The 72,089-nt window shown below is 46.8% G+C and overlaps 2 protein-coding genes and 1 pseudogene across 5 annotated transcripts; 1 reads left to right on the plus strand and 2 right to left on the minus strand.

The window, feature by feature from the left end:
• Positions 1-1,510: 1,510 nt before the first annotated feature.
• On the minus strand, positions 1,511-7,127 carry LOC136449539 (probable staphylococcal-like nuclease CAN1). Of its 4 annotated transcripts, XM_066449582.1 has the most exons (10): positions 6,588-7,127; positions 6,393-6,448; positions 5,217-5,331; positions 5,014-5,124; positions 4,745-4,926; positions 4,601-4,660; positions 4,326-4,485; positions 2,332-2,400; positions 2,065-2,195; positions 1,511-1,995 (listed from the first exon to the last, which is right to left on the minus strand). In XM_066449582.1, exons 1-9 carry the CDS (start codon positions 6,717-6,719, stop codon positions 2,094-2,096), a joined length of 987 nt encoding a protein of 328 aa, XP_066305679.1. In that variant the 5' UTR covers positions 6,720-7,127; the 3' UTR covers positions 1,511-1,995; positions 2,065-2,093. The 4 variants fall into 4 exon arrangements, with proteins under 4 accessions (XP_066305679.1, XP_066305677.1, XP_066305676.1 ...); XM_066449580.1 differs by having other exon boundaries at positions 1,511-2,195; positions 6,588-7,126; XM_066449579.1 differs by lacking the exons at positions 1,511-1,995; positions 2,065-2,195; positions 2,332-2,400 and adding exons at positions 3,099-3,402; positions 3,540-3,608 and having other exon boundaries at positions 6,588-7,116.
• Positions 7,128-12,038: 4,911 nt separating this feature from the next.
• On the plus strand, positions 12,039-12,601 carry LOC136451554 (histone H4). Its single transcript, XM_066452252.1, has one exon. It carries the CDS (start codon positions 12,112-12,114, stop codon positions 12,421-12,423), a length of 312 nt encoding a protein of 103 aa, XP_066308349.1. The 5' UTR covers positions 12,039-12,111; the 3' UTR covers positions 12,424-12,601.
• A 1,770-nt stretch (positions 12,602-14,371) lies between these two features.
• Positions 14,372-26,777, minus strand: LOC136454249 (wall-associated receptor kinase 3-like; annotated as a pseudogene).
• Positions 26,778-72,089: the final 45,312 nt, after the last annotated feature.

The following is a 72,089-nucleotide window of genomic DNA, read 5'->3' on the forward strand; positions in this document are numbered from 1 at the left end:
TTTATTCTTAGCATTTAGAAAGGATATGGAGAATCTCTTGTAGATGCTCTTACGTCATAAAAAATGAGAAATTATGATTAGTCCCAAAATTTCACCGAAAAACTTGAAGAACAACAAATTATTAAAGGGGCGTATGAGAAGCTCCTTCAACCTCTTCCAGAGCGCATGAAGACACAAATTAAAGAGCCCAAGAGCCAAACGAAGTAGAAAATACAAGGTCTTTACAAGCTCGAGTTTCAATGCTAAATCCTCCCATTTTTATATTTTGCTCTTTCCACACGTTCCAACAAATATATATTACTATTCCATTGAAAATGTGTTTTTGGTCTTCGGTATGATCCTCGCGGTAACTTCCCACAATCCCACCGTTTAGCTATCGTGTCAAAATTTGATTGTAAACTTGGCTCGCACTACTACACAAAAAAATTTACAAAGCGTTTCCAAAATGGCCTCTGAGGCGGTTGGGCCGGTTGCCCGCCTCGATTATTCATGGCAGGGCGGCCGGCCCAGCAACCGCCTCGGTTAATGCTTAACAGAGGCGGGCATTATAAAGCCTCGGTTAATATCGATTAACTGAGACGGTTGTCTTAAAACAACCGTCGATTAACCGAGGCGGACGCTTATAATACCCGCCTATACCAAAAATTCAAACTATATATCTCTGATAGAGATACATCCTATACCAAAAATTGTAGTACTTCACAAGATTTAAAACTTTGTAGTTGAATTTTTTTCATTTAAGTTCGTTTAGTAGCTAAAATATCTAATATAAGATTATGAAATATTGATATAAAAAGATTATATATTATATATAGACATGAATGATTGTGTGGTGCAGTGGTAGAGACGTGGTAGTGTTGAGCGCTAGGTCGTGGGTTCGAAGATGCCTGCCTCAGTTAATACTATTAACTAAGGTGGTTGCCTTATGCTGATAGCCTTGGTTAATCGATTTTGCCCACCTTGATTAAGTTGTCTGTAGTAATGTCGGCTGCATTGAACTGCTCCCACCATCAGCACTTCAGCAGTGGCTTCACAGTCTCAGTTACTCTGCTTCACAGCAGTATAAATGGTGCTACAATGCATTTGATACAATTGTTCGACAAATCCCCATACGAAATTAGGGATCACACCAATCTCTTCCGCCCTGCTTCACAGCCATAGATAGCCAATGGGCCGGCCCGGCACGGCACGACACGGGCCCGTGAAAGCATGGCCCGATGAGGGTCGGGCCGGCACAGCACGCCGGGTCTCTCGGGCCGTGCCTCTTAGGGCTACGGGCCTGGCTTTCGGCCCAGGCACGACACTATGGGCCATTTTTCGTGCCGTGCCGGCCCGCTAAGCACGACGAGAATTACAGGTCATACCAGCCCACAACCCGTTGCCCTTGCATTCACATAATCAAACAGAATCAAAGTCCAATATATTCATAGTTTCATACTTTTATTTCATTCACAGAATCGTACAAATACAGAATCAAAGTCTAATACATTCACAGTCTAACAAAGATATCAAACTCCAAAGCCAACAGATAACAAAAATAACCAAAATGAGCTGTTTAGTGCAATGCTGTCTCATTAAAAACCTTTATAGGTAAAACTCATCTTTGTGAGAAATCCTAGAAAGAAAAAAGAGTGCAGCCAGCTCTTAATTAAGTCTTACAAACCATTGTTCAAATGATAGACAAGTCTCAGAGACACTCTCTCACACTCTCACTCACTATCTCAGTCCTACACTCAAAGTCACATACACTCTAAGTCTCTCACTCTCTCACATATCACTCTCACACTCAGTGTCTCAGTCCCACACTCACAACCACATACACTCTCACTCTCTCACAGCACAGATCACACTCACACTCACTGTCTCAGTCCCACACTCACATACATAGAAACAGACACTCTCACTCTCTCACCGATCACACTCTCACACTCACTGTCTCAGTTCCACACTCCTCCTAGGAATTGTCTAGTGTACACACACAATCATACTACACCGCTACTTAGCCTTGTAACTGTAAGGAATCGTAGCGGTGTAGTATGATTGTGTTCATGGCTAATAACACACACGGCACATATTGAACGTCGGGGGTCTGTTCATGCTGTCCCGTTGCGCTTGTCCTTCCTCCACTCCCATGGTTTCTGTGGCTTTGACGACGCCCACAAGCCCTTCCGGCCAGTCTGTGCTTGTTTCTCCCACTGTTGGTTAAGGAGAAGGGCATTGCTTTTTCAGACATTATGCATTGGACCGTTATTTCGGGGTAGTTCATAAGGTGCATGATGTTTTTCAGTCAAGTGATTGATCTCTGTATGGCGTCAAACGAGCGCTGCTTACCTTGGCCAGCTCCGGGCGTTGATCATAGGCGGTGTAGTGCCAGGCAAAACCTTTCTTCAGCATTTGCTCCTGTGCATAGAAAGCAAGTTGGACAATCCCATATTAGTGAAAGGAGTGTTAGGCGTTCAGGATAGACTAAGTGGGTGTTCGGTCCTCCTTCTAAATTTTAGTCGCTGTCCCATCGGATATTTGGACCCATGCATAGAGTATTAAACATAGACTAATTACGAAACTAATTGCACAACTTACGACTAATATGTGCTAATTAGTCATGCACAGAATCAAAGTCCAATATATTCATAGTTTCATACTTTTATTTCATTCACAGAATCGTACAAATACAGAATCAAAGTCTAATACATTCACAGTCTAACAAAGATATCAAACTCCAAAGCCAACAGATAACAAAAATAACCAAAATGAGCTGTTTAGTGCAATGCTGTCTCATTAAAAACCTTTATAGGTAAAACTCATCATTTGTGAGAAATCCTAGAAAGAAAAAAGAGTGCAGCCAGCTCTTAATTAAGTCTTACAAACCATTGTTCAAATGATAGACAAGTCTCAGAGACACTCTCTCACACTCTCACTCACTATCTCAGTCCTACACTCAAAGTCACATACACTCTAAGTCTCTCACTCTCTCACATATCACTCTCACACTCAGTGTCTCAGGTCCCACACTCACAACCACATACACTCTCACTCTCTCACAGCACAGATCACACTCACACTCACTGTCTCAGTCCCACACTCACATACATAGAAATAGACACTCTCACTCTCTCACCGATCACACTCTCACACTCACTGTCTCAGTTCCACACTCCTCCTAGGAATCGTCTAGTGTACACACACAATCATACTACACCGCTACTTAGCCTTGTAACTGTAAGGAATCGTAGCGGTGTAGTATGATTGTGTTCATGGCTAATAACACACACCGGCACATACTGAACGTCGGGGGTCTGTTCATGCTGTCCCGTTGCGCTTGTCCTTCCTCCACTCCCATGGTTTCTGTGGCTTTGACGACGCCCACAAGCCCTTCCGGCCAGTCTGTGCTTGTTTCTCCCACTGTTGGTTAAGGAGAAGGGCATTGCTTTTTCAGACATTATGCATTGGACCATTATTTCGGGGTAGTTCATAAGGTGCATGATGTTTTTCAGTCAAGTGATTGACTCTCTGTATGGCGTCAAACGAGCGCTGCTTACCTTGGCCAGCTCTGGGCGTTGATCATAGGCGGTGTAGTGCCAGGCAAAACCTTTCTTCAGCATTTGCTCCTGTGCATAGAAAGCAAGTTGGACAATCCCATATTAGTGAAAGGAGTGTTAGGCGTTCAGGATAGGCTAAGTGGGTGTTTGGTTTCTCCTCCTAAATTTAGTCGCTGTCCTATCAGATATTTCGACCCATGCATGGAGTATTTAATATAGACTAATTACGAAACTAATTGCACAACGTGCGACTAATTTGCGAGACGAATCTTTTAAGCCTAATTAGTCCATGATTTGACAATGTGGTGCTCCAGTAAACATGTGCTAATGATGGATTAATTAGGCTTAAAATTTCGTCTCGTTGAGTACTGACGGATTATGTAATTTGTTTTTTATTAGTATCCGAACATCCCATGCGACACCCTCATTTGACACATCCAAAATTTTAGTCACCGGATCCAAACACCCTCTAATTCTTTGTTACAGTGCATTGCTGATGATGTCAGAGCTCAAAGATTTTGACAGGTTCTTGCAAAATGCAGAGGTCTTTAGTTCTGCATCTGCTTTGTGCAACATCTAAGCTTTTCATCATGACCCTAAGAAACGAAAAACATCCCTCGTCTTCCTCCAAACAAGCAAACGTGAAAATAAATAAAAAATAATGAATAATCCACGGGGATTTATCAGCTATGTTATGGTGTTTTTCTCTCACAACAAGTGGGTTTCACGATCTGGTGAAAAGGCAATTTTCAAGAAGGCACATGCAAGCGAGTGCAATAATCCTACCTGCACAAATACGCCGTCGCAGTAGATGTCTCCAACGCATCTACCGTACCGGTCCTCGTCATACACGTAGACCTTCAAGCTCTTCCCCTGGACAAGCTTGAGCAGCGCCTCTTTGGCTTCCTTGCCATATGGCATCGCGCTCTCGGGCGCATCGATACCCCTGCACATGCACATTCAAATCTCACTGCTTCAGTATTGACCTGATTGCAGAGGAATCAAGGCACATGCTCCTTGTCATTGGTAAATAAAACAGCACGCGTGGTAGTGGCACAAACCTCAGCCTGATCCTGTACTTCTTCGCTAGCACCTCCTCGCCTCTCGCGTTAGGAACCGGCCTGCATCGCATCGCGCAAAGTTTCAGAAACAGAACCGTCACAGCCTGAACCAAATGTTTCAGAAGTCAGTAACGTAGTGATCACCTGTATCCTGCGTCGACTATGATCTTCTGCAGCGCGTCGGCCTTCTGGTAGTTCTTGGCGGCCCGCGCCTTGGCCCGCTCCGCCGCAGCCTTCTGCACCTCGCGGGGCACGGCCTCCCGGGGGTCCGCCGTGTCGACGTACACGTTGACCGTGTCGCCGTCGGCTACAGACTTGGGGTCAATCTGATAAACCGGCAAGAACGCTCGTTAACCAGTAGACACGACCACGGAAAGATTCAGGAAACGGGAGCCGGCCGGCCGGAGTCTTACGGGGAGCGTGTGCAGCTCGAACTTGGCGCCCTGAGGCTTGGGCGGTGGAGGAGCAGCGGGTGCGCCTGCTGCCGCGTTCGGATGCGGCAGGCCGTAGAAAGACAACAGGCCCTGGGTGAACACAAGCAGGAACCAATATTTTTATAGTTGTTGAGCACCATTGTTGGTTGGAGGTACGCGTACAGCTGGGAAGCTGAAGGTACCTCCACGTCTGCTTTCTGATGGTTCTTGAGTGTCTGCACAACGAAGGCCGCGGCTTCCTCAGGTGTCTTCGGAGGCGGTCGGGCTTTCTTCCATGCCACCAGCAGCTTCTTGTACCTTACATGAGCGCAAGGAGTTTTGTCAAGACAGCATTTTACAATCGCAGCGAGATGTTAGTGCTCGCTACTCGTCAGTTATCATCATGATGAACGAGAAATCCACAGCCTACTAGTACCACTACCAGCTACCACAGTCAATTTTTCAACGAATTTACTAGCAATTAAATGACGTAATTTACTTCAGTGATAAATCAGACGGCTATACTAGATCTACTAGTACAACAACTCAGTATTTTTTTTTTGTTATCAAAACTTCTTCGGTTGTAAAGAAAGTATGTAGAGTATACTAAGAGCAAGGCTAATAATACAGTCGGCTGGTGGTTGTATGAATCTTTGTAGCCTACCTCTTAGCTCACTCATATAGTAGTTACATCTTCACTATTAATACATGGTCCACTTGTCTCTCTTATTGGGTTTTTTTGGTTCTTGTGTCCAAACCGACTGTAAACTTACAGCCTACTTCTCCCCTCTCTCCCCTCTCATCCACCTCAGCATTTAGCTTAGCTTGCAGCCTCTTATTATACTTGCTCTAGTACTCGTACTAGTAGCTCACTGTTATGGCACTTGAACGAGTCTACTGCCATCTGTCCTTCGTTCTTGCCATATTTATCTAGTGCAGTGTACTCACATAAGTAGAAAACGCTATTTTCTTTTTATTTATGTGGGTACACTGCATCCTTTTTATTTATGTGGGTACACTGCACTAGATAAATATGCTACCACACGCTGCACTAAATTTATGTCACTGTCTTGTTCTGTGGCCACAAAATTCAGAAGAATCTTAGGTTAATTACCGCCGCTATGTTTTCCATTAATTTCTAAGATAAGGTCTCTTTCTCAACTCCACTTATCGAAACCCTCACAACCACGATAGCTCCAGCCGGTGCACAGATCGAAGAAATCAAGCAGAGAAGGAAGAAAAACAATGGCCTGTTCGTTTCTCTTATAATTCATACTTTTCAGCTTGTTTTTTCAACCGGAACAATGTTTTTCTCTCACAATAAATCAACCGAAACAGTGTTTAGCGAAGGGAACGGAGTAAATAGAGAACTCGCGTACCAATTCGCCTGCGCTTTCTTGGAGGAGACGACGTGCCGGCTCAGGTCGTCCGGAACCTTAAAAAAAACCACAACACAGCAGACAGGACCCCGCCAAATTAATCAAGCTCATGTAGAGGTAATTGCCAGCAAAACCCACACCGAACGGCGGCGGAGCAAACGTGCAATCGGGGAATTCAGCTCGCGGGTAGCTCACCTGCGAGGTGCCCTGGAAACTGAGGATGTCGCGGCCGAGCGCGGCGACGGCGGGGTGCGCGCCGTGGAGCCCGTGCTCCGACGACGAGGGCGCGCACAGGCCGCACAGGAACTGGTAGATGCTGTTGCCCATGGCTCTAGCCTCTAGCTAGCGCCCCTTGGCTCGGTCACCGGCGCCACAGGTGGACGACGAGAGGGCGAGATCCCGGTGGCGCTACTGCTGGGCTCCGTCGTCTCTCTCTATCTCTGCAGGGGAAATCCGCCCCGGGATTTGAAACCTGCGGCGGCAGTCCTGTCCGCCTGCCTGCCTGTGCGTGTGGATCTGCGCCGTTTGAAGTGGGAAGCCGTTTCCGGACGGGGTGGAATGGAATCGCATGGGCAGGGGGGGAGCTCGCTTCACGAGGAGGAGAAAGTGAACGGGAAGGAAGGGATGGATCGATCGAAAGCTGTTGCAGCGGCTGGCCTGTCGAGCCCAAGGCCCCGCAGCGAGATCTGCGACGTGGAGGCGCACTGTTGGCTGGCGGCGGTGCCCGAGCCGGTGGGTGGGGGCGACCGGCCGCGCCGGATTTGTTGCGGGGCGCCGCGGGCGGGTGCGTGAGCGCGTCGCGTGCACACGTGTGCCCGTTGACGCTGATTGCCAAGCACGCCAGCGTGTCCAGGCGTCGGCAGTTGCCTGCTTGCCTACGGCTTCCGAATGTTTTCCTGGGCATTTCGTAGTAGCGAGGAGTACTAGCTACTACTAGGTGGCATGCAAATGCAATGCAGCGAATTTTTTAAAAGAGATGACCGGTGCGGGCACTGACGTGGTACCTGCGCCACCTCAAGCGAAGAGTGGTACGAGCAATCACTGGCGGTGAATACTGAATAGCGTCTCAATATGCGTGTTTAAATCTGTGTTCCAGAAGTTCAGTTTCGAATTCTCGGTAGAAACATAAGTACCACGCGAAGGAAAATTGCAAGGGTAGGACCTGTTCCGGTGGTGCGTGCGTGCTAGTAATAACTAGTGCGATAAAATGAGCAATGATGGATCAAAAACGTGTATCCCTCCATTCCAAAAAGGTGCAATTCTACACTAGATCAAAGTCAATTCACATTCGTATCTAGATCTAGGTAGATAACACCAAATATTAAAATATATAAGGCGTAATTACTTTTTACTCCCTCAGCCCTTGAAACAATTAATGCCTACAGGAAAAAAATTTGTCCACGAATAAATCGATTCCTGGAGCAAAATTTTAAAAGGGATGACCGATATGGGTAGTGACGTGGTACTTGCGCTACCTCAAGTGAAGAGCGGTAGAGCAATCGTTGGCGGCGAATACTGAGGCTGTGTTCGGTGTGGCTCAAGGGGCTCTGGCTCTGCACTGTAGCGCAACTGTAGCAGAGCCGGGAGGAGCCTCCAAACCGTAGCTCTGTCGTCTCCTCTCCGGGCTGTGTCGGAGCTGGAGCCGGAGCCTTTTTTTCGTCGCTACAAGACTGCACGGTTCCTAACAGGGAAGAAGGAGCCGGAGCTGAGCACGCAGGACCCCAAGCAAACGGCCCCTAAATAGCTTCGCGGCATGTTTCCACCTGCGCGGCGGCCAGCGAGTGTTGTACGAAAAGTTAAAAGATACGGTAAGTGCCACGCGAAGGAAAATTGTAAGAGGACCTATTTGGATGATGCCTGCTAATAACTACTTATTCATGTTACAAATTATAAATCATTCTTATTTTTCAATATACATATTTTGATATATATATATATATATATATATATATATATATATATATATATATATATATATATATATATCGTATAAGCTATGTATTTAGAAAAGCCACACAAGGGCTTGTAATTTAGAAACGAAGGAGTACGTGCAAAAATTAGCAACGATGAGTCCAAAACATTCATCCTTTATTCCAAAAAATGAAATTCTATGCGACTACGCTAGATCAAAGTCAAACTATTTTAACGGATAGCTATCAAATACATATTTTAACAGACTTCTAATTTGGTTTTGTCGGTTCATTGATTCGATTGGGGCCTGAAATCAAACCTGAAGTCGAGAACCGAACTTCTCGACTGTTAAAACTGAAACCGAAACCGGGAAAAAAAACACTTCTGTTTGATTCGGTTTTTGGTTTACGTATGCCTAGCCCTATTGTCCACACCAAACTTTAATAGTCCTTTCATCTACGTGTTTTAAGTTTCTTTTATGGAGTGTTTTGTTTGGGCAACTAATTCATTCTATATGTGGTGATGCATAATTAAATTTAGTGGAACGACCTCATTCCTTATACAATTATTAGCTTGTGAGGAATATGGTGATAATTGATCAACTCATTTTATTTCATAAACCAAACAAAAAAAACTAGAGAGTGAGATGATGGTGGACCACTTCATTTCGCAAACCAAACACCCCTTAGAGTATTTAGAGTAATATAAGGCAAGAAGGTGTTAGGGAGATACATAAACCTCTGAATGCTCAACTGATTTTTTTCATCACTGTCGATAGGCTATCACTTGTCTTCTATTATTGGAGAAATATGCTTTCATGTCTCACTATATGTTTTTGTCCAGCACACCAATTTCAAAATAAAAGCAAAACCCACAACATCTGAATTGAATCTCCTCCGGAAAAACTAGAGTTTGTCTGGCTCGGGATCGCGCACATTAACTGCTCTTTCATGACTCGCGAAAATGAGAAAACGAGTAAGGGCGTGGCTAGCGCCTGGACGTCCGGACGGACACCTGTGTCTGGATGCCGGCGCTGCTACTCCATTTCACGCGCGTCGCGCACGCGTGAGAACCTCCGCGCCTCCCGTTCAGCACGTGCGCCCACTCTACTTTTCAGCGCCCGCATGCACACGGGCCCCACGCCCATTCCTATAAGCTTCCTGTGCCCGGTGCATGCACGGCGCCCCTACAACACCCGTTTCACGCACCAAGGACCGCTCGCGCCACGCCCCTGCCTCCATATCCCTCCGCTTCCCACGCGCATGCACAGCGCCCCAACGACTACAGCAAGTGGCTGCAGTAGGTGGGTCTCGTTACAACATGTGCAAGTACAACCTTAGATCTACATTTTGCAACACTCGGCTGAAACACTTGCAACATACGACCGAAACAGCTGAAACACTTGCAAGATACGTCTGAAACACTTGAAAAACACGTGTGTAGCCATTGCAAAACATATGCAACATCCGGATGAAACACTTGCAACATACATATGCAACACCCAAAACACTTGAAAACGTACTCCTACAACATGCATGTATATGCATCATCCAAATATGCTTTTGCAACATCCAGATCAAACACTTGAAACATATGTCTAAAACACTTGAAAATATACACTTGCAACATGCGTATATTGTCATTTCAACATATGCAACATCTTAGATATACTTTTGCAACATCTAGATGAAATATTTGAAACATAAGGCTAAAACGTCTTAAACACTTGATACATGGGGTCGTCGGTGGACACGATCTACCTGGTGGGGAACTACGGTAGCTAGCAAGCTCGGGTCAGGGGGACGTCGCTCCGCGCGCTCGCGTCCATCGGCGTGGCCTATCGCTCCTCCTGCCATTCTACAACGCTTGCTCGCAGGCCCCGGCTCGCGCCATCTGCACGGGGCTGCTGCTGCTATTCCAGTGCCACCGCTCCTCGGCTGCAGTCGTCCAGCGCCATCCGCTCACGTGGGTTAGGGTGCGGCGTGGCTGGTGATGGGGTGCAGTGCGGTGAGGGAAAGGGCACGACGTGGCGGTTGACGGGCTGAGGTGGGGGAAGGGGCCGCGCCAGGGCAGAGTGGGTGGCTGGATACGCAGTGAGGCCACAACACCGATGTGATTGCGAGTGGGGAAAAAATTCGGAGGTAGAAGAAGCACAGAGGTGAGCACGCCTGTTGGGCCTGTTCGCTGCGCAGGCCCAGTAAGACAGCGTGCGGACGGGACGGACGACCGTGTAAGCATTTGCGAGCGAAGGTTCCCTGGTTCCACATTTGTCAAGATGCCCATCCTCGTATACTGTCAAAATGGATAGTTTCAAGGCCAAAATCTGTTTCGGTTAGTCATGTAAACCGGTTTGCAGTTTGCACAATGCATGCGTGTTTATGGCCTCATGATGTTGATGGGCCTGGGAAGACTCTGGCCCGCTTGTTAAAATGTAAGCCATGCTGCAAAGCGCAACTAGCTTCCGTCGAAATCCAACCCACGCCCCATCAACATTTAGCAACGCCCGCAACCTCCCCAAGCCCGAAACAGTGTTTCCCACCACCAGAAATCCAAACTTCCGAACCCATTCACAGTCGGAAAAAGTCCACATTACCTTTCTTAGCTTTCGTGCGAAAGTCCGTTTTTCCTCGCTGAACTTCAAAACCAGAGAAAACGTCCTCCTTCAACTTTTAAAACCATTCTTCTTACCTCCCTGGGCGGTTATAAACGATTTTAAAGACGGTTTTGTCTTATTTATTTATTTCGGCTGAATCTTTAAAAAATCACAGTAAATCATAGAAAAATCATAAAATGAAAAATCCATTCTTATTGGACTTCACATGAGTAGATCTACACAGTGAACATATAATATGGTATACTTTATTACTAAAGTTTTTGTTGTAGCTTTAGATCTATACTTTTCTGTAATTAAATGGAATAATTCATGCCTACAATTTTTATGGTCCAATTGTGGTAAAATTTTTATGATGGGCTAATTATTGTATGCTTAAACTGCATTCAAAATTTCATACTCATTAGATCATGTATAACTTAGTTATATATTTTACTTAGGTTTATGCTTGTTAAATATAAATAAATCTATAACTAAGCTATACATGATCCAATGAGTATGAAATATTTACTACAGTTCAATCATACAATAATTAGCCCACTATAAAAATTTCATCACAATTAGACCATAAAAACTGCAGCTATGAATTATTTCAATTAATTACAGAAAAACATAGATATAAAGCCACAGCAAAAACTTTGTACTAAAAGCAAACCGTATCATATGTTCACTGTGTAGATCTACTCATGTGGAATCCAATAAAATTGAAATTTCTATTTTATAAATTTTCTATGATTTACTAAGATTTTTTAAAAATTAAGTCGAAATAAAAAAAAAAAAAACAAAACCGTCTTCAAAACTGTTTATATAAGGACGAGGTGAGATGAATGGTAAAAGTTGGGGGAGGTGTTTTATACTTTTATTCGGTTTTGGAGCGTAGAGAGAAAAAACGGAGGGAGGTAACGTGGATTCCCCAGGCGCGCAGCGCCCGCCAAAGCCAGGAAAACGCACGCGCTGCTCGATCCGCCCTCCCACTCCTCCGCCAATAGGAGCGGAGCCATCCCCATCCAACGGCTAGCGCTATCCCTCGCGCCCTTCACGCGGATCGCGCCTCCATCCGACGCCTCCCAGCTTTCTCCCGCCTCTATATTGTTCCCCCTCCTCACCCGTTCGCCCCCATCCAATTCACAATCCACCAGACCGCCACCACTCCGACAGCAAGCGAAAAATCCCCAATCCCTCGTCTCCGCGGCGAAGATGTCAGGGCGCGGCAAGGGCGGCAAGGGCCTGGGCAAGGGCGGCGCGAAGCGTCACCGGAAGGTGCTCCGCGACAACATCCAGGGGATCACGAAGCCGGCGATCCGGAGGCTGGCGCGGAGAGGCGGCGTGAAGCGCATCTCCGGGCTCATCTACGAGGAGACCCGCGGCGTGCTCAAGATCTTCCTCGAGAACGTCATCCGCGACGCCGTCACCTACACCGAGCACGCGCGCCGCAAGACCGTCACCGCCATGGACGTCGTCTACGCGCTCAAGCGCCAGGGCCGCACCCTCTACGGCTTCGGCGGCTAGGCCGCTGTCGCTATGGTTCCAGTGTTGCTGCAATTTGCAAGTTGTGCCTGGGTGGGGAAAATGTTAGTTACTGTAGAACTGAGCAACCATGGTGCGTATGTTGTCTGTTTCATATTGAATCTTATCTTAGAAGAAATGGCAATGATGATGACTTGTTCAGGATTCCGAACATGCTCCATTTGACTGCGTCGTTTGTACTAGTGCTAACCATTTCAGTTCTTTTGCTGAACTTCAGACTTATCAGTTCCGTGGCTTTAACTTGAGCCATGATGTGTCCTACGCACATTGCATCTCTGTACAGCAGGCTTATTTATTGCATACTGGATAGGCGATTACCTCTGTTCCCATTTAATTTCGATGAGTTGTTTCATTAAGGATGTGATAGGATAGGGTTTGGTTTGTTCTGTAAAAGTCGGCAGAGTGCTTGTGCAGTTCCAAAAACTTTCCCAAAAAGTGCTACAGTAACCATTCCATCGAATCTTGCGATACGTGTAGAGTAAATAATTCACTTTCAGATACATGTGCTGTGCGTGTCTGAAGAAATGCCAATGCTGACTTGCTCAGATTCAAACAGGCTCCATGTGTTCACATAAACTCTGTCGTTGCTGTGGCTGTTGACTGCGCTTTTGTTTGTACAACTGTGAACCATTTCAGTTCTTTTTGCTGAACTTCAGACTTGCAATTTCAGTTCCATTAAAAAACTTGAGCCATGATGTGTCCTAACTCCTACGCACATTGCATATCTGCACGACTGTACATCAAGCTTATTCCTCTTTCTCTATTTAATTTCGATGAAAGGCCTGCTTGGATAGGATTTTGTTTGTTTTGTAAAAGACTGCAAAATAAATGGTTCACTTTCAGCTGCTGATTATATGTTGCCATGGATATATGCATGCTGTCAGTCCTAGCTCTAGGATATCACTGGCTTGGTGAACCGCAGAGACCAAGACTGAACTACTTTGCATCCCCTGAAAAATTTTCAAGCATTTGCACAACCCTAGTCAATCAACTTCCTCTCTCTAATCTTGTCATTGACTGCTAGAGTTTACCGTTGAGCTCTCTATTCACATATGTCCCCTGAAGTCTCCAATTTTAGGAATCTAAACTATAATTCAGGAGTTGCATTCGAAGGACGTGACAAGAGAGTGAATCGTCGCAGGGTACTTTGTGGCCACTGCAACCAACACAACTCACCAAACACGCTAAAAAACAAGTGTGTGCACTTATCAGCACGGCTTATCAGCTATGGTATAACGTTTTTCTCTCACAACAAATCAGTGAACAATACTTTTCAGCCTGACTTTTCAGCAAAGCGAATAGAAGAATGCAATTCTAACATAGTGTAACGTTTTAGTATGAAAAGTTTGACCAATTATAGATAAAAAAGTATCCATATTTATGATACTAAATAAATACCATCCGATTAATTACGAAATGTATTTTCATACTAAATTAATTTAAAGATATAACTGTGAATATTATTCATTAAAAACTTGGTTAAACATGAACTAATTTTCATGGTACGTAACACATAGTTGCATTCTTCGCAGGACGGAGGTATTACAATCCAAAGTATACCGGAGCCGGACATCTTTCACTTTATTGAAAGATACCTTGTGCGCCTTTTATATATTTGGGCATTAGGCCATTATATTAGCCTAATTAGCAAGATACCTTTATATATTTTAAGGATTAGCGTGTTGCGTTTGGTTAGCTTTCGGAAAAAGTAAGGAGTGTAGTATAGTACACACTGTGTGTTTGGTTAGCTTTCCAAAACGTAGGGAAGACATAGGAATGAACAGGTCAAAGGAAAGCATGGAGAACCAGATTTCATTTTACAAACCTCACCAACGACACATCCTGCAACCTTGACCAACCATGAGCATGTTCGCTGGTAATGCATACTTTCCGCATCATTTTCCACGGAAAATATCCCGCTGTCCGACAACAAAGACAAAAGAAAATCTACCAACTATGAGTTGGTATGTATTTTTTTTACTGAAAGGGCACAATTGATTTTCTTTTTGCAAATAGGGTACAATTGAATTATGCCAACAAAACAAAAGCAATGGTAAGAAACAGAGGACCCCAGTTCACATTATCATCATCGCCAATACAATTACTGCTAGATGTTGAATAATCTTTTGTGCTAATGCATGAGGGACAGAGCACGCAATGCTACCGAGGGTACCTCGCCGACATCATCATCTCCTGCTCCAAACTATATCTTCTGCTTGATTCTTTAAAACTTTGTCCTCCTTTAGCTGATGACGGACAATTAGTCACAATGCTATCATCCTCGAATTCCGCTGCTACCGTATCTTCTCTCTTGTACTTCTTGGAACCCCAAAGCCCCACTAGGGTATGCTCCACTTGTCGCATTGTTGGTCGTTCTTCACCTCTGAAGTTTATGCAGGACGCTGCAAGTGCAGCAACTTCTTGGACTTCTTCGCCTCCCTCCTCTGTAACATGTGGATCCATTATCTGGACAAGATTTCCCTCGGCATGTAGGTCAAGAAAATGAGAAACAAGGCCATCACCTTCGGTGGATAGATATGAAAATGGCTTCTTCCTAGTGAGTAGCTCCACCAGAATTACACCAAAACTATAGACATCACTTTTCTCCGTGAGTCGGCCGGTCTGAAAGTACATAGGATCCAAGTAACCTATTGTTCCCTGGACTCTTGTTGTCAACCCAGTTTTGTCAATAGGAATGTACCTTGAAGCTCCAAAGTCTGATATCTTCGATGTCATTTTATCATCAAGAAGTATGTTACTGGACTTGATGTCTCTATGGATTATTGGGATCGAAACTGCCGTGTGAATATAGGCAAGAGAAGAAGCTATTTCAGTTGCAATCCTTAATCTCTTACCCCATGATAGTGACCTTGGACCTTCAACATGGAGATGGTGACAAAGAGTTCCATTGGAAATAAACTCATAAACCAACAATGGCACCTCAGTCTCCAGGCAACATCCAAAGAGTTTGACAATATTCTTGTGATTGACTTGTGAGAGGATTGCTACCTCATTTATGAACTCGTCTATTTCTTTCTGGACTGTAATCTTTGACTTCTTGATGGCTACGACATGTAGGTCCGATAAGATCCCTTTGTAAACTGTACCATGCCCTCCACCACCAAGTTCACGAGTTTTGTCGAAGTTGTTTGTCGCCTTTGCAAGCTCCTCCATTGGTATGATCATCCTTTCTGCAATGTCTGCCTTTTGCGACATCAACTGTTGCAACAATTGCCCACGGTTTTGCTTGAAATACTTTTGTTTCAATACTTTCATCCTGTGCTCTTCAATCTTACGGGGTACTAACATTATGCCCAGAACCAAAAGTAGGAGCACCGGGCCACTGGCAGCTGATAAACCAATTTTATTCTTTTTAATGAACGTAGACAAAATAGTGGATAAACTGACGCAGCCGTCGCCCTTGCGTGGGTTGCCAAATGTTCCTAGCGGGCACTGGCACTTGAATGTTCCAGGCAGATTGTGGCAGACGCCGAAGCACCACTTTGTTGTGTTGCTCCTACACTCGTCGACATCTGTAGCCATTAGCCGAGACCAGAATGAACAATAAGTAACAATATAATTGAAATCCCCCAATATAATGAGCAATGCAAACATCGAGAAACATATTCCTTAAACAAACATAGTGAAATAGAAAGAGAGTGTGCATGTGTGCTTAAGGAGTACACAGTAAAATCAGTAGTGAGTAGTGACCTTTGCATCCGTCGGCGACGTAAGGGTTGCCCTGGTATCCGGTGTTGCAATGACACGTAAAGCCTTCGTTCTCTTGCCGGCAAAAACTATCCTTGCTCTTGCAAATGCTGCTAGTTATGTCCCCGGCGCACTGTCCCGACGAGTTGCCGGGCAGCGCTGTGAAGCCTTGCTTAACTGCCCACCGTAGAACAAGGGGAAATGACATGTAATTGGTCGTGAAAATCGACAGATCAGTTCTGTTTAAGATCATGCCCCACTGATTAGTCAACCCGTCCTCTGAGATGAAGGTGACTGCCTCCAAGCCATGGGCGTGCTGCTCAAGGGGATCATGCTCGAGAAGTTTAAACTCCATTCTCTTTGGCGTGCTGCTGCCTGCAGCGATGGGCGCATGGCAGCAGCCATCACCTCGGCCGGAGCAGTAGTATCCGCCGTTGGTGTTCATTTGGACCAGTGGCCCAGCATATCCATCTTTATACAGGATGTAGTTGCGGCTGGAGCTGCAGGTGGAGTTGCAACTGCTGATGATGCTGTCGGACTCGCCATACAGGGTGGCTTGCACGTTGCACCCGGAGAAGATGAACTCGTTCGTGGCCGACAGCGTATATGGCTCGCCGATGTGAGGGATGTCATAGAAAACTATTGTCTCGTTGTCTTTGAGGTTGGTGGGATTACTAAAGATCCCTGGCGTGATGGATGACGTGCACCGTGGAGTCGGCCAAGTAGATGTTGACGACCTCAAGGGTGCTGTTGCTGTCGAGAAGCAGCCGCGGGGGGTAATAGCTTGTGTTGCAGGTCAGGTTGAAACCCTGGCAAGGAGCAACCAGGGCCGATGCCGAAGGGGTACGGAACTCTCACGTCACCACAGCTGGTCTTGCAGTTGGGGTGCAGCCCTAACGGCACCGGAGCCACAGTAGGCGACTGTAGCGCATCATCTGCTGCAAATATATTATGAAATTAATTACTAGTCTTACTGCAGCAACATTTGATTGATCTGAGCTTTATTATTTGCGTCCAAGAATAAGCTAGTGCGCCACAGGACGTACGTACAGGGGTGTACTGACCTCTAGTGGATTTAATCTTGACACAGCCACCACTTGTGCCGGGATTGCCAAAAGTTCCATGCGGGCACCGGCATTCCATTGAGCCGATCGTGTTGATACAGTCGCCGAAGCATTCAATCTCATCCCTTGGGAGCTTGCACTCATCGATATCTGCATGCATGGCGGAGGGAAATCTGTTTATTATCCTAGCTTTGTGTTTGGATAACGGAAAAATCCTACACGATCACTCTCAAAGCCTAAATACTAGTACACTTCTAGTTAGAGAACAATTTTGCAAGGTGTCCGTATAGATGAAGATAAATTACCCACCACAGCTCTTACGCAAACAATTAACTAAAAATATATAACTCCAAACCAATGCAACTTCTATGTCAAACCTTTTTAACTTCCAATAATATGACTAGTAACAAACAAAAATTGGCAACATAAAAATGATGTTAGTAGATTCATCAGCGAAACAAAGTTTTAGAGATCTTGAATAACATGAGGAGTTGCGGCCTACTGATTATATATTAATATTATAAATCAAAGGATACACAAAGTCTTTTCTTTTGAAAGAGGAGAATTTGACACAGTTTATAAGGGAAATGGGGCCTAAAAACCATACAACAAAAGAACAACCACGAGACAAAAGCCTCGTCAAAGCACCAAACAGCTACCAGGCACGTCCAGAAAATCTTCCACTAAGATCCTCATTCCATCCACTGTCCACGACTAATCACAACTATGAGTCATCGTTGCCAAGCTCGTTGACACCTCAACATAGTAGCTCCGACTTCTCAACAAGATGTAATTAGGTGCCACCACCGGTCGAGGAACGAAGCACGGTCCAAGATTTCCAAGACGATGCCTTCAAGAAGGTTACAACACTAACGATGCCGCCATCACCAGCCCACAAATAGACTAGGTTTTCATCTATGGAAGCCCGGCAGGATTGGGCGGGTTGCACGCCTCCAAGGAGGAAGCGGCGCCCACGGGCATCGCCATCCGAGCTTTCACCCTGACCTCAACCGACCAACCCCCGTAGAAAACAGTGAGGCACAGTCACGCCAGCAGTGAGGTTGCGCACCAACCGCTGGAAGCACCCCAACGACAGACCGAGTGCAAGAGCAGGACACGAAGCACCTAATGGAGACCATGAAGATGACGGGCAGCTGCTCGGCCTCACCGCCAGATAAATAGCACCGCCTGTAGGAGCAAGCAGCATCACCATGCTTGTCCGGCTTCTTACAAGATCCAGCCACCAACACGAAGATCTGGCCTCCAACGCCACACCACACCATCCAGATCCACGTCAACATGCCAAGCCTCACCGGCCATCGTGCACACCATCCGCGACCGCATGCTGCTGGCTAACGCCCGCACGCCTCAGTGCTGCCCCTCACAGATCCGGCCGGGGAAATAGTGTATCAGCCCGCCAGAGCCGAAAGAGCCTCCACCACTGTCGAATGTTGAACCACCTCCGAACGTCGTAGCCGACCTCACAGCACACCGGCACCGGCACCAAGAGAAACCCGTCGCCCCGCCGTCCGCAATGCTCAGGCGCCACCCTCAAGCGGATCCGGATTCGTGAGCCCCGAATCCAGCCTTCCCGCGCGGACGGCACCGGCTCTGAGCAAAGCCGGCCCAGACCCCAACCAAATCAGGCCAACCCTGCCAGGGACACAAAGATCCTGGGCAGGTGCCAGCCAGAACCGGCCGGAAGCCACGCCGAAATAGCTGATGATGACCTGACGACGCAAGCACCATCCACTGGACGCCGGCAGCGAACACCAGGGAAAGTGCCACCAGCAAACACCTGGGGAAAAAAATTAGCCTCACCTGCCATCGTCCTCGCCGTCGAACACACCTCCGGTGGCCGGCTCTGGCTGGTGGCGCGGAAGGAATAGGGCTGAGGAAGGGTGGCTGGGCGGCGGCGCAATTGTCCACCCATTAGCCCATAGGGCGTGACGCGGGGTGAAAGGATGTTGATACTATATTTGGCCATGCAGCCCGCGGCCCGCCGGCCCGGCCCGGTGACCACCGTGCCCGTGCCAGCCCGGCCCGTGCCGGCCCGGCCCGTGCCGGCCCGGCCCGTGCCGGCCCGGCCCGTGCCTGGGCCGCCGGCCTGGCCCGTGGCACGGCACGGTGCATGAGGTGGCCCGGTCGGAGAAACGGCCCACGAAGGCAGGCCGCCGGCCCACCCCACGCACCCTCGTCGTATATAAGCCGTCCGCCCGTCCGACCGCGGCGCATCCCCCTCCCAAACCCTAACCTAATCCTCTTCGGCTCTTCCTCTCCCCCGCCGCGGCTCTCTCAGTCTCTCGCTCTCGGCCTCTCGCTCCGCTCTCCCATTCTCGATCCAGATCCACCGCCGCTGATGCCAACGTTCGTCCGTCCTCCCCGTCACCGGTGAGCGGTGACCGCGCCGGCGCTCCTCCCTGGTCCCTGCTTCCCCGCCGTCTCCTCCTCCCTCCTTTTCCTCTACTCTCACTCCCTCACTCCCCTCTCGGTGAACCATGTGAGTGTTCATGGCAGTCCCTCCTCCTCCACCACCTCGCCGTCGATTCTAATCCGTGTCTGTCTGTCTCATCCGCTGCTTGGCTAGCCTCTTCATCACCGGCACCGGGCTCCGGGTACACAGGTTGGACTTCTTCCCTAACCCTAACCCTAGATCTGTCATCTGTTCTTCTTCTTCTCACTTCTTCTTCGTCTTCTTCTTACTTCTTCTTCTTCAGTTCTTCACTTCTTCTTCTTCTCGCTGTCGATTCTAATCCATGTCTGTCTCACTGTCTGTCTCATCCGCTGCTTGGCTGGCCTCTTCATCACCGGCACCGGGCTCCGGGTACACAGGTTGGACTTCTTCCCTAACCCTAACCGTAGATCTGTCATTTGTTCTTCTTCTTCTCACTTCTTCTTCGTCTTCTTCTCACTTCTTCTTCTTCTTCAGTTCTTCACTTCTTCTTCTTCTAACTTCTTCTTCTTGCGTGCAGGTTGGTGCCTGACGCCGCGTCTTCCTCCTCTGGAGTAGACATGGCCAGGCCGCCCAAGCGCCCGTTGAGGGGCGGTGCTGGTGCTGCTGGAGGTCGAGGTCGGGCACGGCTGTCCGGCTCGTCCGCGGGCGGTTCCGGCCTCGCAACGCGGGGGGAGAATCAGCATCCCCTCGGCGATGGCGAGGACCAGGCGCTGTACGCGGATGACCTGCTAGAAGTCGAGGACGACGACGACATACGTGATGATGCAGCCGGTCTGTTCGGCGTCGACCTCGGTGACGGCAACCAGCCCATCGATGTCGATGGCGACGACGACGATGGTGGAGTTTAGGTATCCACTGACACTCATGGTACCTCCTTTGGTAAGAAAGTTTCTGCTGTTTGGGATTACTTCCATGAGATTAAGGAGAAGGGAATTCGAGTACGTGCCATCTGTAAACATTGTCATGCGCGATACACTGCTAGATTGGCCGCTGGCACTGGCCATTTGAGACAGCACATGAATTCTTGTATGAAAAAACGTGATCAGGCTAGTCTTGTCCAGTCTAAGCTTGCTCTGAATCCTGATGGTTTGAACAATTGGGTGTATGATCCTTTGATTGCTCGCACTAAGTTGTGCCGTTTGATTGCTAGGCTAGACCTTCCTTTAGGGATAGGTGAGACTGATGCTTGGGAGGATTACATTAAGCGTGCTCATAATCCTCTGTTCCAAAAGGTTTCTAGGCAGACTACCACTAGAGATATGTCTAAACTGTTTGATGAACAACGTGATATGCTTATGCAATCTGTGTTGCCTGCTGCATCTTCTATTTCTTTGACATCTGATATTTGGTCTGGTAATGCTAAAGAGGATTATATATCTGTGGTTGCTCATTATGTTAGTGCTGATTGGGAGTTACAGAAAAAAGTAATTGGTTTAAGGCTGATTGATGTTTCATATTCTGGTGATAACATTGCTGATAGGATTACTAGTGTGGTTGAGGAGTTTGGTTTGATAGACAAGGTATTTTCTGTGTCTCTAGACAATGCTTCTGCTAATTCTAGGGCATATGAGATTTTGCAGCCTATGTTCTTTGGTTATTTGGGTTCTTATCCTGCACCTACCCCCACTGATCCTAACAAGGTGCAGTACTTGCTTGTGCATCAGCGTTGTGCATGCCATATCATCAATCTTATTGTTAAATCTAGCATGAAGAGGTTGAAACCTTATACTGAAGATTTTAGAACTGCAATAAGTTTTTTAAATTCCTCTAATCAAAGAATTGCATTGTTTAAAAACTACTGCAAGGCTCAGGGTCTTAGACCTAGGAAGTTTGGCTTGGACATGGATGTTAGATGGAATTCTACTTTTTTGATGCTCAAACATTTGCTGCCATACAAAGAAGTCTTTGATGTGTTTATTACCTCTAATTATGGTTCTACTTTGTTGACTGCACAGCATTGGCATGTTGCTGAACAAATAATGATATTCCTGGAACTCTTCTATAACTCTACTGTTGTGCTGTCTGGGGTTTATTATCCCACAACTCTTGTTTTGCACCATATGCTTGACATGGCTGAACATTTGCAAAATGCTGAAAGAGATGCTAATTTTAGAATGATTGCTACTCCTATGAAGCTTAAATTCCTTAAATATTAGGAGAAAATTCCACTCATTTATTCATATGCATTCATTCTTGATCCTAGAGCTAAGATGAAAGGGTTCTTTAATGTGCTTGAATTGCTTGCTAAGGCAACTGGATGCATTTATAGTTCATACTATGCTGATGTAAAAGATGAATTGTATAAATTGTTTGACAATTATGAACAGAAATTTGGTGCAGTGAGGTCTCAGAGGGTTTCAATCCCTTCAGCTCATACTGGTAAGACAAAACAGGCATGGGGAAGGATCTTTGGAGGTCCTGGTGATTCCCCTGTCTCTTCTTCCCCCTCAGCTCATACTCCATCTGTTGTTAGTGAGCTCAAAGCATACTTGGACAGTGACCCTGTCACATGTTATGAGGAATCCTTTGACATACTCCTCTAGTGGCGTGACCACAAGCTAACTTATCCAATCCTGTCTATTATGGCTCGAGATATTATGTCTGTCCCTGTGTCTACTGTCTCTTCTGAGTCCTGTTTCAGATGTACATCCAGGATACTCGAAGATCGGCGACGGCGCTTGTTGCCTAAGCATGTTGAGATACTCACCTGCATCAAGGACTAGGAGCAAGGTGCAAGAAGAGAACAACATACACCTGAGGACCTGGACCTTGAGGAGGCATTCAAGAACCTCTTCCTCGATGAACAAGGCGAAGGCAGCGGCTCCGGCAGTGTCAGCGGCAGCGGCGGTACTGCTGGTGCTGGTGCTGCTGGTGGATAGAAGAAGAAGAAGAGAAGATGAGAGGTAGTCACTCAACATTCAACTATTGAAGTTCCATTTTGCATCTTTTCTTTACATTCAAGTACTGCTGGTACTAACATTGCTTTGCTTGCAGGAACTTTTGGTGTGCTGAAGTGAGTCACTATGATCAATGAAGGAAGAACTTTGCCACTGATGACCTGATGTTGTAATAGGATAGAACTTTTGCTGTTCCTGGCTTCCTCTTGCTGTGATCTGTGAACTCACTAAGTCACAATGACTTTGCCACTGATGTTGGCTATCCTAATAGGATAGAACTATAAGACCTCATTTAGAGCTGGCTGCACTCTTTTTTCCTTTCTAGGGTTTCTCATAAGGGTGAATTTTACCTATAAAGATTTTTAATGAGACAGCATTGCACAAAACAGCTCATTCTGAATATAAGTTCATCATCATATGATCTGTCATCTGTGTGCTGTGCGATTGATTGTGTGAACTGTGAAGTGTGCATCATGGGCCATGGGCCGGCACGGCCCGGTGGAAATGGCCGTGCCCACCGGGCGGCACGGCACGGCAAAACGGCCCACGGGCCGTGCCATGGGCCGTTGGCCAGGCACGGGCACGGCCTCGGCACGGCACGGCCGGCACGACGGCCCGTCGAGGCACGATGGCGCGGCGTGCCGGCACGCCGGGCCAACGGGCCGGGCCGGCACGGCCCGATGGCCATCTATAGTTGATACATGCCTGCTTGGGTAGTGTTATAGTTGGCGAAATGGTACTGTAGCACTTTCGTTGTTATTTAGGAATTAGTGTCCAATCATAGTCTAATTAGACTTAAAAGATTCGTCTCGTGAATTTCGTCTAAACTGTGTAATTAGTTTTATTTTTTATTTATATTTAATGCTTCATGCATGCGTCTAAAGATTCGATGTGACGGGAAATCTTGAAAAATTTTGTAAAATGGAAGGGAACTAAACATGCTAATTTTAAGAAAAAAATTGCCGTACCCGAGATTTGACAAGAATATTTATCATAAATTTAACATGTTAATTGTGAGATATTAGCAAATTTTAGTAGTCAACTAAATGGCTGCTAAAATTTTGGTTTCTCTAAGATTTGGACATCATCCGATCAAGCCCGAGAAGTCTCGAGAAAAAAAACAGAAACAAAGAAAATTAAAGCGGTTACACAGAGGCTTCCGTCCATTGATTCAGAAGATGTGCTAAGATTCTTTTGCTCCAAGATTCTGAGATTGGTGGTCAAGGATAAAAATATTCGAACTTAAAACAATCTTAAAGATAGCTACTTGTGGATGGAAGGACTAGGAATTTAGAGCTACTCGATCGTTCCATGAATATGTTTTTGGCATCACTTTTTAAACTAGTCTTCGTTAATTGGTTTCTCCTATAACTCGATTAATTTTTAGTGCTGTGAAATATGACTCTCGTTGTATAATTTTGACAGTAAACGTACCTAGTACTACAATGTAATGAAGTGATGCCTGCTCGCTCCTCCGCGAGTGAAATTTAAATTTCTACCACCTTGCTACCAGAGGCACTCCTCCAGTTGCTCTCTTTAGTTTGGCAATTATGTATTTACCACACAAACAGCAGACGGGGCTATATATTTACCACTATGGGCGATGTGGCAAGCCAACTCATCTCGCTTGCGTGTACATGCCGTGGGAAATGACCCTTGTGCCCTTGCTTGATCTGACGTGCCACGTCGCCAAAAGTGCAAAAAAATGATGCACTGAGAACTCTTCATGTGACAAATGTGTAATTGCTAAACTAAAGTTGGCAACTGGACCATGTAAGATGGCAAAACTTTAAATTTCCTCCTCCGCGACACAGCGTCCACAGCTAAGGACATATACCCCGGCCATCCTCCCTCCGTTCAACACAGGGGAAGTCCTTGGTGGTTCTCTAGGGCGTGTTTGGAGCGCTGGCCCATCGGCCTGGCTGCGCCCTCCAGCTGCAGTGCGCGTGTTTGATGTCCATGGGCCGTCTCCCAGCCCAGCTCCCCGCACGCTTTTTCGGTTCCCTCGGCCTGGCTCCAAGGAAACGCTCTCCCCCATCGTTTTTCTAAGGCTCGGCCATGCATGGCTCCTCGCGGGCGATTTGGGGTTGATTCCTGGCGGCGGCGACGGCCTCGCGCGGGAAGTGTGAAACCTCCTCGCGCGCTCCCGTTTCCTGTGAAATCCGCCGCCTTTATATGCGGCCCCTCTGGCATCGAGCTCCCATCCTTCTTCTCCCTTGCTTGTCCACCAAATCCCGTGAGAGACCGGCGGTGTGTTGAGGTGTGGTGTCCGGCGAGGCGGTGTTCTTCCCCGGCGGGCTTCCTCTCCGTTCCCCCGCCACGAATCTGGTCGGACGCGGCGCCGCATCGTCTTCCGAGCTGGGACTCCGGGAGGCAGTCGTCTTCTTCCTTTGTCTTCCTCGGTTCCGGTGGTGCGCGTGGTGGTGCTGTGTACCGGATCTGCTTCCTCTTCATCGGGATCTGCTTCTTCTTCGTCGCCTCATCTTCTTTTTCTTCATTTTGCGCTTCGTGTTTCCTCCGTTAACCACCCCAAGGTGAAATCGACCCCCAATCCTTGTACTATTTGCTTTGGATGATGCTAGGGTTTTGGTATATTTGTACAAGATCATGTCTTTGTGGCTAATCTGAACTGTTGGTGCCGGTTGATTAGTTATGCGATGTTGGCTCGGCCTAGCTAGCGATGGCTTGCAATCTAGCGACGAGTGAGGCAGTGAGCTGCTGCCATTGTGCTACTACAGTTAATTGTTTTCTCATACGATGCCTAATTTATAGCCCAAGTACAGAACACTACAGAAGCCTGCATATGTTTTTATAGCTTTCCGAAATATGAAACGGGAGTGCTTAGTTATCTGTCGACGGATTTTTATTTTCAAATCTATCAGATTTTTTTATAAATTCGACTGAGTAGACAGTTGTAGCACAAATACTAAAACACAATCAAACGTATAAAAAAACTGACAGATTTATAACTAAAAAAATCCACCAACAGATAAATAGCAAACTCCATATGAAACTAGTTGTATATTTTTTTTTCTTCAATAATATATACTCACTATTCGTATCAACCAAGTACTATATACTTCCGTTTGTCACAAATAACTAATTAGTATAAGATGAGAGGAATTCACTCTTGCTATGTAGTAATTCATGCGCACGTACAACAACTAAACTAGGAGTAATAAACTAACTTGAGTAGGCCTGGACCAACTAACCTTGGCATCCACCAGGGCCGGCGAGGTAAGGGTTGCCGTCGTAACCATGCTCGCATTCGCACTTATAGCCTGGAGCTTGGAAGCCGTTCCAGCAATCACTGTGTTCGCTCTTGCACAGCTTGCCGCGGACGTCGTCATCGCACCGCGTAAGGTCGTCGTCGATTCTTTGCGGGCGTGGCCGCACGCCCTGCGTGACGCTCCACCTGAGGAGAAAAGGAACCTCCTGGACGTCGTCGATTCTTTGCGTGACGCTCCACCTGAGGCTGGCCAGCTGCTGGATCCACCCCGTCTCCGCGACAAACACGTTCACTGGCGCCTGCATCTCGTCCACGTAGAGCCGCTTGGCCTGCACTCTACTGGGTGGGTTGGCAAAAGTAGTGACGCTGGACTGGCAGCAACCCGAGGTGCCGGTGCATTGTTGCTGCCCCATTGGCCCGTACACGTCGTCGCTATTTATGTCGACACCGCCGTATTCCTTGCTGCATAAACTGGCGCAGCCGCCGATGCTCCCCGGGGATTTTACCCCAACGCCGTCCGCGAGGAGCATCGCGACAACGTTGCACCCCAGGACGACCAGCTCGTTTCCATACGCCAGCAGGTAGCCGTGCTCCGTGAAGCCGCGGCCGAACGAGGCGTTCCAGCCGGCCTCGGAGATGGAGTCGCCGCCGCCGGTTACATTTATGATGGGGCCGGTGCGCATCACGCGCACGGTTGTATCCTTGAGGGAGATGTTGGTGACGCGGAGAGTGCCATCGCCGATCAGGAGCCGTGGGGGGTCGTGGTTCCTGTCGCAGTTGAGGTAGAGCCCGGGCCAGTGGCAGCCAGGGCTGATGCCGAAGGGGTACGGCACCCTCACGTTGCCGCAGGTTGTGTTGCAGCCGGGCAGCCCTATGGGTGGCGCCGCCGCAGCGGCTGCAGCCGAGAGCTGCAGCGCCAATGCCATCAGTGCCACTGCCGCTGCTGGTGCTAGAACAACCGCAGAGGCTGTTGGCGACACCATGGACTATGCGTGCGTGCGCGCCTAGCTAGCGATGCAATCTAGCTGACAAGAAGCTGGTCTTGCTGGCTAGCGATGCAATCTAGCTGCTCCTACCATTGTGCTACAGTAGTAGTGTGCTGTAGATGCGATGCGAGCACAGGGAGGGAGGGCATATATAGATATACTCCGCGTGTTAGGACGACAGATCTCACCAACCACGCGCATTGTAGTGCCAGCCGTGCTTAACTTTACTTTGGTTTAGTTTGCTGGTCACGAGATGCGCACTTTGGCTAAACAAGTCGAGTGTCCGACTAGGCGGTCGGCGCATCTCGAGTAATCTGCAGTGAGGTGCCCTTGGCAGGAGAATAGAGCATAAATGTGAAGCACGTGACCAAAGAGCGAGCGGGAGTAGCACACCACAGGATACTTCGTGGCTACTGCAAGTGCAAACAGCACAACTCAACCAACCACGTGCAGAAACAAGTACGTACTGTGGACAAACATATGTGAGTGGATTATAAGCTGGAAACAGTATTTTTCTCTTATACTAAACTAGCCAGCAGTAAATAATCTACGATCGTTTACGATGAAACGAACGCTAGCCACGCATCATTAACTTTGTTGAAAGATAACGTGTTTGCATTTTTTTTATGTTTAACCATATGCATGCCTGCTTTGATTAGCTTGCTGCCTTTTATATTCCTCTATATTCTTTATAAGAATTCGGAGACACTAGCTTCGGACGTTTGGACGGGCACCCATATCCGAATGTGGCTCGTCCTAACAGGCAGGAGATCGTGCCACACTCGAAAAGGAGTATGCACCCACCTGTTTTGGTGCGCCCCACCATGTGGACCCCATGCTGCTTCCCGCCTTACCATTGCGCTCGCTCTGTTTCACCCGATGACAGCTGCGCCCACACTTGGGGAACCGACGTGGGTCCTAGTCACCTGCCCCGGCATGTGGATACACGCCGCGGAGGCGCCTTCTAGCCTCATGCGTCCGCACAGTGACCCACTACGGCGCCCCAACAGCAGTATCTGGCGGCTGCGGCAGGCTGCTGTCCGCCAGCACCACCGACGCCATTGTAACATGTGCTCTCCCAAATCTACTTTTGAAACATCTAGATGAAATACTTGCAACATACATCTGAAAACAGATGAAACGCTTGAAACATACGCTTGAAACATGTGTGTATAGCCATAACAACATATACAACATCCAGATGAAACATTTGTAACATATGTCTGAAATATCTGAAACACTTGGAACATACGCTTTAAACATGCGTGTATAGCCATAGCAACATATGCAACATCCAGATAAAACATTTAAAACATACATCTGAAATACCTAAAATACTTGAAACATAGGCTTGCAGTATGCGTATATTATCATTGAAACATATGCAACATTTGAAAGGTCCTAATGGCTAGAGGGGGTGAATAGCCTATTAAAAATTTCTACAGCAACATTTAGCAAACCGGATAGACAAATATGAGACGAAGCGAGTGTTGCGCTAGCCTACTAAAAAGCAAGCCACCTACCATAATTTTAGTTTCTATAGTCTCTATCCACACAATGACTATATTACTACACTAAGTTAGTGTGCTCTCAAAGGCTAACTAAAGAGCAACACTAACCAAACTAATAAACTCTCACGACTAGCTACACCAAAGAGCTTGACAACTAGTTTGCGGTAATGTAAAGAGAGGGAGCAAGATGGTTATACTGCCGAGTCGAGGAATGAACCAATCAATCACAAGAATGAATACCAATCACTTCGGAATCAAATGATAACACAATGATTTTTTATCGAGGTTCACTTGCTTGCCGGCAAGTCCTCGTTGTGGCTATTCACTCACTTGGAGGTTCACACGCTAAATCCTCAATAGGGTGCCGCACAACCAACACAAGATGAGGATCACACAGGCGACGAGTAATTTACTAGAGTATCTTTTGGCTATCCACCGGGGAAAGGTCAAGAACCCCTCACAATCAGCCCGATCGGAGCCGGAGACAATCACCAACCTCCGCTCGATGATCCTCGCTGCTCCAAGCTGTCTAGCTAGTGGCAACCACCAAGAGTAACAAGCGAATACCGCAGCGAAACATGAACACCAAGTGCCTCTAGATGCAATTACTCAAGCAATGCACTTGGATTCTCTTCCAATCTTACAAAGATGATGAATCAATGATGGAGATAAGTGGGAGGGCTTTGACTAAGCTCACAAGGTTGCTATATCAATGCAAATGGCCAAGAGAAAGAGCTAGAGCCAGCCACACGCCTTTAAATAGAGCCCTCATCGAAATAGAGCCGTTGGCTACTTAGTCCTCTGAAACACGGGCTGATCGGACGCGCCGGTCAGGTTGACTGGACGCAGGACCCCAGCGTCCAGTCGCCCAATGCTCGCCACGTGTCATCAGCCTCAAATGCTGAGTGCCCGATCTTAATGGCTAGTCAGCTTCGCGCCACGTGTTAAGTTGCGACTGGACGCACTACAGTGTAGGAACGGACGCACTGTCGCCTGGCGTCCAGTCACTTCCAGTAAGGTTCTAGAGGCAGAAATTCACGACCGTACGCGTCCGGTGGCTCATGACCGAACCCAAGCCTGCATCCGGTCAACTCAGCCTCTCTCTATTGCTTGCATCAGCGTACGTCACTAGGTGACCGGACACCCCCCCCTATGCATTCGAACCCTCTTTCTCTTCAGCGTCTGGTCAAGGGAACGAGGGCAGCCTCCACTACGCGCTACTGACCGGACGCGGGGTCAGAGTTCGGTCACTGCCCAAGGCAGAGTTCAATCAATATGAAACTCCTCCTTTTGACCCCAAACTTTACCATCCTTAATCAAATATGCCAACCACCAAGTGTATCACCTTGTTGAAAGCTCTAGTTTGGTTTTGGTGAATTGATGAAACCCTAAGTGCTAACCTAGTTTATCAAAGTGTTCATGAGATATGTAGCACATTCCAAGTGGCTAAGCAAATGAAGATCATGACACGATGACGGTAATGCCATGGTGATGATCAAGTGGTTGGACTTGAAAAGAAGAAAGAGAAAAACAAAAGGCTCAAGGCAAAGGTATAAGTGGTAGGAGCCATTTTATTTCGGTGATCAAGGCACTTAGCGAGTGTGATCACATTTAGGTTTGATAGTCATACTATTAAGAGGGGTGAAACTCATATCGAAATGCGGTTATCAAAGTACCACTAGATGCTCTAACTTATTGCATATGCATTTAGGATCTAGTGGAGTGCTAACACCCTTAAAAATATTTATGAAAATATGCTAACACATGTGCACAAGGTGATACACTTGGTGGTTCGCACATTTGAGCAAGGGTAAGAAACTTCACCGGCGGAGTGTGGATAGTCCGACGGTGCCACCGGTGTCCTATACAAAAAAGACAGGATTTCACAGAGTGCACCGGATGCTGGCCTCAACTGGACCGATGCGTCCGGTCAGTGGAAGCAGTGAAGACGCTGGCGTCGGTCTTTGACCGGACGCTGGGTCACTTTGTGACCGAACGCTGACGTGGTGCGTCCGGTCCTACTAACGTGGAAGCACATAGAGGAGAAGTGAGTGACCGGACGCTAGGTGAGTCCGGTCGGGTGTGACCGGATGCATCCGGTCGTGAGTGGAACCTTACTAGAAATGACCGAACGCTGGGGTCCTACATCCGGTCACATCGAGCAGCGTGTCCAGTCACTACTTAAATGTACTGATGAACATTGAGATTGGGCGATCAGCATTTGAAGTCAATGACACGTGGCAAGCTTTGGGTGACCGGATGCTAGGGTCCTACGTCTGGTCGATCTGACCGGAGCGTCCGGTCACCCTGAGCAGTGCCCAGTGAAGGGGTACAACAACTCTATTTTATGAGGGTTTCTATTTAAGCCACATGGCCGGCTCAAGCTCACACTTTGGCCATTTGCATTGACATAGCAACCTTGTGAGCTTAGCCAAAGCCCTCCCACTCATCTCCATCATAGATTCATCATCTTTGTGAGATTGAGAGTAAATCCAAGTGCATTGCTTGAGTGTTTGCATCTAGAGGCACTTGGTGTTCGTGTTTCACTGTGGGATTCACTTGTTACTCTTGGTGGTTGCCGCCACCTAGATGGCTTGGAGCAGCGAGGATCATCGAGCAGTGGTTGGTGATTGTCTCCAGCTCCGATCGTGGTGATTGTGAGGGGTTCTTGACCTTTCCCCGATGGAGAGCCAAAATGTACTCTAGTGAATTGCTTGTGGCTTGTGTGATTCTCATCTTGTGTTGGTTGTGCGGCACCCTATTGAGGGTTTGACGCATGATGCCAATTAGCGCGTGAACCTTCAAGTGAGTGAATCGCCACAACGAAGACTAGCTTGTCGACAAGCAAGTGAACCTTGGTAAAAAATCATTGTGTCATCATTTGATTCCGAGGTGATTGGTCTTCATTGGTATTCATCCTTGTGATTGATTGGTTCACTCCTCGACACGGCTGTATAACTATCTTGCTCTCTCTCTTTACAATACCGCAAACTAGTTCTTAAGCTCTTTAGTGTAGCTAGTTGTGAGAGCTTGTTAGTTTGGTTAGTGTGGCTCTTTGGTTAGCTTTGAGAGTGCACTAACTTAGTGTAGTGACATAGCTATTGTGTGGATAGAAACCATATAAACTAGAATTATGGTAGGTGGCTTGCAATTTTAGTAGGCTAGCGCAACACTTGCTTTGCCTCATAATTGTCTAACCGGTTTGCTCAGTGTTGTTGTAGAAATTTTTAATAGGCTATTCACCCTCCTCTAGCCATTAGGATCTTACACTTATGCATGTGTGTTAGCATATTTTCACAAACATTTTCAAGGGAGTTGGCTTTCCACTAGATCCTAAATGCATATGCAATGAGTTAGAGCATCTACTAGCACTTTGATAACCGCATTTCGATACGAGTTTCACCCCTCTTAATAGTACGGCTATCGATCCTAAATGTGATCACACTCACTAAGTGTCTCGATCACCAAAACGAAAAAAACTCCTATCAATTTTCACCTTTGCCTTGAGCATTTTGTTTTTCTCTTTCTTCTTTTCAAAGTCCAAGCACTTGATCGTCACCATGGCATCATCATCATCATGATCTTCACCGTTGCTTCACCACTTGGAATAATGCTACCTATCTCATGATCACTTAGATGAACTAGGTTAGCACTTAGGGTTTAATCAATTCACTAAAACCAAACTAGAGCTTTCAACATCCCAGATCTACTTTTGTAATATCCAAATTAAACACTTGAAACATTAGTCTAAAACACCTAAAATACTTGAAACACGGCATTGTCGGTGGCCACGACCTACCTAGTGGGGATCGAGCAAGCGAGGAAGCGGATTGGGCACGGTGGAGAAAGAGGGGAAGGTGAAAGCTCTAGTTTTGTTTTGGTGAATTGATGAAACCCTAAATGCTAACCTATTTTTATCAAAGTGATTATGAGATAGGTAGCACTACTCCAAGTGTTTAAGCAAATGAAGATCATGACATGATGATGGTGATGGCATGGTGATGATCAAATGCTTGGACTTGGAAAAAGGAGAAAGAAAAAACAAAAAGCTCAAGGCAAAGGTGAATCTTGATAGGAGATTTTTTGTTTTGGTTATCGAGACACTTAGTGAGTGTGATCACATTTAGGATCGATAGCCGTACTATTAAGAGGGGTGAAATTCGTATCAAAATGCGGTTATCAAAGTGCCACTAGATGCTCTAACTCATTGCATATGCATTTAGGATCTAGTGGAGTGCTAACACCCTTAAAAACATTTGTGAAAAATATGCTAACACGTGCAGAAGGTGATATACTTGGTGGTTGGCTCATTTGAGCAAGGGTAAAGAAGATAGAGTTGAAAAGGAGCTAGTCACGCTGGTCACAGAGTGACCGAACGCGTCTGGTATTTTGTCTAGACTTCGTGTAGTTTGACAGGAGTGACCGAACGCGTCCGGTGTGGCTACTAGACGCGTCCGAGATTTGTACCCGAGGTGAGCGACTAAGTGAAAGTGCCCGGACTCTGGCTCAGTGGAGTGACCGGATGCTGACAAGTTACTGTTCAGCGTTAGGTCAAAGTGATATAGCATGATACAGTATTGCAGAGAGCGACCGGACAAGTCCGGTCATCACACCGGACGCGTCTGGTGTGAACCAGCAAGTCTCGGGTGTTCAGCGTAATAATTGATCGGATGCTGGGAGCGTCCGGTCGACCCAAGGCGGCTCTGGGAGCTCTTTGGACTCGACCGGACGCTGCCCCTCCTATGTCCGGTCAACCACACCGGATGCTTCCGATCGCAGTTGGGCGGCAATGGCTACTTCGTTTGAAAGGGACACGTGGCGGTCAAGTAGTGACCGGACGCAGCGACCGGACGTGTTTAGTCGCCACACCAGACGCGTCCGGTGCACACGACCTGCGCGTCCGGTCGTCCCGCAGTCAGCCCAATAATTGAGCCAACGGCTCTATTGTTTGAGGGTGTCTATAAATATTGTTTGGCCGGCTCTAGCTCACTCTCTTGGCCATTTGCATCGACATAGCATCCTTGTGAGCTTAGCCAAAGCCCTCCCACTCATCTCCATCATCGATTCATCATCTTTGTGAGATTGGGAGAGAATCCAAGTGCATTCCTTGAGTGATTGCATCTAGAGGCACTTGGTGTTCGTGTTTTGCTGTGGGATTCACTTGTTACTCTTGGTGGTTGCCGTCACCTAGATGGCTTGGAGCAGCGAGGATCATCGAGCGGAGATTGGTGATTGTCTCCGGCTCCGATCGCGATGATTGTGAGGGGTCTTGTGCCTTCCCTAGCGGAGCGCCGAAAGGTAACTCTAGTGGATTGCTCATGTCATTGAGTTACCTCACTTGTGGATAGGTTCTTGCGGTGTCCAATTGTGTGGACGAGGTTCGTGCAACATCTCTTAGCCGTTGAACCACCAAGTGTTGGTCGATAGACTAGCGTGCCGGTAAGCACGTGAACCTCGGAAGAAAAATTGGTTGTCTCTTGCTCTTTGGTATTCTCCTAGTGATTGAGTTAGTATTCATCTTATGATTGGTTCACTCCTCTACGTGGCAGTATAATCACCTTACTTACTTATTTACATTCCTACAAACTAGTTGGAGCAAGCTCTTTAGTATAGCTAGAATTGAGAGCTTGCTTTGTAGCTTAAGTTCATCTAGCGGAGCTCTTTAGTGTAGCAAGTGTGAGAGCTCTTAGTGAGTAATAACTTAGTAATTTGTGTATTTAGTGATCATAGTAACTAAAATTATTGGATAGGTGGCTCACAACCCTTGTAGAGCTAGAGCAAGTTTGCTTTTTGCTATTTGTCATACTAATCAAATTGCTCTAGTTGGTTTGTAGATTTTTAAATAGGCTATTCACCGCCCTCTAGCCATATTAGGACCTTTCAAGTGGTATCGGAGCCGTGGTCACCGTTTAATTGAAGGCTTAACAACCTCGATGTCAAATTATGGCTCAAGTTGTATTCAACCATGTGGGGGGCAAACCACCGTTCTTTAATGGCACATGCTATGATTATTGGAAGAGAAAGATGAAGATGTATCTTGGTTGAATCAATAATCAAATATGGGATGTGACCGAGAGTGACTATGCTATCACTGATCCCGACAATCTCACCAACCAAGATAAGACCAACAAGCAACGCAATACAATGGCTCTCGGCACCATATACAATGCCATTGATTCCAAGGTGTTTGAGAAAATCAAAGATTATGATAGAGCTAATGAGGCATGGAAGAGATTGGAGGAAACATATGAGGGCACACCGGTGGTGAAGAGTGCCAAGTTGTATATTCTCAAGGACAAGTTGACAAGCTTCAAGATGAAGGAAGATGAGAGCATTCTGGAGATGTTCCATCGATTGCAAGTGATTGTCAATGATTTGAAGGCATTGGGAGAGAAGATCAATGATGATAATGTCTCTTATCAGTTCTTGATGTGCCTACCTCCAAGATTTGAGATGTTGAGATTGCTTATCATAAGAGGAGGATTGAATGACATTACCCCTAATCAAGTACTAGGTGATGTCATGACACAAGAGACATACCATGTGAAAAGGGAAGGGGTTGACAAGGATGACAAGAAGGAAGAAGGAGACAAGAAGAAGAAGAGTGTAGCATTCAAGGCTAGCTCATCATCCAAGAACAAGGACAAGTCCAAGAAAGAATCAAGTGATGATGTGGGGGGTATGACCTCGGATACCCATGACATATCACATGAGCAGTGCCCCCAGGGGCGGCCTAGCCCACCAGATGAAGCCTTATGGGGCACGACACTGCTCGGCGTGTCCTGCAAGACACCAGAAAGATATCCTAAAGATGCTACGAGATCTGTTAGGATACATATGATCCCATGATTCTTGTAATATGTTATTACTTTCTGGTTATCTCCTAGATCTAACCAACTTGTAACCCTGCCCTTGGACTATATAAGGTGGACAGGGACCCCTCCAAATACACGCAATATCATATGATAGTCAATACAATCCAATAGACCACAGGAGTAGGGTATTACGTCATACTGACGGTCTGAACCTGTCTAACTCGTGTGTCTCTGTTGCCTTGTTCTCGATTACACGCATCTCTGTCGATCAATCTACCTTCGTGGGATACCCCTCGGAGGACTGCCGACGTTATTCTATCGACAGTTGGCATGCCAGGTAGGGGTGTATGTGCTATTTCCATGTTGAACAAGATGGTACATTTTACAGGCTCTTCGTCCCTCCCACAGCCCGGCTAGATCTTCATGGTCGGATCGATCTCGTGGATCATCAACGCTGACTGAGTTAGAGAGCTCATCGAACCGGTGCAGATTGATACTACGCCAATCACCCCAACACCTACGACTGTAGAACCGATCTCAGAACCACTTCCGAGGTCGCTTTTGTCGACAATTCGCCGTCCGCTCTCCTGCTACTAGAGTAGGCAAATCAACAATGACGATCTGATCGCATCCATCGATCAGGTTGGCCAGAAGCTCGTCGATTGCCTCTCCATCATAGAATCGGCTCTGACCACTCTAGTTTAGCGCCGACCACCCTATGATCCAGATCTATCAAAGGCTGCTTGGGAAACTCCAGGGGTTACGACCCTACAATTTGGGATCACCAGCGTTGCCGCCGCCTATCAAGAAGCCCTAAGGGGCAAATTCGCTGCCCAGGTTGGAGATAGCTATCCTCTTGCCGACCAGATCGTCGACCTGCCCTCGCCGGCTGTCAACATGCTACACGTCGATCGATGCCCCGAAGCATCCCTCCCAACCATCTTGGAGGAGAATCCAGACTTCGAGTCCCAGGGCTCTACGGAGACTATCGCCGAAACCACCGCTGAACAACCTCCTTTCCCTCCCTTCCGTGGAGGCGCAATCTTCAACGTTAGCGTCGATAGCCCCGCATGGAACGGGGAGACCGAGGAGGACCGCGCTGCCCGCGTCAATAGGAACGTCAACCATGCGCAGTGCTGAGCAAATGAGGCTACCCTCGTGCTAGCCAAGGCTCAGCTCGACTTGCAAGGAAGGCCACGCCAACTCCAACGTAACCTCGATGATGAATTTGTCCGTGTTGATGGCCATAGTGTCTACAAGACCCCAAGCGCCAACTTGGTCGTGGCCGCCAATGAACTCGCCCAGCTCCCATAAACACCGGAGGTCGCCAAGGTCGCCGCCATGCTTAAAGTGGCGCACTGCCAGGTCAACGAGATCCACCAGGATCAGAGACCTTCATACTCCACAAGCTTGATTCGTTGATCAACCATGCCAAGATCTGATCGTCGCCCAAGTTGCTTCACCAACCAGCACCGTGACGACAGACAACCCTTCCAAGGGGAGCTAGGGGCAACTGCATCGAACACCCTCTCCAACACGACCAGGAGGTCGACTAGGACGTCTGAGCGCACTTCAACAATCTTTGAGACACATGACAATGTATCGACGAGCGCTGTTTTGGTCGCCATGAAGAAGAAGTACACCACCGTCAAGAGTATGAGCAAGAGTTCAGTAATCCGAACTCAACTCTCGAGCTACTCAACACCGGCAACGCTGCAGATCATGGCGCCGACAATCCCAAAGGGCCCCCAGCATTCATGAGGGCACTCTAAACACTTCAGTGGCCCCACGGTTTCAAAATCACTGGGGTCAAGCCCTACGAGGGACGAATGAACCCCACACAGTGGCTACAAGCTTACGCCACTGCTATGCGCGCCACTAGGGGAGATAGCAGCATCATGGTGAACTATCTTCCCATCATGCTTACACTAACTACGATGAACTGGTTCACAAGCCTCGCCTCGGACTCCGTCGGATCCTAGGAAGAGCTGAAGAAACTTTTCACCGACAACTATATGGCTACTGTCGATGCGGGACCCACAGGATACCCTGCAAGGGAGAGAGAAGATCTAGTCTAACTAGGATTCTTTCCATGTAATCTTAGTAGTAGTACTATTCAGTAATCCTACTAGAAAATCTCATTGTAAACCGACTAGGACTCTGGCCTCCTGACTATATAAAGGAGGGCAGGGCTCCTAAGACAGAAGAGAGAACAATTGTACACGATACTTCATAATCAATCCAATGCAGAGGCTAACACCGGCTGGACGTAGGGTTGTTACTCGACTATAGTCGAGGGCCTGAACCAGGATAAATTGACTGTCTCTCGCGTTCACCGTCGAGTTCCGCATACGTTGAAGCCCGAACATATTGCCTCGGGTATCCCCGAGGCAGGCTATCGGTGGTGAAACATCGACAGCTGGCGCGCCAGGTAGGGGCTTTCGACGACTTTGCATCCGAGAGCTCGATGGACCTCGATAACATGATCTTCCCGACGGGATCAACTTTCATCTTCGGCTCATGGATCTGTGAGGTGGACAACTACGGCAAGCTTCAAAGCCATCTCCTCAAAGATCTGGATCATCATGAAGAATTTCCTATTTCGATAACTACGACGGATCAGCTCACCAGAAGATTCACGCAGCTCATAATATCCGATTAAAATAAGATTTCCCGGCTACGTGCATCCGACTCGAATTCAAGTTCTGTGTCCAAGGTGAAGTCTTATTCGAGTGCTTTCAAGAAACTGAGTTCTTTTGGGACAGGATTCCAGAGCACAACCCAAAACAACTCGGATTACCCTCAGAGTTCTTTCAAAAAGTCAAGTTCTTTTCCATTTGGGCTCGACAACATGGCAAAATCCTATCAGGGACAGTTCGAAAGGTCTTTCAATCCAATGCTTGGGATACCACTGGCAGGAGCCCAGGAGGGTCTCATGCTAACGATAACATCGTAAGATTGTATCATCCACTGGCCAGGTTCGATTCCTGAAGATAGCGAAACCCAACTAGTCGGCACAACAACAACAGCTATTCTACCTTACCAAGAAGGAGACTCGATCTACGACATCGAAACATCTACTGAAGTCATCAGCAACTCCGACTGTATAAAACTAACACCAATAACAGAACGTCTCACGCACGGGAAGTACTCATGGTTCAATGTCCTCGGTCACCATTAAATCCCCCAGAAGCACCCGATGTCAGGTCATCGAATGAATCAGAATCCAACATATCACCCTTTGCCTAGGGCTACGATGGAGAAACTAAGAGTCAGAAACAAGCTAGAGAAAGGAAAAACAAGTTGAAGCAAGGGCGCCAACACCGTGCTAGGCAGCGCAGGGAAGCCTGGATCAGATATGAGTCAGAGTTGGCTGAATACGACAGAAGAAAATCACAACGAGAAGTCGAAGGAAGACGCACGGTGAATACGCCTTACGATAAGATTCAAGAAGCATTAGAAGAACTCAGGGCAACTTCATATCCCAGTGAGAAGTATGAACAGCTCCAAGACTTGTTCCGGTCGACAACCCCGAGAACGCATGAAGAGAGAGCCCAATCAAGACTACCCGCCAGATCAACAACCCACAGGCAAGAAGACCAAAATCAAAGGAAGTCCGCTTTCGAAAGACTTGGGCCAGGTGGAAGCCATAACGAAGAAAGTAGGAAGGAACATAATCAAGGCCACCAATTTGAACAACCAAGGAAGACCAGGAGTAGGGTGCCTACCCAGACAGCCTCATAGACTTATTCCCATCAAAACAACAGTTGGCCAGAAGGAGGTGCTGAATCCGAATTCAAAAAAGCCGGAACACACGACAGATTCCCCTGTTTCGCGAACAGGCTTGCATCGGTACGATTACCTCACAAGTTCAAACCATCTAACCACTCCAAGTACGATGGCAAAACTAAACCAAGGCAATGGCTCAGAATATATTCACAATTAATTGAACTAGCCGGAGGAGACGACGATATCAAGACCCTGTTCTTTCCCATGGCACTAGAAACGATGCCCCTCCAATGGTTCGATAAATTGAACCCAGGGTCGATCAGAAATTGGGAAGACTTGCAAAGAGCTTTCTGTGAAAATTTTGCGGGTATCATCACACACCCGATCACTCATGCAGAACTGAAAGGACTCAAGCAAAAGGGAGGCGAAAGTCTCAGAAATTACTATCGATGATTCGGCGAACTGCGGGCTCAAGTGCATGACATCACCGAACGAGAAGTAATTGAAGCTTTTTCTCACGGAATCATGGCTAGGTGGCAATTTCAAGACTTCTGCAAAGAAAATCCAAGAAACAATGAAGAGTTCAGACGAACAGTAGAAAAGATGATTACTGCAGAAGAAAAAACACAAGAGAGGTTCCTGGATAGAAGCAACCAGGACAACCCGGACAAGCAAAATCATCGAAATAGCAGACATCAAGAAAGAAAACGTAGACCAGACAATACCGTGGCAATGGCCGACAAATCAAAGAAGTTTTCCAAACCCAGAAGATATGATGACATTGAAAACATACGTTGCCCATTGCACCCTAATGGGAGGCACACCATCGGAAATTGCTACACTTTCAATGATCGATACACAAGAAAAGATAGTAAGGAGAACACCAAGGAGGACAATCAGAAAAAAGATGAAGACAACTACGAGGACAAAGGATTCCAAAAACCCAGGGGAACGGTAGCAGTGATCTTCTCAGGGGCTCCAGATTGCAGAAGCAAACATCAAGAAAAACTAGCACTACGGACTATCATGACAGCAGAACCGGCTACACCAAGATATCTCAATTGGTCACAATATCCAATCCAATTTTCAAGAGAAGACCAATGGACTAGCGTAGGGAACGCATGCCATTACCCACTAGTTCTAGACCCAACTATTGCCGGTATGACTGTCACCAAAGTACTAATCGACGGGGGAGCTGGACTCAACATCATCTTTTCAGAAACACTAAGGAAAATGGGACTACAACTCGCCGGGATGATCACACCAACAAGCACACCTTTTTACGGAATAGTACCCGGCAAAGCAGCCATGCCACTCGGACAAATTACTTTACCCGTTACTTTCGGAACTCCTTCGAACTACCGAACAGAGTTTATCAAATTTGAGGTCATAGACTTTGATTCGTCATATTATGCAATCCTTGGACACCCAGCACTGGCAAAATTCATGGCAATACCACATTATCCGTACTTATTGCTTAAGATGCCAGGACCCAACGGTATCCTTTCTCTTCGAAGTGATTTGAAGCATGCTTTTGACTGCGACGTTCAGGCAATCTAAATTGCAGCCAAAGCACAAGCCGACAATGGAAGAAAAGAAATAGCCACAATTGCTGCAGAGATGAGCCAAGAAGAATTAGAAATACCGGCTAAAAAGCCCAGCATCATCACACCACCAAAAGAAGCCGACGTCAAGCAAATTGACTTGGGCACTGGTGATACCTCCAAGACAGCAACCATCAGTGCTCACCTCTCGGCAAAATAGGAACTCGCGCTCACCAACTTTCTTTGGGACAACAAAGATATCTTCGCTTGGAAGCCGGCCGACATGCCAGGTGTCCCAAGAGAGTTGGCTGAGCACAGAATTGATGTTAATGAAAGCTCCAAGCCTATAAAGCAATGGCTACGACGATTCTCACCTGACAAAAAGGCAGCGATTAAAAAGGAAATCACAAAACTGCCGGCAACCGGATTCATCAGAGAAATCCTTCATCTAGACTGGCTAGCTAACCCGGTCCTTGTGCGGAAGAAGAACACGGACGAGTGGCGCATGTGCGTCGACTACACAGATCTCAATAAACATTGCCCAAAAGATCCGTTCGGGCTACCACGCATTGACCAGATAGTCGACTCAACAGCAGGGTCTACACTATTATCCTTTCTCGATTGCTATTCAGGGCATCACCAGATCGCATTAAAAGAACAAGACCAGAGCAAGACGTCTTTCATTACTCCGTTCGGTGCTTACTGTTACAAGACCATGTCGTTTGGACTAAAGAACGCTGGCGCCACATACCAAAGAGCTATCCAAACTTGCCTTGGGGATCAAATCGGTGAAAATGTGGAGGCATACGTGGATGATGTAGTGGTGAAGACAAAGAACCCAGACACTCTGATTGAAGATGTAAAGCAAACCTTCGAAAACTTGAAGAGATGGAGATGGAAGTTGAACCCAAATAAATGTGTATTCGGAGTTCCCTCAGGACAACTACTCGGATTTTTGGTCAGTCAGCGCGGGATTGAAGCCAGCACCAAGCAAATTTGAGCTATAACAGAGATGGGCCCACCTAGAAGTATCAAAGATGTGCAGAAACTAACAGGATGCATGGCGGCCCTCAACCATTTCATATCAAGACTCGGCGAAAAGGGGTTACCTTTCTTTAAACTACTAAAGAAGACAGAAAAGTTTGAGTGGACAAAAGAAGCCAACGAAGCTTTCAAGAAACTTAAGGCATACCTCACATCCTCACCAATTCTCACACCCCCAAGGAAAGACGAAGATATGATGCTATACATTGCGGCGACTACTGCTGTGGTCAGCACGACAATAGTCATAGAAAGAGAAGAAGAAGGACGCATGTATAAAGTACAACGACCTGTATACTACATCAGCGAAGTATTATCTGAATCAAAAATCCAGGTACCCGCATGTACAAAAACTACTCTACGCTCTACTTATCACCTCACGCAAGCTTCGCCACTATTTCAAAAGCCACAAGATTACCGTGGTAACAGACTTCCCGCTCGGAGACATCTTACACAACAGAGATGCGACGGGATGCATATCAAAGTGGGCAGTTGAACTCGGAGCTCTTAACATTGATTTCATCCCGCGGAAAGCAATCAAATCTCAAGCCCTTGCCGATTTTGTGGCCGAGTGGACAGAGATTCAACAGCCTTTATCAGATACAATCCTTGACCACTGGAAGATGTACTTTGATGGGTCACTCAAACTAGGCGGAGCCGGTGTAGGCGTTCTCCTCATTTCTCCAGAAGGAAAACAACTCAAGTACGTCCTTCAGATATTATGGCAAGCTACAAATAACGAAGCAGAATATGAAGCCCTCATCCACGGGCTACGAGTGGCAATTACCCTCGGAATAAAGAGATTACTCGTATATGGCGATTCAGCAGTAGTCATCAACCAAGTAAACAAAGATTGGGATTGCACAAAAGAAAACATGGGTGCTTACTGTGCTAAAATATGGAAACTTGAAAAACATTTCCAAGGATTAGAAATTTTACACGTCCTGTGCGATTCCAACATTGTAGCAGATGTCCTTGCCAAGCTCGGATCAGACAGAGCGAAGGTTCCACCCGGCGTATTCATAGAAGAGCTATCAGTTCCCTCTATCAAACAACCCGGTGAAACAACCCATGAAATTCAGGCTAAAGGCGTTCAGATCTTGGTAATCAACACTTCATGGAGCCAAGTTTTCATCGACTATATCAAAGAAAATAAATTGCCAGCAGATAAAGTAGAAGCCACCCAAGTTGTTCGCAGAAGCAAAAACTACGTTCTAGTAGGAGATAGACTTTATAGAAGAGCAGCATCATCAGGAGTACTCCTAAATATGTCTCATTTGAAGAAGGCAAAGAGATCCTAGACGAAATACACTCATGTTGCTGTGGAAATCATGCCGCTTCAAGGACACTGGTTGGCAAAGCATTTCGCACCAGATTCTACTGGCCAACCTGCTTTGAAAGACGCAGAAGAACTTGTCAGAAAATGCAAAGGTTGCCAAATGTTTGCAAGACAAGCCCATGTACCAGCTCACAATCTTATCTACATCCCACCCGCTTGGCCTTTTTCCTGCTGGGGACTGGATCAAGTAGGACCCCTGAAGAAAGCAAAAGGCGGCTTCGAGTACATCTTTGTAGCAATCGACAAGTTCACCAAGTGGATTGAATACAAACCACTCGTGAAATACAGCGCAACCAAAGCAGTCGAGTTCATCCAAGACATTACACACCGCTTCGGCATGCCCAATCGAATCATCACAGATCTAGGCTCCCCCTTCACAGCTATAGAATTCAAAAGCTAGGCACAAGACTATGGTTTCAGTATAGACTATGCATCTATTGCACATCCAGAAGCCAACGGACAAGTAGAAAGAGCTAATGGACTCATACTAGCCGGATTAAAACCAAGGTTATACGAAGAACTAGTGGACTATGGGTCCAAATGGATTGAAGAATTACCGAAAGTAGTATGGGGGCTACGAACTCAAATAAGCAGAGCAACAGGCTACTCACCCTTCTTCCTAGTTTACGGGTCAGAGGCCGTACTGCCTGCCGACTTGATCTGGACATCACCAAAGATAGAACAATACGATGAGGGAGAAGCAGAACACACAAGAAGATTAGAACTCGACAGCTCAGAAGAAGTCAGAGTAAACGCTACCCTCCAATCAGCCAGATACCTACAAGGTTTAAGATGACACTACAACAAGGGTACCCATCCTCGATCATTACAAGTCGGAGACTTAGTGCTAAGAAGGATACAAAAGACTGACGGACGACATAAGCTACTCAGTCCATGGGAAGGACCGTTCATAGTCACAAAAGTCACCGGACCAGGCACATACAAGTTAATAACCGAAGATGGAAGAGAAGTCAGCAATACATGGCACATCAGCCAGCTAAGAAGATTCTACACGTAAAAACAACTCAAGAAAAAACAGATATGCAAGCCACAAGGGACCAACGCTCACAATCAACGAAGGACAATATTCTTCGACAACATATGTATTAGTTTATATTCATGATCAATAAAGATGATATTCATCCACAGCATGTCTTGTCATGACTTTCAACGAGTTGTTTTCACGAAACAAAGCAAAATGGCTGAAAACATGCCTGAGCATCCCGGCCGAGAGCAAAATAGCTGAAAACACGCTTGAGCCCACCGATGAGGGTAGCTAAAAGCTAACGCCTGAAACAAAAAGCAAAATGGCTGAAAACATGCTTGAGCATCCCGGCCAAGAGCAAAATAGCTGAAAAGACGCTTGAGCCCGCCGATGAGGGTAGCTAAAAGCTAACACCCGAAACAAAAAGCAAAATGACTAAAAACATGCCTGAGCATCCCGGCCGAGAGCAAAATAGTTGAAAAGACGCTTGAGCCTGCCGATGAGGGTAGCTAAAAGCTAACACCTGAAACCAAAAGCAAAATGGCTGAAAACATGCCTGAGCATCCCGGCCGAGAGCAAAATAGCTGAAAACACGCTTGAGCCCGCCGATAAGGGTAGCTAAAAGCTAACACCTAAAACTAGTCGACCGAAATTGAGCTTCAAAAGACCCTCTAGCTCTTCATTCCGAAAAGCAAGAGGCTTGGGGTCTACATCCAGATAGGAATACTTTTTCCTCAGAAAAGCACATGCACCACTCAAAAAAGCACTCGGATGCCGAAGTTTGTCGAAGCAACATTCCATGCCGAGTCATTTTACATAGCGCAGACGAAAGGTTGTCAACACAAAGATCTACATCTAACAAGTCATAGCACGGACAAAGCACTCGATGGGTCACAAAAGAGGAAGAAAAGAAAAGTACTCGACAAATCGAGGGATTTCATCAGGATAACGCACAGAGTTGTTTACAGAGCAGAGACGAAAATGGGACAAAGTACTCAGCAAGTCAAGTAACTCCGACCACACCCGAGCAAAGAATACATCAACGAAAATAAAGAATCTTCATTTGAAGAGGAGTATAATATTACAAGAGGCTAGTCAATTGGATCAGGCATTGTCATCAGGAAGGGAAATATCAATATTAAGACTGTCTACAACCCTACTGGCTAAATCTTTGACCTCGGGCTCCATCCTCTCAACAACATCAAGGTATTCTTGACTATCAGCTTCCTCCGCTATCTTGGACAGAGGCGCCTCTGGAGCAAGGACCCAGACCTAGGCCAGCACATTCTTGGTACATACTTGAGCGCACTTCTTCATGAACTCTTGGAAACGAGTCGGAATCCGAGGAATGAACTGAGCCCAAGATTGCCCGTCATTCGCTGGAGTCCGGAGAACATCAGCTACTGAACGAAAGGATTTCCACAAAACATTCCAATTTTCAGTAGCCGTCGCTAGCTTCCCAGACAAGTCTTCAATAGTTTTTTGGGCCTGCACAAGATCTTTATCAGCTCCACGCCTGATCAACTTAGCAAGTGCAAGTTCTTCTTCAGCATGAGTAGTTACCTCCTCAGCCTTGTTATGACTGGTATGAACAAGAGTCTTCATTTCATCAATGCCCTCCGAGAGCTTTTTTCCTTCAACTCGGAGAGCTGGACAAAACACCAAACAATAAGTCAGCAGAAGGGAAAGGTTTGAATACTAAAAAAACAAAAAGAACCCGGAATACCTTTACATTCTTTCTTCACGGCTTCCAAGCTCTTCATGGCCTCTGAGTTCTTTGAAGCCTCCCGGATAGCAGCATCTTTCTGTTTCTCCAACTCCTGGGCAGCAGTATCTCTCTGTTTCTCTGCCTCTACCACCCGGGCACGGAGAGCTTTTTCCTCTTTTTGATGCGTCTTACGCTTAGTCTCCAACTCAGCCTGGAGGAGGTCAAGGTCAGTCTTTAGAGAGCTTACCTCGGAGGACAACTTCTTCTCGGTTTTAGACGAAAAGAAGAAGCCGGTATGGTCACGAGAGAAAGTCTAAACAATTAAAGAAAGAGAAAAATAAGGCGTAAGGGTGAAGGCAAAACAAATGGCCTAAGAAAGAATCTCAGAAAAACTTACGTGAAGCTTCTCCCCGAAAGAAGTCGCAGAGGACGCCAAGCTCCCCCAGGCTGCGGTCAGCTCCGATAGCTGATGGGTGGCATCGAACTGTTGCACCACGTCACCAGTAAAAGAGGGACCGCCAGAAGAAAGAGAAGGGGAAGGAGAGGCCGACTGGGGTGAAGAAGGAGTGACCAAAGCAACTTCCAGGGAAGCTGAAGCCAATCCCTCAGAAGGACCCGACGCGATGGCCATAGACACCTCCAGGGCGGCCAAGTCCGCAACTTCGCTTGGTAGCTCCGAAGCCCCCGCAGCAACTTCACCAACAGTATGTTGCGAGTCCTGAGGCTCAGAACTCGAGGGCACGGCGGGAGGCTGAGAAGAAGTCGACGAAGAAACGAGAGAAGATGAAACACTAAAAATTGATAAAAGAAAGCACCGATGAGAACCAGAAGAAGGAAGGCAGAGGCAAAAAGATGAAGCCAGAATCTACTCACCCAACCACCTTCTTCCTCGCGAAGCCAAAAGAAGGCCTCGCAGGGGGGACTACGACGGTGAAAACGTCCCCGCCACCCGACGATGGGAGCGGGATAGTGGATAACGGAGCCACGGAGGAAGCCGGGGCTGGAGTTGTAGAAGAACTCTGCACTGGAGGGGCGGTAGAGCTCGGTGCCAAGGCTACCAAAGAACTTGACACTGGGGCTATAGAAGAAGTCAGCGTGGGAGCCTCAGAAGAACTCATACCCAGCGTCCGGTTACTTCAAAAAAGTTCAAGACTAAAAGTCAAGACAAAGAAGAGAAATTCAATGCAACAGGAATATGAAAACAACTCACTGCCGCATGATGAGGGGTACTTCGTCATCCTCCTCTCCCTCAGCCAAGGAAACTAGAGTACCCGTTGAAAAAAGAATAAAAAGTACTCGGTTCAAGAGAGAAACAGGAAAACAAAGGAACAAAAAGTATTAAATGTGCTCACCTAAGAGCATGCTAGCAACAACTGGAGTACCTGAGAGAGTACTTGGTTTGCGAGGCTTCTTGGAGACAGGCAGGCCAGATGAAGACCCATCCGTTCGCCCCCTCTTTGGGACACTACGAGGACCGCAGGGGACTAGACAAGGAACATATTCTTCATATACATCAACAAATCCGAAAAAACTCCAGGAAGCGCTGTGGAGGGTGGGGACGTACTAGTTGTAGAAGTTCCAGCAAGTTTATCCCCAGTCTCCGCCACGGCAGGGAGAACATCAAGAGGGATCAGGTCAACAAAGTTTCGCCCAAGCTCCTACGAAAAAGGATAAAATAGCAAGACAAGGAAAAGCTAAGCAAAAATGGATGTAGCGAGAGTACATAAAGTATCCAAACAAAGAGATAAACAACTCACCGCTGGGGGCGGATTGTTGACAGAGAACTCGGAGACAACAGGAGGAATAACGCTCACTCCCTTCAACATCTTCTAGAGACGCTCGAGTACCTCCTCATCGGTCAGCTCAAGGGCTGGGACCATGCGCGAGGGATCCTCGGCCCCAGAATACTCAAAGCCAAGGTGCTCCCGCTCTTTCAAGGGCTGAACTCGACGACGAAGAAAACTCGAAACAATGCCGAAACTGGTTAAACCCTGCTGTTTCAGCATGCTAATCCTATCAAGGAGTGGCTGGATCACTTGAATCTCAGCAGGCGAATCAAGTTTCTTGTCCCATCGGTCATTCACCACAGGACCGGATCTAGAGTGGACGACAAGGGAAGGGATCAAATTGGCAGCATAAAACCAGTCGGCACGCCAATCTTGTACAGAATTGACCAGGTCATAGTCAAAAAACTTAATCTTAAGACCCTGGCAAAACTGAATCCCACAACCACCAAGAATGCTGGTTTCTTCGTGGCGGGGTTGAGGTTTCAGATGAAAGAAATAGCGAAAAAGAGATAGAGAAGGAGGGATTCCGAGGAAGGCTTCACAAAGATGAACGAAAACGGAAAGATGGAGAACGGCATTAGGGGTTAGATGGTTCAGACTAACCCCGAAATAACCAAGAAACTGATGAAGGAAGGAGGAAGCAGGAAGGCAAAGTCTGGCACGGACAAAGGAAACGAAGAGGACAATCTCACCAGGACCCAGAGTAGGAACCCGATGCTCGCCCGGAACTCTCCATTCAGCGATGACTTTGCTTTGGATCAAGTCGTCGCTGACGAGCTCACGCAGCTGATCTTCGCTTGTTGTTGGAGCCGGCCAAACTTTCCGAGCAGCCCTCATTGCCACGAACTCTTGGTCCTCGATCAAAGAAAGGGATGACTCCTCGTCCACGAAGGTCGCCTGGGACTTGCTCGCGGTTTTCTTCCTACCCATGAACTAGCGGAAGCAAAAAGGTACTGGAGAAGATGAAGCTAGATGGCGGCGCTAAGGACAGCGGCGGCAACGGCAGCGGTGGATGATTAAGAGCTAGGGTTTGAAGGCAAAAGAAAGGCAGTAAAGAAAAAGAGGACGAAGGGTCTATAAATAAATTTTACAGCGTTAGAAATGGCCCACCAGGCCCGTTAAAACACAGTGTGAGAACGCAACGGTCCATTTACCAACACAGCTAAAATGACGGAGGGCACAAATCCACACAATGGTACAATCCAATGGGCAAATTTCAGACTTATCCGTCCAGCACCACGGCAGGGTTATCAGATCACTACAAGAACAACTCGTCAAACAGGAAGAAATGAAGGGCTACTTCGCAAGGAACAAAAGAACCCAGTTATTTAAGAAAGAACTCGGTAATCTCATAAATGACAGGGATCACAGCAGAAAAGTAAAGGACAACCCAGAAGACAAGATTCGTTCCATTACAAGCGACTTCAAAAATAGAAGATTACAAATCTTACAAGACCCAACGAACTCGGCACCACGAAAAGCAAAGTAGCAAAGAGGAACACGGACACGGCTAGGCTCTAGAACAACTACGTGTCCCAAATTGCTACCCGGAAGGACAAACCGCCATCAGCTACACTGTTTTCTTCAAAGGACGGACGCAGTGCATCCAAGGCAGAAATCAGCAGCATGACAAGACAACACGGAGCAGAGAAGCCCGGTGGGCATCTGTCTACCCAAGACCGATGTGATGCTGGATATGGTGTTGATCTGCACCGGACAGTCTCAAGACAGGCGATGAGGATCAACCCAGAACTGCCAGATGAAGAAATGAAGCCCACATCACAAGACTTCCTCCAACCACCGCCACGTACATCCAGGCACAATGCTGTCGCGGGATTAGCCTACCTCTAATCCCTATCACAAGACTTCCTCCAACTACGACAAGACACACAGGAACTACAAAATATACCCGGGGGCTGCTCTACTTCACAAACTACCATGTTCATGACCACGATGGGGTTTCAACAGAAAGTCCAATGGATGAAAACAAGCACTCCAAGACAGTATTTATAGATCAAAGGAGCGGCGCACATGGACTAGGAGCACCAACGAAATAAGCCTAACAAAGAACACAGTGAAAAGACAGGACTCAATAATGGATGACTCAGGCGAGAGGGAACAGTACTCGAAGACGGGCATATTCGGAAGAATATACCAGCACAGTACAACCCGTGAACAAAAGGCATTTACACTCAACCACCACCATACAACCACATCTGACAACAGCAGACTATCAAAGAATACGCCAAGACCTCGCATCCGAGTTCTTCCTGAACAAAACAACAAGGATATATGCTCGGAGGCTGCATACTGCGAAACTACTCAGATGATGGTTTAATCCAAGACTAAAGGGCTGCTTCAGAAATATGCCGCAAAACTACTCAGATGATGACATAATCCAACTCTCAGGGACTACTTTAGAACACAAATTTTCAAACAACATAAAGATTCAAGACCCTCCAACTTTTTGTTCCAAATAGCAAGAGGCTCGGGGGCTACACTCAGTGAGTGCACTTTTTCTTTGAAAAAGCGCACATCACCAAAAGACTTCCTCAACGCAGACCACTTCAAGACATTACGACAAAAAGAACCCAGAACGATCCATATTCGAGTTCTTTTTGATAAAACTTCAACGAACAAACAGAGCAACTCCAAGACAAGATCCTCCAGCTCCTTGTTCCAAATAGCAAGAGGCTCGGGGGCTACAACCAGATGGATGTACTTTTTCTTCAAAAAAAGCACTCACCACTCAAAGGTCCCAAGAAGCGCTACAAGGTTTCACTCCAGAAAGCACTCAGATGACATTTGTTCCTACTCAACAAGACTTGAAGGAGCAAAACGAGACTTTCAGAGCTCAACCATGAAGTGCTCGGGGGCTTGTCGATGTGGGACCCATAGGATACCCTACAAGGGAGAGAGAAGATCTAGTCCAACTAGGATTCTTCCCATGTAATCTTAGTAGTAGTACTATTCAGTAATCCTACTAGGAAATCTCATTGTAAACCGACTAGGACTCTGGCCTCCTGACTATATAAAGGAGGGTAGGGCTCCTAAGAGAGAAGAGAGAACAATTGTACATGATACTTCATAATCAATCCAACGCAGAGGCTAACGCCGGCTGGACGTAGGGTTGTTACTCGACTATAGTTGAGGGCCTAAACCAGGATAAATCGACTGTCTCTCGCGTTCACCGTCGAGTTTCGCATACGCTGAAGCCCGAACATACTGCCTCGGGTATCCCTGAGGCAGGCTATCGGTGGTGAAACATCAACAGCTACATGTACTTGGTCGGGCACAAAGCACGATCTAAACCGCATCTACCAGAAGCCATCCAAGCTCCTCCGTAGCTACATTAGATGCTTTTCTGAGATGAGGAATTCTATTCCCAACATCACGGAAGCAGAGGTCATCACCTCCTTCAACCGAGGACTCCATCTCTGTGACCTCCGCTACAAATTCAACCACAAGCCACCCATAGAGATTGGCAAGATGATTACGACCGCCAACCAATATGCCAACACCAAAGAAGTCGAAGTATGCTTCAATGAGGACGCGGGCACTCATCGCCCAACTCGCCGCAGTGACGAGTGACTCGACGACCGATGCCACAGTGACCACCGCTACGACAACCATAGTCACCATCAGGACAGTGGCTGTGATTGGCCAGAAGGATCCAAATCCAGTCAATATCGCCGCCACCGACCAGACCACATCGTCACCACCATTGACGAACCTCGTGCCAAGAGCAATTACGATGAGCAGTACAAGGAGATCCTTGAAGGCCCATGCCCTCTCCACAAAAATGTCAAGCATAAGATGAAGGACTGCCTCGCCTTGGCTAAGGAGTTCTAGGCTAAAAAGCTGGACGACGACAACAACGACGGAGCCAAAGGCCGCCGACCACCTAGGGGAAACAACAATGCCTTCTAGGATCATGACAAGGTGGTCGCCACCATCTTCGGTGACCTCACCGCCGCCGAGAGCAGAAGAGATCAAAAGCTCACCACCCGTCGGGTGCTCGCTGTCAACACAAAAGACGCCGTCGCCAACCCCAGCTATCGCCCCTGGTCCAAGGTCCCCATCACCTTTAGTAGGGCCGACCAGTGGGCAGACATCCCTTACACAGGGCATTTCCCCCTCGTCCTTGATGCAACCGTCCAGAAAGTGCTTTTTAGAAAAGTGCTCATCGACGGTGGGAGCGCTCTGAACCTCCTCTTTGCCAAATCCCTAAAGGAGCTGGTGCTTGGGATAGGAGATCTCACACCCTCTAACTCCTTCTAGGGTGTGGTACCTAGCAGGGCATCCAAACCACTTGGAGAGATCACCCTACCAGTGCAGTTCAGCATGGCTAGCAACTACCGCGTCGAGCACATCAACTTCTATGTCACCGACTTCAACACCGCCTACCACGCCATACTTGGTCGGCCTACTCTGGCCAAGTTCATGATTGTACCACACTTTGCCTATCTGGTGTTGAAGATGCCTTCACCTGTAGGAGTCCTAGCCCTGTGGGCCAACCTCTCCATCGCCTACGCCTACGAGACATAGAGTCTTGCTCTTGCCGAAGCCACCAACCTCTCCATCTAGATGGCCAACGTGGTCACCGACGCCAAGACGGTGCCCGCCGATGACCTAGAGATCCCAGCGCTGGAGCCTCTGCGTGCGTCTACCAAGTCCAAAGAAACCAAGGAGGTCGACCTTGGCCTCGACGAGCCCTCAAGGACCATGAAGATTGGGGCTCACCTCGACCCCAAATAGGAAAGCGCGCTCGTCTCCTTTCTACATGCTAACACCAACGTGTTTGCTTGGAAACCTACAGACATGCCAAGGGTACCACGGGAGAAGATCGAGCACTCCTTGAATGTCTCGCTGACCGCCAAACCGATCAAGCAAAAACTCCAACGATTCACGCCAGACAAGAAGAAGGCTATTAGGGTAGAAATAAAATGGTTCCTAGCTACCAGATTCAATAAAGAAGTGTATCATCCTGAGTGGTTAGCAAACCCTGTTCTCGTTCAAAAAAAAGAATAAAGAATGGAGAATGTGCGTTGATTATGCTGATCTTAACAAACACTACCCTAAAGACTCCTTCGGTCTACCTTGGATAGACGAGGTTGTAGACTCCACCACCGGCTACGAACTGCACTCCTTCCTCGATTGTTACTCCAGCTATCACCAGATATCCCTCAAGGAAGATGACCCAATCAAGACATCGTTCATCACGACTTTTGGTGCGTATTGCTATACCACCATGTCCTTTAGACTCAAGAACGCCGGGACGACCTACCAAAGGGCCATCCAGATGTGCCTCGATCAACAGATAGGCCGCAACATCGATGAAGTGGTCATCGAGTCTAAGACCGCCGATAATCTCATCACCGACCTCGAAGAAACATTCACCAACCTAAAAAGGTATAGATGGAAGTTGAACCCTTCAAAGAGCATCTTTAGAGTTCCATCCGGCATACTCCTGGGCTACATCGTCAGCGCCCGTGGCATCGAGCCCAACCCCGACAAGGTCTCTGCCATCACCAACATGAAATGGCCAACTTGCGTAAAGGACATACAGAAGCTTACAGGTTGCATGGCTGCTCTCAGCTCGTGCCTCGTCGAAAAGGGACTACCGTTCTTCAAACTCCTTAAGGCTTCCGAGCGCTTCACCTGGTCAAAGGAGGCAGATACAACTTCCAAGCAGCTCAAGTTGTTTCTAATGATGCCTCTAATCATGATGGCACCTCGACCAGACAAAACTCTACTGATCTACATCGTCGTCACTTCTTGTGTCGTTAGCATAGCTATCGTCGTCGAACACGAGGAAGCTGGACACACCTATAAGGTGCAACGTCTAGTCTACTTCATCAACGAGGTCCTTAATGAGTCCAAAACTCGTTATCCTCAAGTTCAGAAGATGCTATACACAATTCTGATCACGTCGCGCAAGCTCTGCCATTATTTTGAGTACTACAAGATCGCCGTCGTCATCGAGTTCCCTCTAGAGGACATCCTCCATAACAAAGAGGCTAATGGCCGCATTATCAAGTGGGTTGTCGAGCTCGGCACTTACTCCATTGAATTTAGAAGCAGGCCTACCATCAAGTCACAGGCGCTCGTTGACTTTATCGCTGAGTGGACCAAGATCCAAGAGCCCATCCCCGCTACTTGCCCCAAGCACTGGGTGATGTACTTCGACGGCGCCCTTAACATCAACGGTACTGGTGCTGGCATTTTATTCATTATGTCGACCAAGACAAGCTCTGATACGTTCTCCGAATACATTTTCCAGCCTCCAATAACACCCCCGAATATGAAGCATGTCTCCACAGACTCCGTATAGCTATCGAGCTTTGCGTCAAATGCCTCATGGTGTATGGAGACTCCGCGCTGGTCATCAACCAGGTTAACAAAGATTGGTCCTGCTCCAGTGAGAAGATGGATGCATATTGCATCGAGATCAGGAAACTTAAAGGGAAGTTCTACGGTATCGAGTACCACCACGTGGTACGAGATGAAAATCGGCTCACCGACCACCTATCTAAGATAGGCTCTTCTTGCGCCGCGATTCCACCGGGGGCCTTCGTTCAAGACCTCTTTACATCGTCTATTAAGGAAGAGAAGGAAGTTCAAGAAATTCCTCCCGCCGAGCAGTTGGTACTTAGAGTACCTTCGCCGGCCGTCGACTGGAGGGAATAATTTATCAAGTACCTCACCAGCGCCGATGTACCCATCGACAAGACTAAAACTGAACACCTAATCTGTCGAAGCAAGCATTACGTGCTGGTAGATGGGAACTTAATGAGGAAAAGTGCTAAGGAAGGGATACTGCAGAAATGCATCACCCAAGAAGAGGGAGTGAAACTACTTCTTGAAATTCACTCTGGTTCCTGTGGCAATCACGTGGCCTCAAGAAACCTGGTTGGTAAAGCTTTCTGAGCTGGTTTTTACTAGCCCACAGCCATCACTGACGCTAAAGACCTAGTTCGATGTTATGAAGGATGCCAATTTTTCGCTAAACAAATACACGTGTCGGCACAAGAATTGTAGACCATCCCAGCTTTCTGGCCTTTTGCATGTTGGGGACTGGACATGATCAAGCCTTTCAAGCCAGTGCCAGGTGGTTTCTAGTACGTGTACATCACCATCGACAAGTTCTCCAAGTGGATCGAATACAAACTGCTTGTTTTGGCTATGGCAAAGAAGGCAGTCGAGCTCTTCGAAGATATCATCCACAGATTCGGTCTCCCAAATAGCATTATCACCGACCTCAGAACTTCATTCACTAGTCATCATTTTTGGGACTTCTATGAAGACCGATGCATCTCCATCAAATATGTCTCTGTTGCCCATCCCAGAGCCAACGGCCAGGTCAAACGGGCGAACAGCATGATCCTTGATGCCCTCAAAAAGAGGCTATATTAGAAAGAGGAAAAGCATCCGGGCAGATGGCTCAAATAGCTCCCAGCTATGGTCTGGGGACTACACACTCAAGCTAGTCGCAGCATCGGTGTGTCTCCATATTTCTTAGTCTACAGCTCAGAAGCCATACTACCAGCGGACATTGCCTTCTGAGCACCTAGGGTGGAACATTATAATGAAGAGCAAGCCGTAGCTGTTCGAACAGAGGACGTCGATAGGGCCGAAGGAGAACGCCTGATCACCTACATCCGCATAGCCAAATACCTAGAAGGCTTGCGAAGATACTACAACTGCTACATCAAAGGTCGTTCATTTGCTGTCGGCTACCTCGTTCTCCATAGAAAACAGAAAACCGAAGGAATGCACAAGCTATCCTCCCCCTGGGAAGGGCCTTACGTGGTCAAAGAGATTACCTGACCAGGGTCTTACCAGCTATGTGACTTGGATGGAATCAATATCCCCAATTCATAGCACATCGAGCACCTTATACGTTTCTATCCTTAAAACGCTCTAGATATGTATTCTCCACTCGATAATGAATGAAGTTTTGGTCACCATAATTTATCTCCATTATTTCTCCATTGCGGTTTAATCTCCATTTGCGGTCGCCAGCTCTAAGCTACTCCTTAACAAACTCCAACACGTGATCTCATAAACGCTCCACCATGTTTCTCCATATCTCCAAGATATTTCGCCAACCATCGAGCAGCACACATTCCGCTCTCTGTTCTTTGGAGAAAACCCAGTCTCTGATCTCTCCCTACACATGCTATGGGCTCCGCGCTCTATGTTATGGGTTGTCGGCTATGGTTCCTTGGCCACGCTTGTTCCTCCTACACGTGCACGGGCTCCACGCTCGATGTTATGGAATACTGGCTAGCCGAGGCCAAGTGCTCAATAATGAACTAACTGCTCAGACGCTACTTATACCATGTATAATTGCATTAAGGTTACCACTACAACGATTTTTCACCGAAAGTGCTGGCAAACTACTTAAACATACACGCGTCACTTTACAACATTTATACAAATACATAAATGATTGTCTGTGCTCTCGCGCATTTTAACTGTCTTCTCTAGTCGTTATAGATTATTCTCTAAGCAGGTCATTGGGCTTGGCCATCGCCGTCCATCTCGCCGAACAGGTCGATGTCGCCGGCTAATTTCTTCGCCGCATCCTCCACCTCATCTTCCAGCTGCTGATGCTTCATCGCACCCGTCCCTCTGGCGAATCTGGCCCCTATCGCTTGAAGGTCAACGATAGGGTAGTGGGACCAGACCACCGCTAGGGCGTGTGTAATAGCGGTGATGGTGGTGTCATGGTTGAAGCTTTTGAAGTTCTCCCACGCTGCCTTACACCTGTCGATGATGGTGTCTGGGCGTGGCGACCTACCGTCGGGCTAAGGAGCCTCCTCCATGTCAACATAGTCGAGCACTGGCTTGACTCCGACAACCATGGCATCGAGCTTGCTCCTCTAGGTCCTGGCCTCCTTCTCTAGCACATCGAACTACGCCTTGGTCCTCCGACGGTAGTCTGCAGGCATCACAAGGGTCCATCAGACAAAAGAAATTACTCTAGCAGTAACTTCGACCATGAAGTACTCACCTTTCAGCTCCTCGGCTAGCTTCTCTGCCCGCCCAGCTGTCTTCTTCTCCTCTTCCTAGAGTTGACCGATGACTTGGCGCAACTGACCGAGCTCCGCGTCTTGCTCTACAAGCATAGTGGTCGTTAGCAACAATATGACTTTAGCATTACAAGGTAAATTCGCCATACCTTTTTTCTACTAGGAGACGTTCCGCAGCTGCTCGAACTTGATCCCTAGCTGCTCAAAAACACTCATCAGCTGCTCGGAGATGGTGGCTAGCTGCTCGGACCTACCCGCAGCTGCTCGGACATGGTTGCCAGCTGCTCGGATAGGACGCCCTTCTGGTACTCTAGATCCCGCGTGTTGGATTCGGCAAGATCACGCTCGCACTGGGCCCTCTGGGCGTTCTTCTCCATAAGCTTCACTGCCTCCTTCAGTTTTTCATTTTCCTCGGTGAGGGGCTCCATCCTCTTGATCAGTTGGTGCCGTTGTTTGGTAGTCCGAGCTATGCCCTACAAAAGAAACAAGATTATGAAGAACTCCAATCTCTAATGACAAACATGAACATTGATGACACAATGATAACCCTGATGTGCTTCATCGTCATCGTAAGGGTGGACTCTAGCCTCCTGAGCTCCTTGGTGGTGTCCTCCTCCTCAACAACCACCAGTTCATTGCCACGCTTGCAGAGGATCTGGATGACTTAAGGGTGAGCTTCCTCATGCTCAATCTCTTCCACTTCGTCCTCCTCCATAGCTAGGGGCACCACTAGGCGGCTCGGTGGCCGTGCAGCGTGTCTAACCACGCCCTCTGATGCCTTAGGGAGCATCATCTGCTCTTCCGCTCCACTAGCCTCCTAGCCCAAGACTCAGGTGCATCGTTGGCAACTCCTGCATCCTCTTCCGAAGACCCGGCGGCTTCCGCCGTTGCCCCGAGCATTGCCACCGATCCATCCGCCATCGATGTCAATCGTTCGCTGCCACCAAGTCCACCAGCACCGGTAGTTGACTCCTCTACAGGCCACCGAGCGCCCAGGGACTTCGGGACAGGATCTACCGGCATCGCCTCTATGCTGGGACTAGCCCTCGGCTGCTCGCTGGTCTGGATGGATGGATTCAAATCCTCTATATGCCTTGCTCTACATCAGATTAGCTCATCAATCGCCACAGCGATAAAGATCCGATAGCAAAATAAATCCAAGGAAAGGATACTTACACGTCGGCCTACCGGTACACTTTTCTGAACCAGCGCTACCAACCCAAGCCCCTAGGCGTGAGCCCTAGGGTCGATTCACGCACCCTGGGGTGGAGGTCTTGCAGCCTCCGTCGTGGGCCTCTCCTTCGCCTGCTTCTCAGGGACTCCCTTCGGCTGCTGCTCAGGGACTTTCTCCCCTCCTTTCGATTGTCCCTCCGCGCGCATGTTGCGTGGGGGCTCTTTAGTCCTCGGTGGAGGAGCTACTGGAGCCTCGTCGTCATCCGACCACTTGGACATCACTGCACTCCGTGTCCGAGTGGTCTGGTCACCGCCAAGCGAGATGCCACCCGGCTTGCGGAGAACAGCACCCGCCGTCTTCCTCTTCTTTCGGGCCGGCTCATCTGCCGCTGCCCTCTTCCCTAGACTTTCTCCAACACCGGGGGTACTCTCTATCCAACCAGCGTCGGTGCCTCTGGATTTCGATGAGGCACTAAAGGTGCCTTCCTCAAGCTGAGTTGGTGGCCAGGCGTCTACTGCCTGCAGCCAATCGCCCCTTAGCACACCCGAGAAATACACTGCTCATTCCTGCGAATGGATCTTTCCACAGGTGAATCAGTTCACTGCTCGACAATGCTACAGGATAAAAAGGACCAGGAATAAACAATTAAGATGGTTACCTAAGGGGGCGGACTCACATAGTTAAAGGCTCTCGTCTGCCCTGACACGCTGAACGAGGCATTTGGAGCAAATAGCCCTATGGCCCACTCTAACACGTTGTCCTTTGACAACCTCTCAGATCTCTCCCAGGTGACGTCGGTGTCCCCCTTGAAGTCAAAGCCTGTGTGGGCCCTCTCCATGCAGGGCTGCACACGACGCACTATGAAGCTCACCACCACCAATCCGCCATTGATCTTCACGCCCTTTATTAGGCCGAGGAGCTCCCTCACCTGCTCCATGTCAGCACTACTTGGCCTCTCTGACCAGCTCCTCTGGTTCTCCGAAACGTGGTCGACGTCGCAGCGGATGGTGGGGTGGCTCTACTTCATGTAGAAGCACCTGGCGTTCCACCCCTTCAGCGAGGTGTTCAGCGGTATAGTGATTTACTCGCCCACCATTACATCATGGAGTTGAAGATAAATGCCACCGACCACTTTGGATCCACCGCCACCCTTCTTCTTTAGCCAGAACAGATGATGGAAGAGGTTGAAGTGGGGAAGGACTCCGAGATACGCCTCACAGAAATGGATAAAGATAGATATGTGCAATATGGTGTTTGGGTGGAGGTTGCACAGACTAACTCTCTAGAACTCCAACAAATCCCTCAAGAATGGATGAATAGGAAATCCTAATCCGTGCCAAAAGTAATCCTCAAATACTATAGCTTTGTCGATATGAGGCATTGGGTAGGGCACACCGCAGGTTGGCCACCATTCGACGGTGACACGGTTCAGAAGAATGCCCACCTCCACCATCCTGTTGATCTCCACCTCCCCCATGTTTGACGGCACCCATTACTTGTCGCGGCTTGACTCGGCAGACGCCTTCTTCGGGTTCATAGCTCCCCTTTTCGGCGCCATCTCTCAGATCAAGATTGGGACTGGCGGTGGAAGCGTGTGTGGACATGAATTGGGAAGCGCAAGGTCTAAGGAGGAAGACAAAGTGGCAAAGTGGCAAAGTTGGGAGCATGGAGTGCGGCGGTGAAGTTATAAAGCACTCCCCCACCTTTCGCATTCGAGGGTTTTTGGGAAACCGCTCCTCGATTTACGCCTCTCTAAATTCTCCGCAACAGCATGGTGGGCCGTTACCTAGGCTTTCGCACAATTACAGCCCGTATTGCCCATTTATCGCCGTAATTTGTTACTACTCATTGAATATTTGTCGACTTCTCTGCCATCTGTTACGGCTCAGTAATTACTACTGTACAACCATTACTCTGGTTTTTTCTTCACGATTTGTTTTCTCCAAGATTTCCACTTGTGGCTTGGGGACTGCATCATCAATACGACTTGGTTCCTCACCGCACTGGGGACTTTCTTCTGTTGACTGCTTCTGACTCTGGCACCACATGACTACATCACCTACTATCAGGCTCGGGGACTAAGTGGGCACACTCCACCATGAGGTGAATGTGCTTTTCTCATTTTGGGGCTACACCTAGGGATTGGCTGCCTGCTCGGCTGGTCTTCTACTGTTATTCTACTTTGGACCCTGGCACCACGTGACTACGTCACCTACTGTCAGGCTTAGGGACTAAGTGGGCACACTTCACCTCGTGGTGAGTGTGTTTGCTTTAATCTGGAAGACTCTGCGTCTCCTAAAGCTAAAGAAGACTATCTCCCTTCCTCATGGTCGGACTCTAAGTGGGCACACTTGGTGCACTATGAGGAAATTTTCGATTTTGAACCTAAACTCCTTACATCCTTATGGCAAGCCTTACTTGGGATACGCTGCTCGGCGATGGTTCGCACTGCTCGACGATGGTTCACAACTGCTCGGTAACTGATCATGGTGGTCAGACCATGAGTTCAACTGCTCGGCTTTGTTCGCACCTGCTCGGATAAGCTTAAGATGGAGTTGCACAACAGATACAAGGTGCTCGAGGACTAGCTATGGGGGGTACGACCCCGAATACCCATAGCAGATGACATGGGCTATGCCCCTAGGGGTGGCCTAGCCCACTAGACGAAGCCTTGTAGGGCACGGCTGTGGCAGAACCTCCTAAGTTATAGGGCCCACATGCACCTGTCACTGTCCGATGACCTTTGACATTTATGCATATGTTTCCAATAACTTAAAAAGACTGTCGGGTGTCCTCGGGGACCCCGAATCATCCATGATTTCCGAGCAGGATCATGTTACAGAGTCATTGCAGTATTACAACATTTATTCAAATATCTACACCAGAGTAAAAATAGCGGAAGTCTTACAATAACATAATTTGCAAAACAGTAGTTTCAAACCTCGCAACTAGGTTCGATGTTTATTACAAAACAAAATAGTGGAGTGGCATTATAATATAATATAAACACACAATGAGACTGCCCTGCCCAAGGGCCACACATTTACTTCTCATCGTCAGAACGAACGATAGTCATGCAGCACGATCCAAAACAGATCTGCTCATGAGGCTCACCTGCAACAAGGGTCAACAAACCCTGAGTACAAAAGTACTCAACAAGACTTAACCGAAATAAGAACTGATAACTCAGGAATGCAGGCTCAGGGATTCAAGGTATGGTTTTAGCGATAATCAAAGTTATTTTGCGTAAAAGCTCTTTGACAAAATTCTTTGTTTCAACAGTTTAAACTTCATAAAATCATATACAAAGATGACACGATCCGTAATGAGATCATGAAACTTCATATCCAACACCTTCATCAACCATTCTCAAGTTCCAGTTATTAATACTACGATGATGAACAGTGAGTTGAGTCTCCATAACCGAGGAGCAACGACGATTCGAACCGATTATAAACCCAGCTGGGAATTCCAGACCACACGACATATGCAGGTCCCTGACCTACATATACCAACCTACCCTCGGATCCTCTAAAACAAGAATGGGTCCGTGCCACCCGAGAATATAGTACTCCACCAATCCAGCCCATAGCCACGTGGGTACACGCTATTCCCGCCATCTCTCCACTCCCAGTGCGCGAGTAGCCATTCTCGTAATAGAATCGCCAAGTTCAGGCTTACTGGAGTATGTGGTTAGTACTACAAATTCTCACCTCATGCAATTCAACAACGGACGTGCCTTAATCGACACAGGCGGAAAGAACCCGCTCACAAGACCTCCATGTCTTGTGGCTCACACACACCGAGTCCGCCCGGTCTAGATTTATTACTCCACATTCCCATATCACATGCTAACATAATTAACCAATGTTCCATTTAAAACTTGCAGGTGGCAGGTAATCACCCGACTTTCATTGTTCTATGCATAGCTAAGCAAAACTAGGCATATACGAGTTTAAAACTGGTAATATGGTAAATATGGAATAACAAGGGTGGTAATGCACCAATTAGGCTCTTACTTAATTCCTAATCACTTAATGCAGTAACGGAAAGCAAAAGTGAAATTAATTTGTAAAACACAAGGTAGGGTTGTATGCATCCGGGGCTTGCCTTCGTTGACGGAAAAGTCCGGCTCCTGCGATGTTACACAAGTATTCGATCCGACCTCAACAGACGGATCAACCTCCTCCGCAACTTGATTAACTACCACGTGTTCACCTTCGTTTACTACACGTAGTAACATTGCCATGTTTAACATGATGCGGAATATGAAACATGATGCTCGATGATGGATGCAAAAATTAATAAATTCGATACAATTTTCCTTCGCAGTACAGTTACAAACCAAACTAACCAAACCATATTTGTAACTGATGTGACCATGCCAGCACCGATCTCTTTGGCGAGCTCTCCGACCACTTTGGTGAACTCTCCGACCACTACGGTGAACTCTCCGACCACTACACTAGCTGATACACCACTCCAATTCCATACTAGACCGAGCACAGCGATGACCATGGCGGCACGATGGCCCGACCGCACTACACCGGTGACACAAGCACGATAGAGGTTAAACACTAAGCACAGAAGGGTTCAGCACCTCACCCCGAACACGACTGAGCAACGAGCAGGGTCAGAGGAGCAACGGAGAGGCATGACGATGACTACGGTGATCACGGCGGAGCAAAGATCATCGGTGAGGGAGAACCGGCGACTATAGTGATCAAAATGAGTAAACAACAACTGATTAAGTACTACAGCATCGAGACGAAGCCGTAAGTACACTGATTACGGACAACGGCTCACCAGAGGGCTCTGACCACGATGACACGCCCGCGGCGGTGAAGTTGCCGACCACGAGGAAGAAAGACGTGGACAGCGGATTCTTGGCAATTTCCGGCGACCAATGTTAGCTGGCTGGATTTGCAAGGAAAAGACGGAACTAGGACGACCTTTACCGAGATGGCAACGGCGGTGGTGAAAACAAAGGAAGAAGAAAAACGACGATGACGGCGTCTTGGTACTTATAGCGCGGCGCAGAAGCTCAAGGAAGCCACGACGGAGCCGTTTCCGCACCAGCGTGACATCAAGGATAGCCACGACGCGCCTGGAACGCCGAAGAAGGTCCGATGGCAATGTAGCTTAGGCGGTGAACACTGTTCACAGAAATTACAAAATTGCCATTCGCCAAAATTCACAAATTACTCTCAAATTTTCATAACAACTCAAAAATCTCCAAAAACAAAAGTTGTTCAAAATCAAAAGTTCTACAACTTTGCTTTTATAACCAACCCCTAACTCAGTCTAGATTTTGAAATGGATTTTTAGGGTAGAATTTAAATGTTGAAAAGCGGGGTTTTCTCGAAAAATTCAAAATCCAAACAAACTTTGAATTTAAGTCAAACAATACAATTCAACACATACCACATGAATATAAACTTGTTTTAGTGTATGCATCTCAAAGTTTTCACCAAATGCCAAATGCTTTGCAATGCATATGATGTCATGTCAGGTTTTAGTATTTTAAACACCCGAGGTGTTACAATCTTTCCCCCTAAAAGAAATCTCACCCCGAGATTCAAAGCCATAGAGTAAGTAATGGAAAAGGAAATGTGTCAATCCAAAAACATCCAGAACTTTTCCATAAAACAACTGAGGTTCTTTTACAAAACACAATTTGTAGTAACCGAGCTCAACTAACATTATTCTATTCTATATTGACGCTAGAAACTCTAGAAACTTTTCTAACAAGTAATCTTCTGATTCCCAAGTAGCTTCCTCTTCTGAATGTTGATTCCATTGTATTTTATAGAACTTGATTGTCTGTCTTCGAGTAACACGATCTTTCTGATCTAACACTCGGATAGGATATTCGGAAGAAGTTAAATCCGGTTCTAGTTCCACTCCTTCAACTTCAACATTCTGTTCAGGCACTCGGAGACACTTCTTCAATTGAGAAACATGGAACACATCATGCACAGCTGCGAGATGTTCAAGTAACTTCAAGCGATATGCCACTTTTCCATATCTCTCCAAAATTTGATACGGCCCAATGTATCGGGGTGCCAACTTTCCTTTAACACCAAAATGGTTAACTCCCTTCATTGGTGATACTTTTAGATATACAAAATCTCCTTTGTTGAATACCAATGGTCTCCGTCATCTATCCGCATAACTCTTTTGGCGGGACTGAGCTATCTTCAGATTACTCTGTATTTGCCTAACCTTGTCTTCTGTTTCTTTCACAAGGTCAACTCCAAAGAATCTTCTTTCTCTAGGCTCAGACCAACTCAATGATGTTCTGCATCTACGACAATAGAGTGCTTCAAATGGAGCCATTCTAATGCTTTCCTGATAACTATTGTTGTATGAGAACTCGGCCAAAGGTAAGCACTCATCCCACTTATTGGAATAGTTAAGGACACAACATCTTAATATATCTTCAAGTACTTGATTGACTCTTTCAGTCTATCCATCAGTCTGCGGATGATAAGCTGTACTATACAGAAGTTTGGTACCTAACGAAGCATGTAAGTGTTTCCAAAAGCTAGAGACAAACTGTGTACCCCTATCTGACACTATAGTCTTGGGTACTCCATGCAAACTCATGATTCTTGCTAAGTACATTTTGGCATATTGGATCATAGGATATATTGTCTTGACTGGAAGAAAATGTGCTGACTTAGTGAGTCGATCTACAATAACCCATACTGAGTCAAATCCCTTTGATGTCTTGGGTAGACCAACAATAAAGTCCATACTTATGTCCTCCCACTTCCAAGATGGAATAGGCAATGGTTGTAATTCACCAGCAGACCTCAAATGTATAGCTTTCACCTTTTGACAAGTATCACACTTTGTTATATATCTAGCAATCTCTATTTTCATTTTAGTCCACTAGAATCTTTGCTTCAAGTCATGGTACATCTTGTTACTTCTCGGATGGATAGATAACCTAGTAGCATGTGCCTCATCTAGAATTGACTGTCGCAACTCAGGAACCTTTGGTACCACCAGGCGATCCTTGAACCACAACACATCTTCATCATCTATGCTGAAGCATTCTACTTTTCCATTCTCGACTCTTTCCTTGATATGGGCTATACCCTTGTTTTCCTTCTGAGCAGCAATAACTTGATCTCGAATAGTGGCTTCTACAATTATGTTGGTCAAACTTCCTTGTTGAATTACTTCTATATTCAACTTTTCCATTTCTTGACATAAAGTCAAACCCATTGTTTTCACTGCCAGACAATTACAATAACTTTTGCGACTGAGAGCATCTGCAACTACATTTGCTTTACCAGGGTGATAATGTACTTCCAAATCATAATCCTTAATCAGTTCTAACCATCTTCTTTGTCGCATATTCAACTCTGACTGAGTAAAGATATACTTTAGGCTCTTGTGGTCTGTATACATATGACACGTATTACCAAGCAGGTAATGTCGCCAAATCTTTAGAGCATGAACTACAGCTGCTAACTCCAGATCATGAGTCGGATAGTGTTCTTCATGCTGCTTAAGTTGCCTGGACGCATAGGCAATGACCCGGCCTTCTTGCATCAACACACATCCAATACCAATACCTGAAGCATCACAGTAGACGTCAAACGGCTTCTCGATATCAGGTTGGGCTAATACTGGTGCAGTAGTCAATAGTCTCTTCAAAGTCTAGAAAGCATCTTTACAATCTGATGACCAGACAAACTTGACTTGGTTCTTCAATAATTCAGTTATAGGTTTTGATATTTTAGAGAATTCTGGAATAAACCGACGGTAATACCCCGCCAATCCAAGAAAACTCCAAACTTGATGAACTATGGTTGGCGGTTTCCAATCAAGCACATCCCTCACTTTGCTGGGATCAACTGCAACTCCTTCAGCTGACAAGACATGTCCAAGAAATTGCACTTCCTTAAGCCAAAAATCACACTTGCTGAACTTGGCATATAGTTGATGTTCTCTCAAGCGGGTCAGAACAATTCTGAGATGTTCCGCATGTTCTTTCTTATTCTTGGAATACACTAGAATGTCATCAATAAACACCACTACAAACTTGTCTAGCTCAGGCATGAATACTGAGTTTATCAGATACATGAAATGAGCTGGACCATTTGTCAAACCAAAAGACATCACCAAGTATTCATATAATCCATATCTTGTGGTAAATGCCGTTTTGGGAATATCTTCAGGCTTTATCTTAATTTGGTGATACCCTGATCTCAAATCTATCTTGGAGAAAACTTTGGCTCCGGCCAATTGATCAAAAAAGCAAATCTATCCGAGGTAATGGATACTTATTCTTGATGGTCACTTCATTCAAGGGACGATAGTCAACACATAACCTCAGGGTCTCATCTTTCTTTTTCTTCTTGAGCTCCTTATGCTGCCGATACTTTGCCTCTGAAGCAATTGCAATATTTACTGCCTCATGATAAGTGATATTGGTAGAGGCTGTCATCATTGTCTGCAGTTTGGTATTTAGATCTCTCATGAATCATTTCTTTTTCTTGGCATCCGTATTAACATGTTCAGATGCATACTGCGACAGATGATTGAATCTTCCCACATACTGCATCACTGTTTGATCCCCTTGCCTCAAAGTAAGGAATTCATCCAGCTTCATAGCCATCACTCCTTTTGGGATATAATGGGCTCTGAAAGTAGTGCGAAATTCTGTCCAAGTTAACGGAACGCCTGCGGGTTGCATGGCCATCAGATTTGCATACCAAGCACCAGCTGCACCTCTAAGTTGCTGGGCAGCAAACATCAGTTTTTGAAACTCTGTGCAGTGAATAAGATCAAATTTCTACTCCATGGTCCTAAGCTAGTCATCAGCCTCCAGTGGTTCATCTGCCTTGGTGAACACAGGGGGTTTTGTATCCGTGAAATCCACATAGGTAGCCTCATGCCTGTTATGATTGTGGCCACGGTTTCCATGCATCTGATTCTGATTACTTTGAGCCATCTCATGAAGCAAACGAGAATTTTCCACAGTCACATTGACTAATGCAGCGATAGCATCAGCCAGATTGGTCGACATCGGTGGTGGGTTGGGGATATCATCATCATCTTGTGAAGTACCAGGAATATGTGATCCCCACGTACGACGCATCTACTCATAACAAACCAAACTTTATTCACAAGCCTTTATTCAATGATCAAAGAGCTTACTGCCCGCATTACATCGATGCCACTTATTTAAACACAAGAACACATCTAAACAAGACTACTATCTTAACTAGATCTTCTATTACACAACTCTACTCCTTTCCATGATTACTTCAAACTTCAGGCTCGGTATCCATTCCGGAATTATTACCGCCTTCATCATCACTTTCATTGATCATTACTAATTCTTCAGGATCTTCTTCTTCTTCCTCTTCCGATTCATTATCATCGGCAAGGATGCCACCAAGGTCCATGGCATCAGCTTGAGGCTCATGATTCGGGTTTAGTAGATTGCTAAGCCTATGCACTTCCTCATGTAGATAGGTATTATGTTCTTCTAAATCTTCTACATAGAACTCTAGCTCATGAGTTCTAGCTCTAGCTACATTTTCCCTATGCCAAGCCTCATTTCATCCCTCCACCATACGAACTAACATGCTTTCATAGTTCCTGTGTGCGGTGGTGAGATGCCTCAATTGATCCTATAATTCTCCTACCTGTATAGCATCCAAAGCCCTATCTCTAGTAGCTTGTGCTAATTCTGCAGAAATTCTCTGTATCTTCGCTTGGGGATCAGGCCTAGAACTGCTACTGCTAGCACCATCGTTTCTAGGGGCAAGTTGGTGACGAGGAACTCCTTTGGGTCCAGTGGACTTACGGGGCGTCATCTTGGCACAAGCCATACTGTAGGAAACCAATTTAATCCAAGTGAGACCATTTGACCAAAGTCTAAAGAACAGCTATGATGGATTACATTCCACAAACCAGACTCACTACTCAACTCCAGACTAAGAGGTGAAGGAAGTAACGAGTGAATTAATAATGATGCATGAATCGTTCTTACGAACAAAGACATCAAAGTTTATAATGCACATAAACAACATTTATTTTTATATAGGGCATAGTAAGATTACTACTCCACCACACAAGACCCATTTATTTAAATACGGAATGGTGAGAAAGAAATAAGATAAGTCAGAAGCAATTTGGACTAAATTAGCAAGTTTAATTTAGTCATCCCAAATCATTTTGAAGTTTTTGTAAACAATACAACAAAAAACCTTGTAACGATCGCTCTGATACCATTCTGTGGCAGAACCTCCTAAGTTATAGGGCCCACATGCACCTGTCACTGTCCGATGACCTTTGACATTTATGCATATGTTTCCAATAACTTAAAAAGACTGTCGGGTGTCCTTGGGGAACCCCAAATCATCCACGATTTCCGAGCAGGATCACGTTACAGAGTCATTGCAGTATTACAACATTTATTCAAATATCTATACCAGAGTAAAAACAGCGGAAGTCTTACAATAACATAATTTACAAAACAGTAGTTTCAAACCTCGCAACTAGGTTCGATGTTTATTACAAAACGAAATAGTGGAGTGGCATTATAATATAATATAAACACACAATGAGACTGCCCTGCCCAAGGGCCACACATTTACTTCTCATCGTCAGAACAAACGATAGTCATGCAGCACGATCCAAAACAGATCTGCTCATGAGGCTCACCTGCAACAAGGGTCAACGAACCCTGAGTACAAAAGTACTCAACAAGACTTAACCGAAATAAGAACTGATAACTCAGGAATGCAGGCTCAGGGATTCAAGGTATGGTTTTAGCGATAATCAAAGTTATTTTGCGTAAAAGCTCTTTGACAAAATTCTTTGTTTCAACAGTTTAAACTTCATAAAATCATATACAAAGATGACACGATCCGTAATGAGATCATGAAACTTCATATCCAACACCTTCATCAACCATTCTCAAGTTCCAGTTATTAATACTACGATGATGAACAGTGAGTTGAGTCTCTATAACCGAGGAGCAACGACGATTCGAACCGATTATAAACCCAGCTAGGAATTCCAGACCACACGACATATGCAGGTCCCTGACCTACATATACCAACCTACCCTTGGATCCTCTAAAACAAGAACGGGTCCACGCCACCCGAGAATACAGTACTCCACCAATCCAGCCCATAGCCACGTGGGTACATGCTATTCCCGCCATCTCTCCACTCCTAGTGCGCGAGTAGCCATTCTCGTAATAGAATCGCCAAGTTCAGGCTTACTGGAGTATGTGGTTAGTACTACAAATTCTCACCTCATGCAATTCAACAACGGACGTGCCTTAATCGACACAGGCGGAAAGAACCCGCTCATAAGACCTCCATGTCTTGTGGCTCACACACACCGAGTCCGCCCGGTCTAGATTTATTACTCCACATTCCCATATCACATGCTAACATAATTAACCAATGTTCCATTTAAAACTTGTAGGTGGCAGGTAATCACCCGACTTTCATTGTTCTACGCATAGCTAAGCAAAACTAGGCATATACGAGTTTAAAACTGGTAATATGGTAAATATGGAATAACAAGGGTGGTAATGCACCAATTAGGCTCTTACTTAATTCCTAATCACTTAATGCAGTAACGGAAAGCAAAAGTGAAATTAATTTGTAAAACACAAGGTAGGGTTGTATGCATCCAGGGCTTGCCTTCGTTGACGGAAAAGTCCGGCTCCTGCGACGTTACACAAGTATTCGATCCGACCTCAATAGACGGATCAACCTCCTCCGCAACTTGATTAACTACCACGTGTTCACCTTCGTTTACTACACGTAGTAACATTGCCATGTTTAACATGATGCGGAATATGAAACAAGATGCTCGATGATGGATGCAAAAATTAATAAATTGGATACAATTTTCCTTCGCAGTACAGTTACAAACCAAACTAACCAAACCATATTCGTAACTAATGTGACCATACCAGCACCGATCACTTTGGCGAGCTCTCCGACCACTTCGGTGAACTCTTCGACCACTACGATGAACTCTTCGACCACTACGGTGAACTCTCCGACCACTACGGTGAACTCTCCGACCACTACACTCGCTGATACACCACTCCAATTCCATACTGGACCGAGCACAGCGATGACCATGGCGGCACGACGGCCCGACCGCACTACACCGGTGACACAAGCATGATAGAGGTTAAACACTAAGCACAGAAGGGTTCAGCACCTCACCCCGAACACGACTGAGCAACGAGCAGGGTTAGAGGAGCAACTGAGAGGCATGACGATGACTACGGTGATCACGGCGGAGCAAAGATCATCGGTGAGGGAGAATCGGCGACTGCAGTGATCAAAATGAGTAAACAACAACTGATTAAGTACTACAGCATCGAGACGAAGCCGTAAGTACACTGATTACGGACAACGGCTCACCGGAGGGCTCTGACCATGATGACACGCCCGCGGCGGTGAAGTTGCCGACCGCGAGGAAGAAAGACGTGGACAGCGGATTCTTGGCAATTTCCGGCGACCAATGTTAGCTGGCTGGATTCGCAAGGAAAAGACGGAACTGGGACGACCTTTACCGAGATGGCAACGGCGGTGGTGAAAACAAAGGAAGAAGAAAAACGATGATGACGGCGTCTTGGTACTTATAGCGCGGCGTAGAAGCTCAAGGAAGCCACGACGGAGCCGTTTCCGCACCAGCGCGACATCAAGGACACTAAGCACAGAAGGGTTCAGCACCTCACCCCGAACACGACTGAGCAACGAGCAGGGTTAGAGGAGCAACTGAGAGGCATGACGATGACTACGGTGATCACGGCGGAGCAAAGATCATCGGTGAGGGAGAACCGGCGACTGCAGTGATCAAAATGAGTAAACAACAACTGATTAAGTACTACAGCATCGAGACAAAGCCGTAAGTACACTGATTACGGACAACGGCTCACCGGAGGGCTCTGACCATGATGACACGCCCGTGGCGGTGAAGTTGCCGACCGCGAGGAAGAAAGACGTGGACAGCGGATTCTTGGCAATTTCCGGCGACCAATGTTAGCTGGCTGGATTCGCAAGGAAAAGACGGAACTAGGACGACCTTTACCGAGATGGCAACGGCGGTGGTGAAAACAAAGGAAGAAGAAAAACGACGATGACAGCGTCTTGGTACTTATAGCGCGGCGCAGAAGCTCAAGGAAGCCACGACGGAGCCGTTTCCGCACCAGCGCGACATCAAGGACAGCCACGACGCGCCTGGAACACCGAAGAAGGTCCGACGGCAATGTAGCTTAGGTGGTGAACACTGTTCATAGAAATTACAAAATTGCCATTCGCTAAAATTCACAAATTACTCTCAAATTTTCATAACAACTCAAAAATCTCCAAAAACAAAAGTTGTTCAAAATCAAAAGTTCTACAACTTTGCTTTTATAACCAACCCCTAATTCAGTCTAGATTTTGAAATGGATTTTTAGGGTAGAATTTAAATGTTGAAAAGCGGGGTTTTCTCGAAAATTCAAAATCCAAACAAACTTTGAATTTAAGTCAAACAATACAATTCAACACATACCACATGAATATAAACTTGTTTTAGTGTATGCATCTCAAAGTTTTCACCAAATGCCAAATGCTTTGCAATGCATATGATGACATGTCAGGTTTTAGTATTTTAAACACCCGAGGTGTTACAACGGCGCTGCTCAGCACATCCCGTAAGACACCAGGAAGATATCCTAAAGATGCTACGAGAACTGTTAAGATACATATGATCCCATGATTCTTGTAATCTGTTATTACTTTCTAGTTATCTCCTAGATCTAACCGACTTATAATCCTGCCCCTGGACTATATAAGGCAGGCAGGGACCCCCGCCAAACACATGCAATATTATACGATAGCCAATACAATCCAACAGACCATAGAAGTAGGGTATTATGTCATACTAACGGCTTGAACCTGTCTAACTCATGTGTCTCTGTTGCCTTCTTGTTCTCGAATACACGCATCTCTACCGATCAATCTACCTTCGTGGGATACCCCTCAGAGGACTGCCGACGATATTCTATCGACAAATGATGAGGATCTTAGTGACATTGATGATGAGGCCATGGCTCTATTTGTGCACAAGATGGGACGATTCATGAAGAAGAAGGGCTATGGTGCAAGAAAGAGAAGAGATCATACCAAAAGCAAAGAATATGTGAGAAGATGCAACAATTGCAAGAGCCCCAATCACGTTGTAATGAATTGTCCCTACAATAGTGACAATGATAAGGATAAGAAGAAGAAGAACAAGGAGAAGAAGGAGAAGAAGATGATATTCCAAAAGAAGAAGGATGGAGGCTATGTGGTCACTTGGGATAGTGATGGCTCTTTAGATAGTGATGTGATGATGGCAAGAAATCTATCAAGAAAGCACTAGCAAGCATCACCATCAACAATAAGCCCTCCATCTTTGACACTCCATCGACTTGCCTCATGGCAAAGCCTACCAAGATAAAATATGATGTGAGTGATGATGATGAATGTGAAAGTGATGCTTGTAGAAGTAATGATGATGAGGAGTACACCAAGGAGGAGCTCATGGACATGTGTGAGCAAGTATACACTTGCATTGAGATGAAGAGAAAGGAGTACAAAGAATTGC

This window comes from Miscanthus floridulus, chromosome 5 (assembly GCF_019320115.1).
Source record: "Miscanthus floridulus cultivar M001 chromosome 5, ASM1932011v1, whole genome shotgun sequence".
Taxonomy (NCBI): Eukaryota; Viridiplantae; Streptophyta; class Magnoliopsida; order Poales; family Poaceae; genus Miscanthus; species Miscanthus floridulus.

Coding starts and splice junctions, on each gene's coding strand:
- LOC136451554 (XM_066452252.1), top strand. CDS start 12,112: ATGTCAGGGCGCGGCAAGGGCGGCAAGGGCCTGGGCAAGGGCGGCGCG.
- LOC136449539 (XM_066449582.1), bottom strand. CDS start 6,719: ATGGGCAACAGCATCTACCAGTTCCTGTGCGGCCTGTGCGCGCCCTCG. Junction 6,449..6,587: donor GTTTCCAGGGCACCTCGCAG/GTGAGCTACCCG, acceptor GTTTTTTTTAAG/GTTCCGGACGACCTGAGCCG. Junction 4,661..4,744: donor ATAGTCGACGCAGGATACAG/GTGATCACTACG, acceptor GATGCGATGCAG/GCCGGTTCCTAACGCGAGAG.